Raw genomic sequence first — 71,809 nt, forward strand, 5'->3', positions numbered from 1 at the left:
TTATATAAAATAGAGATATATGCATTTTTTAAATTCAGCCCTTCCAGTCTGAAGGCCTATATTCCTTTTTAAGCTCTGGACTATTTCCTCTTTCTTTATCTCCTTCATGTAATTTACGTGTAATTTTCTCCCTTCCATCTTCCCTGTTCTGTCTTTGAGAAATTCACACTAGTTGGACCTCCTAAGTCATGGCTCATCTTTTCTCTCTTGTTTTGCCCTGAGTCTAGGAGAATTTCGTTAGCTTTAACTTTCAATTCTTTAACTGAATTTTCACTTTGGCCATTATACTGTTAATTTTTGAGAATTCTTGCTTATTATTTGTTTTTCCTTTTCATAGCACACTACTCTTATCTTATGGTTTTTATATTTTCCCAAATCTCTGAACATATTAAGATTCTGCCTTGTTCCTTTGTTTTAAATTATTTTCTTATTTATTTCTGTTTCTTTAGCTGAGCTTAGTTTTTTTCTTTTTTTCAACTTGGCCTTTTTCTTCCATGTTATGGCTCTTATATGTGACTTGGTTGTCATATACAGTTGTCTATCAACATTTAAAAATGAAAGACCAGGCTGATTATTCCAAAGGGTTGTTAAGAACTTCCTCTTCTATTGCTGAATCTATCTGCTTCCTGATCAGCTTTTCTTTGGGGAGGAAAAATCTGGCTGTGAGATCTGTGATTCTGAATTATGTGGTCTCTGTTTTAGGGTGTGTGGAAAAGGAGCTTCCTGACAGGCTATGGGTCCCCAAAATCCCAGAGAGAGGAGGGTTTTACTGAAAAAAAACTCCTTCCCACACTAGCAGCCTTGGTTCACTTACACGTTTTTTTTTTTTTTTTTCGGTACGCGGGCCTCTCACTGCTGTGGCCTCTCCCATTGCGGAGCACAGGTTCCGGACCTGCAGGCCCAGCGGCCATGGCATGGGCCTAGTCGCTCTGCGGCATGTGGGATCTTCCCAGACCGGGGCACGATCCTGTGTCCCCTGCATCGGCAGGCGGACTCTCAACCACTGCACCACCAGGGAAGCCCTACACGGTTTCTTAATATTCCTAAATACAGCCACATGTTTTTTGTCCCTGGGCCAAAGTTCTGTGGGGTGATTGAGATCAGGAGGGGGAGGAGCTGCTCCTACCCCAAATAGACTTTCCACAAATCTCCGTGTCTCCACCCCACTTCTAACTCCCACCCTCCAGCCTGCTGACTCTGAGCCTAAACCTCTGTGTCTCTGGAAGACCTAGACACACCCTCTCCATCCTACCCACCCCACCATGGCCACCCCCCCGCCAGCCTCCCCCTGAGCTTCTCTGGACTGGAGCTTCCGTCTCCCTATTTCCTCCCCTCAACATGCTTCACACCCCATCCAACTTCCTGGGATTCTTGAAATCTCATACATGCTGAAGGACCCCCTTAAAGCTTCTTCACTTTGGAAGCTAATTTCTTTTTTTTTTTTTGGAGTATAGTTGGTTTACAATGTTGTGTTAGTTTCTGCTGTGTATCAAAGTGATTCAGTTATACCTATATATATATATATTCTTTTTCATATTCTTTTTACATTATAGTTTATTACAGGATATTGCATATAGTTCCCTGTGCTACACAGTAGGGCCTTGTTGTTTATCCATTCTATATAGAATAGTTTGCAAGGAAGCTAATTTCTTTTATTATTCCTTTCACATAATTGTAATGGGCTATCAAAAGTGAGAGAGTATAAAATATGCTAAATTTGTTGTCTTGAGCCATCCACCTGAAGAAACTTATAAAGGGGAGAAATAGATAAATAGTTACCCATGTTTGCAGGGCCTTGCCATGACCATTCCCATCTGGAGTTGGACCAATTATATCTAGCAGTGACATGGCACATTTATGTCTATGTGTGTGTTTACTTCACATGATATTTAAATTTTTTTTCTACAGTCCTTTGTCTTTATTATCTTTTTTTTTTTTGCGGTACGCGGGCCTCTCACCACTGCGGCCTCTCCCGTTGCGGAGCACAGGCTCCGGATGCACAGGCTCAGCGGCCATGGCTCACGGGCTCAGACGCTCTGCGGCATGTGGGATATTCCCGGACCGGGGCACGAACCCATGTTCCCTGCATCAGCAGGTGGACTCTCAACCACTGTGCCATCAGGGAAGCCCTGTCTTTATTATCTTAATGAATGTGTGAGATTCCAAAGGGGACCTGCACCAACTCCCTAGAAGCACACCAGATGTAAGCGTCACTAGCCCCATTTTGCACATGAGAAAATTTGGAGGCACAGACACTTAGCAAAGTGGCAAGTGGTGAGCCACAAATGTGAAGTCATGTCACCACCTTTCCAGTCCTGGTCCTTCCTTGCTCGTGAGATTGCTCTGGGGATGAAATGAGGTAAACTACACAGAGCTCACAGCAAACGTTTGCCAAGTAGCGTCACCACTCCAGTTCCCTCTTCCCAGTCACAGAGCTCCATGCCCAGAATTCCTCCCTCCTCTTGGCCCAAGACAATAAAAGCCACAACAAAAAGTCAAAGGAGGAAGCTGTCTCCTCCCTTATTGGGTCCAAGAGCTCAACTGGGAGCAACTGGAGAAGCCATTTTTTAGTTCAGTTTCATACCAACAACTTATATCTGGAGGGAAAGGGCTGTGACCCAAACAGGACTCCCTGGAAGTTTGTAATTCACTAAGTGCTGGAAGATTCTATTTCCCTATGTTCTGATGGGACCCACTGGAAAGTTGTCCAGCAACTCTCTTCCTCTTTCCTTGTGTCTTGGGGCCTCCGATACGAAGAGCCCCATCAAGCTGAGCAGGAAACCAGGGAGTCACCAGGACACAGGGCTGAGCAGGAGGGGTGCTGAGGAGAGTGACCTGGCAGCCCTTCCACCACAGCAGAGCCGTCCCTGAGTAGCTGTGTAAGCATGAACAGTTTCTTCACCTCTCTGGTCTCCGGTTTCCTCTCCTGTAAAATGAAGAAGATGGAAAAGGAAAAACAAACAAAAGCAAAGCGCCACCTGCCCTGTAAGGACGCTGTGACATGAGCGATAATCACATGTGAGAGGTCCTCACGTAGCATCAGGACTGGCACTTTCTAGGTGCTCAGGAAATTGTCCCTATCTGTCCCTGTGCCCGCTGGGATATGTTTCCCTGGAAATTCACACATTCCCTACAGTGTGGGAATCACCCAGGCTGACCTCCAGGCTGTGCCCTTTTCATGGACTCTTCTAAGATTCAAGCCAACCCCTCACTCCCACATTTCTCTGTGCTCTTTCCTTCTGTCGGTTTTTTTGTTTGTTTGTTTGCTTTTGTTCCCAGCCTGAAGCTTCCTAGCATCTCAATCCTAGACCATAACAGGTTGCCTTTAGATATGTCCCTGATGGATGAGATTTTGCCTAGGGTCACTTCAAACTATCCCAGACCACCTGGTATTCCTGCTGGGTTTCTGTGCTGCCCCTCTTCTCTAGGTATGGTTTGGAAACTTCCAGAGACAGGCCATTATGGATGCGTAAAGATCTGCCTTTGGATGAGGCGCCCTGTAAGTTAGGGGCATGGGCTGTAGCTCAGGGTCTTGCAGCCTCACCGACTTTGAACATGGGGCGCACTCCTCTCTGCCTGGCAAACTGAGAGCCAGCCTTTAGCAAAGTCTAGACCAAAGGGAGCTAGCAGCTCAGTGTTAGCGACCAACATTAGGTGTCCTCCCTCTCAGCCTTCACACTGTCTCACTGAAGGATTCTCCTCAGAAAGACCTGTGTGCTGCTGAGAGTTTCCTGGGGGGCTGCAGATCCTGCCACCCTAGGTCTCTCTGTGCTTCTCTGCACCCCGCCTTCTCCACTCCGCTCCCCACACACATTACTCACAGTTTGTGACGGAATCAAACCCCTGTTTCTTCTCTCCACTCTCCTTAAAATATACAGAGCCGCAGTCTAGTTTTCTTAAAAGCTGCCAACTTGCCAATCAGATAAGTCAAACTATTTCTGTGCCAGTGAGAAAGAACCAGAAAAAGACCCAAAGGGAAAAAATACTTACTGTATTTGCAATACAATAAGTCCCCTACATAGGAACCTTCAAGTTGCAAACTTTCAAAAATGCAAACGTGCCCAGAGAAAGGATGAAGAGAGACAAGAGGAAGAAGTAACTGAAGAATCAAAGAGATTCATGACACAGGAAATGGCAGGGGATTTTCTTGACTTGAGGCACTGTTAGTTTTTCAGGCACAGGACCCGAACCTAGAATGGTACACAAAGTTTGCAGCAACTGTTCAAAAGGCAATCCAGTGCTACCGTGTCATCTATGATGAGAAGAAAAGAGCTACTACCCAGACATCAGTGGATCATTTTTTCAAGAGGGTAGATAGAATTGAATCCAGCAAGGAACCAGAACCTGTGGCATACACGTCAGGCGTGAGTGACATGGCAGCTTGCCCTCCGTCTCCTATTGCTGACAATCCTTCAGCTCTACCATCTCCCACCTCCTCTCCCTCCTCCAGTCAGTAACTCTTCCTGCCTTTTCACTCGATGCCAGCCCCTGGATGCCAGTAGTTGTACTGTACGACCGTACTTTTCAAGGTACTATACTGTCTCAATCCTGGCTCCACTGCCTTGGACAAGTTCTTGTCACTGCTCCCAACCTCAGTTTTCTCGCCTTAAAAATGGGTTCTTGGCAATATCCTCTTTGAAGGTATTTATGGGAATTAAGTGAGATAAGAACTGTTTTATTGTTACAAGATGTAGCTGAGTTCTTTACTCCATTAATAAACATCCTACACATGAAGACACACTAGTAGTGTGTTTCTGCGATTCAATGTCAGACTCTTGTCATATAATCTAATGTTTCATATAATTATTTTACGTTTTTAAAATAGCCCTCATTTCTTTAAAATTAGACACTTCCATGGTTAAATCTTCTAAAATATACCAAGTGTGTCCCTGCTAGCTGAACTACTCACTATTAAATACTACTTACCTTCTTTTCAGAATGGCCTGGGGTCCTTAACATAAACCAAGTGTTCCTGTGAAGGGGGCAGGGACCGATATCTTTAACTTCTATGTGCTGAGTGAGACATCGCACTATCCCATTAATGATTAATTGTCTAATGTATCACTCAACAACTTTGCAGATTGCTTCAGTTTCATAGATGAGAAAAGTGAGGCTCAGAGAAGTTAAGTAAAATACTGATGGCTACTCAGCTAGAAGGCAATAAAGACTCAAACCCAGATGGAGTCCCAAAGCCTTAGCTCCTCGGTACCCCACGGTGAAGTCACATCCTCCAGTTAAGGATGGAGCGAAGATGTTTTTAGTTGTATAACAAATGCTACTTTGTTCTTGTATCTGAGCTCTATAGTTTGTCTGGATTTCTACCTTTGCTGTTCAGTCGTTTAGTTAGTTACTTAGTTTTTGGCTTCCTGTCTATAAGGAATTCTTGTTACTTTTTGGTGCTTTTAACGTGTCCTACCCCAAGAAATTAATTAAACAAACCTCTTATGCTTATGTCTAAAGGCCAGTTAACTGTAAGTGAGCCTCTGAGAAGTTCTCCCATAAGTGAGGTGGGATGACCTAGAGACTCATTCTTCAGTTACCTGGCCGGTCTTTGGCTTCCTTTCAGCTCCCCAGCTGCATTTCAGATAATTGAAGTTGTTTTATTTATGAACTCTGAACACAGCGGATACTATTATCCAACATGGACCTATATCTATTACAAAACAAAATGTTACATGGTTACAGTAATCACTGCCAGCTTCTACTAAATGCCTTTTCTGCCCCACTGTTATTTTATAGACATTGTCTCTCTAAAACTCTGGAATGTAGGTGTTCTTGTCTCCATTTTACAGATGAGGAAACTGAGACTCAAAATTTCCACACCTGGCCAAAGACATTCTGTGAATAGTTCACTTCACGTCAACATGGACATGTTGAGCATGGAAGTCTGATTAAAGATATATAAGCAATATCTAACTTAAGAGAATTAGGAACAGTTTCCCACTGTGTCAAACAGGCAGCTCTAATAAAGATGCCTGGAGTGGTCCAGCCTGGGAGGCACTGGGCAGAGCACCTGCATCGCACACCTCCAGGGGGCAGCCTTGAGTTGTGTTCAATCCAGAGGGTACTCCCAACAGCACACACATTGTACAGACAGCTGGAATGGTGCCCTGGGATTGCAGCAGAGATGAGGACTCTCAGGTAAACAGCAATGAAAAGCACCACGGGAAAGATCAGACATGAGACAGGAGAAGGACAGGGTGTTTCCTGGGACTGGGATTTAAAACAAGGTTGACATGTTCTCAAGCTCCCTGCCTTTCTCTCTGCAGGGCGAGGAGAGCTTAATGCTGCATATCACGTACCATTCTTTTTGGCTGAGATGGGTAGACTGCATTTAACTAACCAGTGTCAAAATCCAGGTCGAGTTTTTAATTGCCTAATAAAGTGAATTCTCCACAAATTCCACACTGTCTGGAAGCCTCAAACAAAGGTGATCCAAATAAGTCACAGGCCTTTGTCCAGCAGTCCTTTTTTCCTAAGACTCTTTCTCAGACATTAGCCCATGGATTGGGACAGCGCGCCAGAAGGGGCCAGCAAGCCAGGAACTCTTGCCAGGCCACAAAGGCTCCGCGGATCTGAGAGGCCTCATAAGGACCAGCCAAGACTGAAACGCAGGTCTGGCTGTATTTGGTCACCGTCCCGGATGGTGGCGGGGCAGGCTTTATGTCACATCTGGGAGTTTTTCAGCCCACACGTGGGGTAAATCTCAACCACGACCTCTGTATGTGGTAGCTTCACATGGAAACAGAAACTAGTTAGAAAAATGTGATTCTTGCGCAGGGAAGTCGGAGCACAGAAGAGTTCAGAAGTGGGCGGGTGTCTGTGTTAAAAAAAAAAAAAAAAAAAGGGGGGGTGGAAACCCCACCAGCCAAGTCTGCAGAAAAAACTAAATGAAGTCTGCCTATCTCGGGGCCGGAGCCCCTCCCCTCGGGCCGCGCCGAGGAGTGTGACACAGGTGCCGCTTCCTCCCGGCTGCTGAGGGTCAACCACCGTCCCCCGGGCCGCGCCCCGCACTGGTCGGCGATGAGCAGCCCCCAGGTCACACAGCCGCCCCCGTCCCGCCAAGGTGAGTACTCGCCCGGGGACGGGTCCGCGGGGGTCGAGCCGGGGAGGGGGGGGGGGGCAAGAAGCCCCGGGGTTCCGGCCGCGCCCGGCCTCCTGGGGGACTAGGGGCCCGCCCGGCCGCGTCCCCGGGCATCGCGGGGCCCCGGACATCACAGCGCCCCGGGCATCGCGGAGTCCCGGTCCGGAGCCCCGAGCCTGGTGCGCGGGTTCCGCGCGCCCTGGGCCTGGAGAGGCCACCACCGACCCCGCGGCCATCCGCTGGCTTTCTGTTTCTTTGTGTGCTGTTGGGGATGTGCCTGTGGCCAGAACTTTCCCCCTAAGAGAATAAAGGGAGAGAGGCAGATCGGTAAGCAGCGCAGAGAGAAAGCACAAGTTGTTTGCCGGAGCTGCCCGGGCAGGACGGTGGAGGCGCGTCCGCAGAAACTCTGAGTTAACTCCGCCAACTTCCCAACTCTCTCCCCGGGCCGGGCGGGAACCAGCCACACGCCCACGCCCATGTTGCAGGGATCCGCTCGCCGTGACCATTTGAGCGGTTGCAATTCTTCAGAGGCTGTTTTCTTTCTTTCTAAAACCAGCACATGCTTTCTTGCGGAAAGGAAATCTCCGTGAGATTCTCTGTGAATCTCAAAAGCAACGTTCCGAAACACTGCTGGGCCTCCCCTGCCACAGGGCTTTTGCAATAAAGAAGTAACATTTTATTTAAAAAAAAAAAAAAAGAATGATGATCCCTCCTGTTCCCACCCTGGTTAGGTCTGATCGTATGGAACTGTCAGAGAGGAGACATTCTGAGTCTGTAATGTAATCACGTTACGTAATTAATATGATCATGGTATGGGTTTATACGTCTTTAAAAAAAAAAAAACAAGGTTGTGTGGCCTTAGGCGGCAAACTTGAGCCTGGGTGAGCGCGGCTGGGTCTGTATCTGCATGCTCTGCCCCTCTGTGTGTAGTACACGGCCACGTGTGTACGGGTGGCTGAGGTGCTCGGCGCCATCTGGGTGTGCACGGAGCTCCTTGTGGAGTCAGGGCCTTGCTGCCTACATGGGGACCTCTTGTTACAGGGAGACAAGCCCACCTCTCTTAGCTACAGTTCCATCACCCGCACAGTGGAGCTAACAGGATAGTGTGTCTCTCTGGGTCGTGAGAAGTAAGTGCATGTCAGTGGCTCAGCGCAGAGATGCACACACGTGAAGTGCTTGATAAAGGTCGGGCATCCTTATTTTCGTTTCACATCATACTGTGGATCCATGAGTTCGTGTGAGTTAGTGTTTACGCGTGTGTATGTGTGTGTGAGGGTGAGTCAGACACTAGTGAGTGTGTGTGTGTGTGTGTGTGTGTGTCGGGACCAGGGTTAAGGGGACAAGGCACTGTAATTATTCCAGTTCAGGCACCGAGGAAGTGCAGGCCTACAGCCATTCCTGTCTGGAGAGGACAGGCTTGCTCAGGGAGCCTTGCCCTGCCCCCGACCGCAGCCTCCCCCTGCCCCATCCTCCCCCTACAGCAATTCTCCAGGATTCAAGTTTCAGACCTTGACCAATGACTGCAAATACTTCCCTTGCGGAACTGATGGGGTTGCAGCACTTACTTGCATACCATTCCAGATTACCCTTAGGATTTACTTTCTGGCAGGATCTCTGCCATGGGAGAACCACGGGGCCCTATTTCGTGCTGCTGACTCAGGCAGGATGTGTCTATATCCTGTCTCAGTTTACATCACTGCCCCTCAGAACCAGACGTTAGAACAGAGAGGACCCTCTGCTCCCTCCCGGCCAGGCCTCCCCTAGCCTAGCCTTTGGGCTTATGGGTTCAGCCAACTCCCATAAGCCCAAAGGCCACAGTTATTGCGGAGGAGTCCTGTGCAGAAATCCACTGCCTTGCCCTTGGAGGGAAGGGGTCAGGCTCAGCAAGGAGATGGCCAGGTCTGGCAGCTTTATATAGAATGTGCCACCTCTGGGAAAAGCAGGGAGGGTTTCGTTCAGTGCCAGATGACATTCCATCACAGCCATTGCGCAACCCCTTCAGATATCCGTGGCTTTGGGAGTCACATGGCCTCGGCACAGCCAGCAGCTGGACCGTCCAAGGGTGCCCAGAGTTGCGCAGTTATTTCTGGGGACTTGCAGTGCCCTCTGGGAAACAGGAGTGAGGGGTAAGAGGTGTTCTGTGTTTGGTGGGAGCGCATCCGCCCATTCACTATGGGGAGAGAGAGAGAGGCCCTTCACTAGCACAGAGAGGCTGGCAAGTAAAGTCAGTTTGCCTCTTTGGGTGGCAGATATATAGTCCATCAAATGCCCTTTGGAGACCCCAACCAAAACACCTTTCAAAGAGTGAGCAAACACAACAGGCCCAGTAAGCACAAGGTACAAACCAAAGTTAAACAATGCGTGAAGAGTTCATAATAGAAAAGAATAACTTTCTTCCCACCTCCAAGGCAGTAACTTTATTTATTTATGAGACTCCTTCTAGAAGCATTATATGTAATACAATTAATTTTTCGTTGGCAAAATGAAACACATATTCGACTTCATCTTTTTTGTTCATAAGACCATATCCTACAGATTATACCTTATCACCATATATAGACTCATCCTTCTGGGGCTGCACAGCATGAATATTATAAATGAATTGGTTATTTTATTTAACCAATTCCTCCACAAATGGACATCTGGGCTGTGTACAGTCTTTGATTTCTCTTTTTAACCACAGTGTCATGACAACCCTTGTAAGTAGGGTTTTGCATGCATGTGTCTGTATACCTTTAGGATAAATTCCCCCAGGATTTAATTTCTGGGACCAAGAGTATGTACATTTACAATGTTAGTAGATAATGAAAAATTACCCTCCAAAAGGTCACATGAATTTCTAACACTTACCAGTAGCCAATGAAAATCGTTATTTCCCCACATCCTCATTCACACTGTGTGGTTTTTATCTTGGCCAACCTGATGAGTAAACCATGTTGTCACCTTTGAGTGCGCCTCTGCAATTACACGTGTTTTTGTACCTCTGTAAGATATTGTATTTGTTCTGCTGGGAAATACCTTGTATGGCCTTTGCCCACTTCCTACCAGGTCCCTAACCAGTGAGGAAACACACCCCAGAAGTTAAATGATGTGTCCTTTCTCTCATGATGACTAAGAGAGTGGACCAGAGCCCCACACTGGGCTGTGCTGTGGAGTCAGACCAGATGTGATCTCATCCCCGACACTTACTGGCTTTGGGGAGGTGCATGATACCTCGGAGCCTCAGTTTTCTCATCTGTAAGTGGGAAGGATAACAGCGACTTGGCAGGAGTCACGTGATGAACGAGAGACTAAGGACCTGGCACCGCGCCCAGTGATAGTGTTATTTGCGACTGTTGTTAACAGAGCTAATCAAAGCAAACCTAGCCTGCAGGTGCTAGTCATCTCCAGAGTCTCCCTAGCAGAGGGCAGCTGGGTTTGCTTTGGATAATGTAAGAACAACGTCAGTACCTCTATGCCAAGGCCTGTGGTCCAACCTTGCATGGGTCACTCCTCTACAGCCTGGTCTCACAGGCATATTCTCCCCTGTTTTGCAGATGAAGCCCTGGAGGCTGGAGGATGATGACCTTCCCCAGGGCTCCCAGGTCCCGAGGGCACAGCCAGGCTGTGAACACAGGCTGTGAGACCCCAGAGCCAACAGAGGCCAAACTAAGGGGGGCGTTAGGGTGCATGTGGACCTGCTGGCCCTGTGTGCCAGGCGGGGCCTTCTGCTGCCCACATACTGTGAGAAGTGTGCCCAGGAAAGCCTGGCTATGACTTTGCACAGACACTCAGAGCCCGCTAACGACTCCACAGTTTTTCAGCCAGGCCTGTGGTCTAACCTTGGCCTGTGGCTGCCCGCCATCACTCTCATCTCTGTGGTCGGGCCTGACCCACACTGGGCCACCTGCTGCCCTCCACACTGCCTTCCACAGCTCGCTCAGGTTGACATCCCCTAGGGCCCCTCTCTGTGCCTGGATCACCCTGTCCCTCCAGCTTCACCCTCACGCCTGCCCGCTTCAGGCCCCTGGGCTCTCTGGGTACCGCCCCCTGCACACATACACCTACTGGTCAGTTAAGGCGTCCCTGGGCCCTCCTGACACTAGAAAACCACCCACCCTGGCCCTGGGGACACTTTGCAGCCCTGACAGATTTCTGAGTCTGTCGCCTTCCAGGAATTCTGACTTCCAAGAAGCTCTGTGACCCCACCTGTCCCCCCGCCACTGGGGCCTAGCTCAGAGAGGTGCTTAGCCAGCAACTTGGACATGAACAGGTGGCTGCACAGACAACCCAAAGGCCAACACTTCCAAGCCCATGTCTGCTCCAAAGGCCAAAGGCCCCTTTTATTTACTTTTTTTTTATTTGTATTTATTTTTTTTGCGGTACGCGGGCCTCTGACTGTTGCGGCCTCCCCCGTTGCGGAGCACAGGCTCCGGACGCGCAGGCTCAGCGGCCATGGCTCACGGGCCCAGCCGCTCCGCGGCATGTGGGATCTTCCCGGACCGGGGCACGAACCCGCGTCCCCTGCATCGGCAGGCGGACTCCCAACCACTGAGCAACCAGGGAAGCCCAAAGGCCCCTTTTAAAAATCATCCACTCAATAGCTCCTATTCCAGAACTCGGAGGGCAGTAGAAAATGAATTGAAATGGACAAAGAATCAAACCAAAACAGATTCTCAGAACACGCTGATGGGCCCCAGCCATCACCGCCTAGCTCTCCTTCCCGCTCAGCACTGATTGGGTATTTCATCTTCTCCCTCCTTCCCCCCTCCCCTCCCCCTCCCGCCCCCCCCATCTTTGCTTAGGGCTTCCTTCAGATCATTATGTAATCTGAACCTCTACAGGAGCTCCACTTCCTGCCCTTAGTCATTATAAATTTTAATTTGGGTACATCCTTTCAGAACAAACATTAGTGTGCAGCATCTTAGCCAATGGCAGATACTGTCAAGGGCCAGTTCTCTCTCACCCCAGCAAGAGCCTGAGCCCAAGATGCTAGGTTCCTTCACAGACCCAGCCTCACACAGCTGCCCCCAACCCTCCCTCCAGCCACCGGAGAGCCTGTGTTCTGGTTCCCTGCGCTCACAGACAGCCACCCACCTGCCTCGCCTGGTGATGGGTGTCGGAGCATCATTGGCTGCCCACCTGCCTGACTCTGCAGCCCTGCCCTTCCTCCTGGCCCAACACCTTCTGCACCTCTCATTCATGGCTCTTTAGGACTGACGAATTGCTGGAGACTCAGCGTGGACTCCTCTGAGAGTTAAAAACTGCAGGGGGACCTAGTCATTGGGGGGCCCCCCACAATACTGTGAGATCCACCTCCTGGAGTTTGAGCAGGTGCCCACGGTAAATATCAGAGTAAAGTCTTCTTGAGTTTCCGGCAGGAAGGAGGGGACCAGTGCACCTGTTCTTAACAAAGCCTGGCCTCAGGGAAGCTAGTTAACCAGAGCCGAACCCGATGGGATACTATCAGAGCATAACTGACCTGGGGGAAGGAAAATACCCAACTCCAGCTCACTGTAGCCATCTGGGCCCACCTGCAAGGAGAGAAAAACACGGAGGAACACTTGTAAAGTTCACACTCCAGAGGGATGGGCTACAGATCTCATCCTAGGACCATAGGGTGCTTCCCCTCCCCCACACCTCGCCACCCCGTTACAATAGCTCCTTTTATCCAGTATATGACATCTGGCTGCCAAGAAAAATTACAAGACGTACTAGAAGGCAAAACACACAGTTTGAAGAGACAGAGTCAGAACCAGAACCAGACATGGCAGAGATGTGGGAATTATTAGACTGGGAATTTAAAACAACTGGGATGAATAACTCTTTATGATGCTTTTATTATAGTCCCTGTCTTGTATCTGCCACATTATCCCTTCTCTTATTGCCAAAACACTGCAGTCAGCATACTCTCTGGGGCTCAGTGGATACACCTCTGACCCCTGCCAGGTCTCTTAGGATAGGAGGCTTGCATTTGGGGGCCCTTGGGAGGGACAAGCTCTCAGCAAGTTTACCCCATCATCTCACTGCACCCACCACACCTGATGGAGGCATTTTAGCTCCACTGTGATGGACAGACTGGCATGCCACTTGCAGGGAGCACAGCTGGGACCTCCTACCCTCCTTCTCCTTCATACAACGCCCACTTTTATGAGGGTTCACGTATGTGGCTGCCAGCTGACCCTGGGCCCCAGCACTCCCCCCTTGGACCCTGGAATGGAGAGTCGTCCTATTTTACCCATAGCTATGGGCACACGTATTCTCAGCAGTGTCTTAAGGTGAAGGGAATTGTGGTTTGTCAGATCAAAACCAGGTAAACAATCCTGCCTGCCTGCCTTCTGCGTTGGGTTCCGGTCTGTGACCTCTGTGTTCACTAGGCAGCAAAGCCCACTGGCTATGAAAGGCCTTTTCGCTTGAGATGCTCCCCAAGCACTTTCGCTGGAACCGTACACAATACACACAGCCTTTAGCAAGCAGGGGCTTCAAGCTCAGTTCCCCCTGCTGTACTTTTTGAAGGCATTTAGAACAAATACACTTGGCCTCAATTGGCTAGTGATGAGGAGGTTACAATACCAGCTTTAGAGCTCAGGATTTGGTCTTGAATGTGGACCAGCTCTGACCTGGCCGTGGCCTTGAACATGGCGCCAGCCCCTTGGCGTCTCAGCTCATAGATAAAACTCCTAGTATAGTGCCTGGTCCGAGTTCACCACTGCCCCTGCCTGAGTGCTTGAGGGTGTCCTCAGTGAGTTCGGGCTCACTCCCCACTGCCCAGCTCCCTCCGCATGCCCTGCTCCTGTCCCTGTTTGCTCATTTGCCACTGAAAATAATACCAAGGACAGGAGGCACAGTCTGCCCTGGTCCTTGGGTTCCAGGTGGGCAAGGCCCTCAGACCCAGCAGGGGAGCTGCCTTTGCAATAGCCCTGGGATGCTGTTCCCTTCTGAGCTAAGATGGCTGCCTCCGAGGCATCTGTTCTTTCCTGCATTTATCAGAGTGGGTAAGGTGGTCGGAGAGCAGCAGAGAGCATGTGTCCTCTCCCACCAGCTATGTGACTTTGAGAAAACCTTTTACCCTTTGCAGTTCAGTCTCCTTACCAGCCCCACCTCCTCAGCCGCACCTGAACACCAGCCCCTTAACCGTAGGGGTCTCGGCTGTCTTGGGGAAGAGTAGCCTCCTTAAACACACTCATAGATCAGCTCGGTGCTTTGTGACCACCTTGAGGTGTGGGATAGGGAGGGTGGGAGGGAATTGCAAGAGGGAGGGGATATGGAGATATATGTATATGTATAGCTGATTCACTTTGTTATACGGCAGAAACTAATACAACATTGTAAAGCAATTATACGCCAATAAATATGTTAAAAAAAAACATGAATGAATGTATGGATAGATTGAGGAATGGATGGATGGATGGATGGATGGAGGGACAGAGAGAGGGAGGGAGGGAGCGAAGGATGGATGGATGGATGGAGGGAGGGATGGAGGGATGTGAAGTTCCAACCAGTGTAGACAAGCCTGGTCTACACAGACAGTGCTGTCGGTCCCATATTCACCTGCGTCCTCTCCCAATCCTGTGTAAGCCGTGCTCCCTCGGTGGCCCACAGTGGCCTCTGGCTCAGCCCACTGACCTTTCCCCACCTGGCATGCCTTGTGCACCCCAACCTGTGTGCACATGGGGCCCCTTCCCTCCCATCTGGCCTGCCGACGCTCCATCTTTCAGTGTCTTCTCTCACCAGCGTTTTTCTCTTTCCCTTGATGCTACCATTGGATGGGTGCAGAGCTGGGCCTCCCCTCTCTCCTGGGAGGGGCCCCTTCTCTCCCTTTCCAGCCTCTTCCCGGTGCTCGAACTCCTGCGAGGAAGCTGGGCCTTCTCTCCTTTGATCGTGCCGTGGGACTGACTTATCATTTGAATGGCCCTCCTTCAGCTTCTGCCAAAGTTCTCATTTTAATGAATTCATTTCAGCTTTGGCTGAAAATCCCAAGCTGTCATTTTTTTAAAACTTTACAGTCTCTTTTTTTTTTTCTTTTCTACAAATTCTGTAAAGTATCCCGACCGACTGTCTCCCTGACTCAAAGCGTAGAAAGTCGGCTGCGCTCTGCTTAAGTTATCTCATTTCACCCTCTAGCAGCCCTACGGCAAGTATTTTTATCTCCATTTTGCATGTGATGATACAGAAACTCAAGAGGCAACGTGCGTCGCCGACAGCCGAGACCCCTCACTCGTGCACAGCAGGTGTTTCTAGGAGGGGCTTAGCCAGGGCCACCTCACACATCATGCACAACACTTAGAGCTTTCAGAGAACCACAACAAAGTTTTGGTTCTTTTAAAATCAAACGGGAAAAATGAACTTTTAAGACTAAACCTTGCATTTGTCTTTATATCAATGCACCTCTAAAATAAAATTGTTAATATTTGGGGGGAGAAGAGACCAGGAAGGCAGACCACCTAGGCCCACGAAGGCCATCCTGTGGCCCTGGCTCAGCCCATCCAGGCCCTGGGGCTGGGTGCCCACTGGTCCCTGCACAGCCTGGCCGCTCTCCCTGCCCAGCCCTGACCCTCCTCTGTGTGGCTTCCATCTCGAATCCGCACACTCCCCCACCCCCGGCACTGCTGCCCAGCCCAACCACGGCAGGGCCCCTGGGCTGGGCAGCTGCAGTGTCTGCCCCGTGCCTGCTCTTTGCCTTTACCCTCAGGAGATTGGGAGAATCCAAAGGAAATGCGTGAGGATACCCAGGACTGACTCTCTCTCTCTCTCTCTCTCTCTCTCTCTCTCTCTCTCTCTCTTTTTCTTGGCCACGCAGCATGCAGGATCTTAGTTCCCCAGCCAGGGATCAAACCTGTGCCCCCTGCAGTGGAAGCGCAGAGTCTTAACCACTGGACCACCAGGGAATTCCTATCTCTATCTCTCTCTGTCTCTATCTCTATGTCTATCTCTGTATTTCTCTTATCCTCTTGCTTTTTTAAGTGAGGAAATTAGGCTATTCTTCACTTCAAAGTTTAAAAGTAAGTTTCCTTTGCCCTGTTTCATTATGAAAGAAGCAGTTCCTGTTCACTGTACAATTATATATACAAGACCAAGAAGAGGGATATAGGAAGATTCTCTCTAGAGCAGAGGTGACTTTCAGGTACCCGTGGGATAGCCAGGTGACAGCTGGAAAGCAGTTCAGAAAGAGACCCAGGCAGAGATAAAGACGGAGGACCTCTGTACAGAGGCCACACAGCGAGGGCCCGGGGGGAGCCACGAAGAGCCTGCTGAGGTCGCACTGATCTCTCTGGATGGTGGATCTCAGCACAGGTGCAGAGGCGGTGTGGGGAGTCCTCTTGGCTACACCTGGGAAGGATACACATGGTACCTTGTTCAACCAGAAGATGTTACCTGGATGTAGCTATTATTACTCCAGAAATGGATATTATGAGCTCCATGGAAATATGAAAACTGGGGTTCAAAGAGGTTATTCCCCCAGGGCCTCACTGGACACCACTTGCACTGTCCAGCCTCGAGCCAGGTGTACCCTTCTGCCTCTGGGATGTGGCTGCCCACCGTGCTGGGAGGGGTTTGCCCACGACCCCCTGCCCCTCTGTGCAGCTCCAGGCGGCCCTCAGGTCGCTCTCCTGCCTCAGTAGAAAAGGCCGTTCTTTATCCACCCCACCCCGGGCCGCTAGTGCCGGCTCCCTTCTGCTCGGCTGGCCCCCACCTGGCGGCCCAGCAGCTGCCGATGAAAGGCTCACGAGGGCTGGGCTGTGACCGGGCACGTGCAACCAGCTGAGGCCGACCCACATACGGTTCCCACTCTTCCCCGGGGAGGCAGCGGGCAGCTGCCTCTCAGGGTCACTGCCAGGGCACCAGGAGAGAATAACGCCTCCACCAATTCCCGGCCAATTTCTGGAACGCCTCCACCACAGACCCACCCCTGGGCTGGCGGCATGGTCTTTTGTTGAAGTATCACCAGTCATGGGACCATTCCTGCCCTGTATGTCCTCCTCCGCTAGGCACTTTCAGATCTAGTTCCTTTCTTCTTTCAAGCCTCACTACTGGCTGTTTATGCATTCTCTATGTACAAGCTTACATCGCTCACCCCAACCTCCCAGCCCATCCCTCCCCCAATCCCCTCCCCCTTGGCAACCACCAGTCTGTTCTCCCACTGTGTACCACAGAGAACTATATTCAGTATCCTATGGTAAACCATAATGGAAAAGAATATTAGAAAAGGAATACATATATATGTATAACTAATTCACTTTGCTATACAGCAGTAATTAACACAACCTTGTAAATCAACTATACTTCAATAAAAAATAAAATGAAAAAGAAAGAGGCACCACTCGCCTTCTCTGATAGGTGAATAAAGCAAAGCTCAGAGAAGTTAGGAGAGTTTACACAGCCAGCTGTAGTGCATGGAGTGCGGGTCTCTGCTTCCCTTGGGGGTGCACTGTTTCTGCCATGGAAACTCACTCAGCAGGTTCTGAAGTGGGGACAGGATGGGGTGGTGCAGAGGAGCTAATGCTGGGACTGCAGAGTCACCAAAAGGAATGAAAGCCACACATCCCTCAATCTCCCAAATCAGTGGCTTCCCACCTGGGGTCCCCACGCCGAAAAGCACACACGTTAAAAAACGATGTCACAGCTACAAATCTCCACTGCAGTTCTTTTCAGGAGAAATGACATTTCTACAAAATAAATTCTTAGATGAAGTCTGGAAATATGAAAGCAATAAAAACCCATCTGTTATAGTGGAGTGGGGGAGAAGAGGCCTGGTGACCCCACTCCAGGGCCGCCTTGTGATGGTCACCCTCAAGTCATCGCTGGACATTGAGGGCTTCACGTAACCCAGTTTGCAGCCTCCTAGCTGGTGCCTCCCAGGACAGCCGACTGATGTCCGGGCACTATTCATCGTCAGTGATGATGCTTTGGGGCTTGCATCTCAGAGGATCCTTCCGAATTAGACATTTCCATCACATGAAGCCATAAAATGCCTTCACTGTGGTTCAATTATTTGCCTACAGCCAGACTGCAGTGTACGCCCAGCTGTCAATCACTTTACCAGTTAATTCCCTGAGAGAGGTTCTTATCGTTTACTTCAAGAGTCCATGAAGAAAATCTGAAAAGTTAGAAACTAGATGGATAATTCCATTAGGGAAACAATTTATCCACAAATGTTTACTAACCACTGTGTACATCCGTGGTTTATCAACAGAAATTAATAGGCTTACAATGTGTCCATCTTGTCACCTGCCCTAGAGATGCAGGAGGAGACAAAGAAAGTCTAAGACAAGATCCTTGCCCTCAAAGCGTCGTTGGCTTCTTGGGGCAGCAAGACGCACATCATGACAGGAATAAAAAGCATCCCATTCTCCTAGTGAGAAATTTCTTATCACAGGAATTCAGGTTTCAGATCGAATTGCCTGTGTCTTTTTGATATTTAAAGAAGATATCTAGATATTTAAAGAATAACTTAAAGTAAGATAACTTCTCATATATAAATTGCTATCTAAAACTAGCTAATATTGACAGCTGATATTAAATTATGGTGAATTTCTCCTTAACCAGATATAGGTTTATCTTGTTGAATTAAGACTTTGTACTTGAAGAAGTTGTCAGTGACCTGTCAACTGAAAAGAATGCACAACCGGGACTTCCCTGGCAGCACAATGGTTAAGAATCCGCCTGCTAATGCAGGGGACATGGGTTCGAGCCCTGGTCCGGGAAGATCCCGCATGCCATGGAGCAACTAAGCCCGTGCACCACAACTACTGAGCCTGTGCTCTACAGCCTGTGAGCCACAACCACTGAGCCCGCATGCCACAACTACTGAAGCCTGCACGCCTAGAGCCCGTGCTCCGCAACAAGAGAGGCCACCATGATGAGAAGCCCATGCACCACAACAAAGAGTAACCCCTGCTCGCCATAACTAGAGAAAGCCCATGCATAGCAACGAAGACCCAATGCAGCCAAAAAAATAGATTAAATAAAATCAATAAATTTATTAAAAAAATAAAACTTAAAAAAATGCACAGCCTGAAAGTTGAGAGTTATGTTTTATTCAGTGGACAAATCTGAGGACTTAAGCCCAGGACACAGCGTTCAGATAATTCTGAGAAACTTTTCCAAAGAGGCAAGGTGGGGAGCCAGGATATATAGGAGTTTTCACAACAAAAGACCAGGTAGTCAGAACATCAAAAGATTACTGTTAATCAAAGAAAACCAGACATTTCATGTTAATGAATTTAGCGCTTTTCTATGTATCGGAAGATGCAAGAGTCTGGGCTCATTGAAATCATTCCTCTGATACGCACCTCTGCTCCCTGGGGCCAGTGTCCTGTGCTTTCTCATCCTGAGTCTCCTCCGGGTGCATCCTTGCGGGTGGCTGCAGTGGCTGACTGCTGGATGGCGGGCATCCTGTTCCATCCTGAGTTCTCTCAGGGCTCACCGTCTGTAATGTGATGGCTTGATGGCTGCAGCGTCCTCTGTTTACTGATAAGACAGGCAATAGTTCACAGACCAATGCTGATTGTTGAGAACATTCTAACTCTGGGAAATGACTTAAGTCAAGACAAGTTGCAAGGATGTAAAAATACAAAAAGTACTGCAAGTATACGGGGTACCTGCTGTGAGCATGGATGGTATGGTGTGTCATACACGCTGAGCAAATGTTGGTTCGAAGTGTTCGTTCCTCGTCACCCTCATCCGTCACTGTGAGTTGGGTCTGTGGATGGAGCCTCCATCTTCCAGATGCAGGACAGGCTGGGAGTGGCAGAGCTGTTATTTGAACCCAGATGCTCCAACCCTGAGGCTGTCTTTTAAGCCCTGCTCACCGCCACCATTTGTATGTGTAGGAAATGGGGAGTTTCAAAGGGGAACAAAATTCTCTTTCACAGGAGTGAAAGAAAGTTGGTTCTAATGCACTTTTAAACTACACTTATTTATATCAGGCTTTGGTCACCACCCCTAGGTCATTTCCTATTTAAGAATCTTGGAGCTTCTGGAAAGATCTTTTGGAACATGCTATTTTTAAAGAACTCAATTGAGTGAAATGATGTTTGTCACTCACTGAAAAAGCAAACAATGCTAGAGAAAGTCAGAATACATCTTTGAGGACAATGCAGTCAAAGGCAGATGAAATCCATGGTTTCCCTTCCAAGTTCAGACACCCTGGAAGGCTGTGTTTCCCACACAAGGGCACTTCGGGGCTGTTTATTTCCTGAGGCTCTGGCCTATGGCCAAATCTTCACCATCCTCTGTGCTTTTGGTAAAAGCCATGGGGTCACACTGCCCTGAAGGCACAATTATCTGAGTTCCTGCCCTCCTTGCCCTGGGGCTCTGGGAACAGAGGCCTGACTGTCTACACAGATAAAAGGCTGACGTCTCACTGCCCTGCCTCCTGCCCAGGGGCCCCATGGTTCTCCTTTCAGCTCCCTTGAGTGGGGCCCTCCCTGAGGAGAGATGAGCAGAGGGTGGGAGTTCTCCTCTGACTCGGCTTCTGACGTCTCCTGAGCCAACTAGCTCCACTCAGGGACCCTTGTACCACAGCAGGACGCTGCCCAGACCTCCTCTGGACTCCCTGGAGCAAGCCCTTGGTGTAGCCAGGCTGTGACCACTTGGATAGGCCATTTATCTTGTTCTGGGACCTGACATCTCAGGGCTCAGGATTCCCTGGTGAGACTCTCTATGACGGGGCCTTGCCAGTCAGTGGAGTCAGCCAGGGGAGGTACCCAGAGCCCAGTCGGAGAGGCCTGGGCCATATCCCTCACCAGCAGAGATGGCCTCAACCCCGTGCAAGGTTTAAAGCCCATGCCACCTCTCCAACTACTGTCTTAACCCCACCACTAACCAGTGCAGGTGAACTTGGGATGGTGACGTCACCCTCTTTGGCTTCCACTACCCTGGTGCCTGCATCCTCTCAAACGCATGGAGTGTTCAAGATGCAGCGAGCCCTGGGTGTGGCCAGACTCTGGAATCTATATAAAGTGGCCACAGTAGTGGACAGTGGCCTGCGTTCTAACAGCTAATGATCACACAAGTTGAAACTATGGGCTGCGAGCGTGACAGACCTGGGTTCAAGTTGCAGGTCGGCCACTCAATGGCTCCATCCCCGTGGGCACCTTAAATGAGAAGATGTAGGTAATGGCCCAGGCCTAGCAGGGGGCAAGCACAATGCAAATGTTAGCCTGAGAGGGAAGAGAGAGACTCAGTGACACAGGGACTTAAGCCAGGGGTCTGCAAACAAAGGCCCACAGGCCAAATCCACTTGCCACCTGTTTTTATAAGTAAAGTTGTATTGCAACACAGCTGCACCCATTTGTTTGCACGTGTCCATGACTGCTTTCATGGGACAATGGCAGAGTTGTAGCAGAGACCCCATGGCCCACAAAGCCTAAACTATTTACTATGTGGCCCTTTATTTAAAAAGTTTTCTGACCTCTGTCTTGAACCAACAGGAACATCTCCAATGGCTCGACTTCTAGGCCTAGAGCCTACCTGGCCCCATTGCACCTCTCTCTGGGGAAACCATAGCCTCATGGGTGGATGAGAAGCCACGGAAGAAAGACCTGTAGCTGAGGCCAGGGACCAGGCAGCAGCCAGGGAAGCCCATCAGGCCAGGCCCAGCTCTCACCTGGGTGCCGACGGAGTGTCTCATTCCCCTGACCTGATCCACCCAGGCTGCCAAAGGGAGGATCCCTTTCCTGGCCTTCACCTTCTCTGGACCTCTTGTCAGCCCCTTTGTAGACACAGGCAGCCAGAGCTCTCCTGCTGCCCTGCAGAAAATCCTCACTCCAACTAGGCGGGTGTAGGAAAAAGGGCCACACACCAGACAGGCTCTCCCGGGACCAGCCATCTCTCCCCCTTCATTCAGAAAACAGGGCTTCTCACTAGGACCCAGACTGGTGTTGGGCCAGGAGCATTGTCCTGAAATTTCTTTTTTTTTTAACTTTTTATTTTATATTGGAGTATAGTTGATTAACAATGTTGTGTTAGTTTTAGGTGTACAGCAAAGTGCTTCAGTTATACATGTATCTCTTCTTTTTCAAATTCTTTTCCCATTTAAGTTGTTACATAATATTGAGCAAAGTTCCCTGTGCTATACAGTAGGTCCCTGTTTATCCATTTTAAATACAGCAGTGTGTACATGTCAACCCCAAACTCCCAATCTATCCCTCCCCCTTACCCTTCCCTCCTGGTAACCGTAAGTTCATTCTCTAAGTCTGTGAGTCTGTTTCTGCTTTGTAAATAATTTCATTTGTATCATTCGTTTCTTTAGATTCCTCGTATAAGCGATATCATATGATATTTGTCTTTCTCTGACTTACTTCGCTCAGTATAATAATCTCCATGTCCATCCACGTTGCTGCAAATGGCATTATTTCATTCTTTCTATGGCTGAGTAGTATTCAATTGTGTGTGTGTCTGTGTGTCTGTGTGTGTGTGTGTGTGTGTGTGTGTATCACATCTTCTTTATTCATTCCTCTGTCGATGGACATTTAGGTTGTTTCTATGTCTTGGCTATCGTGCAAAGTGCTGCTATGAACATTGGGGTGCGTGTATCTTTTCAAATTATAGATTTTGTCTTTTCTGGGTATATGCCCAGGAGTGGGATTGCTGTAAATGGCGTTATTTCATTCTTTTTTTATGGCTAATATTCCATTGTATATATGTACCACATCTTCTTTATCAAACTTATTGACATCTTTCCACATCTCAGGAGGTTATTATCCCTCTTTTCAGATTGTATATGGAGTCTCAGGGGGGAAAAGTGTGTCCACACCTCACCAGTTATAAAACAGTGGCTCCTGAGTTCAACCATAGTCTCCCTGAGTCTACACCCATGCTCTTTGCCTCTGCCACCGGCACCAGCAAGCTTTTAGCTCAGACGTCACAGTCCATGAGCCTGTTTTGAGCACCAACTGTGTGTCAGGCCCTGGGGATGTGACAGTGGACAAACCAACAGTCATCCCAAAAGGGAGCTTATGTTCTAGTGCGGATAGACAGATGGACACAAGACAAGTGGGTAGAATGCTCAGTAGGTGCGATGGTGCTAAGTGCAGGGAGGATGATCAAGCCAGGAAAGGACAGAGGGTGGAGGGACGAGAGGGGCTGCCATTTTAAAGAGAATCTCCACTGGGTAAGGTGATGTTTAGGAAAGACCTAAAGGAAGCCAGGGAGCCAAACGCAGGAATATCTGAGAGGAGGCAAGAGGCAGAGAGCACAACACGTGCAAAGGCCCTGCAGTAGGAGCAGGCTTGGCCTGATCAAGGAACTGACAGAGGCCAGTGCCCTGAGGAGAGGAGAGTGGAAAGTGGTAACTAGGAGATGAAGTCAGACAGATAAGGCGGCAGAGGGACAGTGGGACTGTGTCCCAGTACCTGCTGTAGCACCTTCCTGAGTCTCCCCTGCCAGAAGGCTTCTAACCCCGAGAGAGGAGCCCTTCAGCATCTCCCCTCTAGCAAGTCCCTGAGTGAGCCGTGACACAGGGTAGGAGCTGAGAGGGAGGGAAGAAGATGGCGGAGAACTCCCAAGGGGTGCCTGAGATGCAGGGGGAGATGGGGGGGACTTCACCAAGTGCCCCGTTTGCTCTCAGCTGCCCTGAAAGACGCCTCAGATGCAGGCACACATGTGCACACACGCACATACACACACAACAGAGGCCGGCTTTCAGAGCCTCTCTGAAACTGCTAGTTGCATCTTTCATGTAGAGCTTTTCCACAGGACCGTGCCGGGCTCTACAGAGAATGAGTGTGGATGTGGGGTCCCCAGTACCTGCTGTCACAGGCACTCTGGACCCTTGGGGACCAGCTGGGAGCGTGAAGAGATGGGACAGACCCCCACCCAGGGCTGGAGGGGGCGTGCGTTGGTCCCTCCCCTGCAGCTTTGAGTCCACGGAAGCCCCGGGGACGCAGCCCAGCAGAGGGCACGGAGCAGCCCCCAGGGGTGGAGGGTCTGGCCAGCAGGGGTGGAGAAGAGAACCAGGAAAGGGTGTGGACAAGGGTGGTCTAGAGCCCCAGGCTCCTGGGGCCCATGCTGCCACCTGCCTGGGGAAGGAGGTCCCCACAGACACCTCAGCCTCACCCAGAAGACACAACCGGCAATCCCAGAAAGGCTTCTGAGAGCTGGCCTCTGTCCGTGTGTGCACACGTGTGCCTGCATCCCCAACGGGATGAAAGAACAGCCTAGAAACACAGGCTCTTTCTCCCTGGGATCGGAGAGGTGGCCAGCACAGGCTCCTACAGCTCAGGTTGGAAGCCGGGACTCTACCGCCTCAGTCTCTCTGCAACCCCTATGTCAGAGGCACAAATTAATACAATTCTCTGCAGATGCAGGTCCCTCCAGCAGCCAGGTTCATAAGGCAGGAACGGACGTTGAGAGATCTTTCTCATCTGCTTCATATTTACACACTGTTGTGTTTAGTCTTCTGAGCAGCCCCAGGAGCCGTCCAGTTAAGTGACCAGGGCCTCGTAAACACAACCCAGGAGCTCATCCTGGGTGCCTCCTGTCCTCGGATAACGTGATCCCAGCACGAGAATCCAGGTGCCACTCAAGTGACTGGCTTCTCACCTCCATGAACAGCCCTGCTGGAAGTCGGGCCACCGGGCACCCGTTTGTACTCGGAACTGCTCACACATACCAAGGCAGGAGCACATTTCTTATCTCGCCAGGTCCTCACCGCAGCCTGATACAGGCCGGAGGGCGTGGAGAGGGCGTGGAGAGGGCGTCAGCATCTCCTGAGTCTCTCTAAGCCAAGGTGCCAGGGCAGGCTGTCCGTGTGCCCACTGGGGAGGGGAGTGCTCTTATACACCGCTTAAAAGAGGGGTCGGGGTATCACACAACCCCTGAGTGTTCCTGGAAAGGGGATAAAGTGACTGTCCCGAGGCCGCACCAACAGCAAATGGCAGAGGCAGGCCCACATCCAGGCGTCATTCGATTCCAAACTGCACTTGACAGGCTCACCTACAGGCAGGCAGTAGCCTCCCCCCATGATGCCATGCACTTTATGTGCTACAAACCTAAGGGGCTTTTGTACCCAGCCCTAAAAGGGAATGAAATACTGCCATTTGCAGCAACACGGACGGACCTAGAGATTATCACACTAAGTGAAGTCAGACAGAGAAAGACAAATACCATATGATATGCTTATATGTGGAATCTAAAAAAAAAAAAAAAAAAAAAGATGCAAGTGAACTTATTTACAAAACAGAAATAGACCCACAGACAGAAAACAAACTTATGGTCACCAAATGGGAAAGGGAGGAGGGATAAATTAGGAGTCTGGGATTAACATGTACACACTCCTATGTATAAAATAGATAATCAATAAGGACCTACTGTATAGCACGGGGAACTCTACTCAACATTTTGTAATAACCTATAAGGGAAAATCTGGAAAAGAATTTATATATATACACACACACACACACATATATACATATAATAACTGAATCGCTGTTCTATACACCTGAAACCAACACAACATTGTAAATCAACTCTGCTTCAATAAAAATATAAAATCTAAGGGGATAAATGCTTCATGCTTAAGCGTGTCCTGCCCCCCTCAACACACACAGGTGGGGAGACCTGGCCGGCAGCACCCTCAGGGAGCCCACCTCTTTGCTTTCAGCTCAGGTCCCGCCTCGCTCCTGAGCGGGGTCGCCCGTGGTGCTGCCCTGTAGCAGCAGTGCACATAGCTTGGCTGTGTCTGCGTGCAAAGGCGTTGTATTTCTTCCGGCTTTTTTTTTTCCTTCCCTTTATTCACGCTGATGGAAATGGCTCCTTCACCCAAGGTCTGCCTCTGATAAGGCTCCAGCGGTTTCAAGAAAGCAGAGCTGAGCTTCTTATCAGGCAGCAGCAGGGGATCTGGTGCCAGCACTGGGCTGGCCTGGTGCTGATAAAATGGTCCTGGGCCCAGCGCTCACCAGATGCTTTCTCAACCTGCCCCCCGGGCCCAACCCGTCAGAAGTGTGGGCAGTGAGACCCAGGAAGCTTCTTTGCTTTCTTAGACATGAGAGCCGACTTCCAGTGACCACAGGCCACAGGACCTGATGGGGACAAAGTTTTGGCATGGAGGCTGATGGGGGGAAAGGGCCTCAGGAGGCCTTAGGGCTCCGGACATGGCAGTGGGAGCCAGCTCCTCCCAGGGGCGTATTGGGATCAAGTGTGTGGTTTGAGCCCTTCCCTGTGAGGCACTACTGCTCCCAATAAGACACTGAGACTAGGAAAGGGGTGGGGGGTGTGGGGAGGTTAAGGCATTTGGTCTAATGTGGTGTGATCGGGTTTGAAGCAGGTTTGCAGCCCCCAAAGCCCAGGTTGCCCACCCTGCTCCTGGAAACTCTGATTTGAAGGAGATCAAGGAGCTCATCCCTCCTCCGACCCTCCACACACACCACTGGAAGACAGAAATTCTACCTTCAAACGTTAACTTCTTTTCCTTTAAGCTTGGGTCACTGTTAAACTTCCTTGTCCTTAGAGTAGGACAGACTGGGCTAGCTGACTGTTTTGTGAAAAGTGACTTGGCCTTTCTGACCTTAGTTGTCCCATCTATAAAATGGGCTGGTCATCCCTGTGTCCAGTGCCCTGCTGGGAGCACCCAGGATTTCACAGGTGGAGGGCATCTCGCCACAACTGGCCACCAGGGTCCGCCCTACATTGGAAGGTAGGGCCAGGGCCTGGCAGCAGGGTCAGCAGTAGAACCTTAGTCTGGGTTTGAATCCTGGCTCTGTCCTTGGCTACTGTCTCTGAGCTTCAGTCTTTTCATATTTAAAGCAAGGATGGAAATGCCCGGCTAGCAAGATTGTTCGGGGGAGTTCAGCTCATGAGAGGTACTTGTGATTTGTGGTTGTCCCGTGAGAGCGGGTTTTGAGTGAGAAGTATCTTGAGCATGAGATGATGTGAGTGAAGCCCCAGCACAGAGCAGACCCATAAAAAGCAGCGGCAGGAGCCCAGCTGATCTCCTGGCTGCCCTCTGCTCCAGGCCGTTATGCACATGGATGCATACAGGGCTAAAGGTCCCTCCAAGACCCGGTGGAGACAGTAGCCTTCCATGCAGGGTGGTCAGGCAGGGCCGCCTGGCACCATGGGCCAGTGACTGGAGGTGCAGCCACCGAGGGGGCCCGCAGGATGGGTGCAGAGGGGTGCAGCTGCCTTCAGATGATTTGCAGGAGTGCTGTCAAAGCAAACGTCATGGAAAGGATTGGCGGCATAGCTGGGCGGAGCAGCTCCTGCCTTTTTAGTCCCTAAAGCAGGACCATGCGGGTGGTCGGCCCTGAGATGGACAGGGCCTGAGAGGCCTGAGATTAGAGCTGAAATATCGAAAAACTAGCCTTCCCAGACAGCAAGGCTGACAAACGCTGAAGGCCAGAGAAAGGGCCGGCTGAGGAGCAGGCCAGGAGGACCAGCCAGGTTGGCTGCTCACGTGAGCTGGTGTCTGGGGAAGAAGCAGTGGGGCCCCTCAAATCTCTCTCCTGAAATCAGTCAAAGCATCCATGGGTAACCATGAGAACCAGAGGACCAGCATGTGTAAATGTTCTCTGCAGTGTGGGGAGATAAAAGCAAGCACCTGACACCTAGTAGGCGCTCACTTCAGTTTGGTTGGTTTAGCAGTCACTGCACACTCCTGCTTTTGTAACTACTCGTCTGGATGATTTTTCCTTCTGCATTTCACTGGACTGCTGGGAGGAGCTTTTACTTAGTAAGCTTTTGATGACCACCTTCTATGTGCCGGTCACCCTGCAAAATGCCAGACACCAACAGGAAGATGCCACAGCCCTCCCGGTACCCCAGAGTTATTTTGATGTGTTTGATGAGCTTGTCCATAGAAACAGGAGGACACTTCCTCCTGGAAGGTCAGAACAGACACCCTCCATGGGTGGTGTTGGACCAGAGTGGATTGACGTGTGGACATTCACCAGATAAGCCAGGTGGAGTGGACATTCCAGGCAGAAGGCACAGCATGAGCCAGTACCTGGAGGTGTAAAATAGAATTGGAGTCCGTGTGACCTCCAAGGGGCTGACAAGGGATAGGCAGGCTGTGAATGTGTGAGATGACAATGTGGGAATTCCGACTGCTTGAGGCTATGGCTCTGGGCTCAGGCCCGGGAGTTCCCAGTGCTCTCCTCTGGGTGAATCCCTATTAGGAAACTCACAGTGCATCTGCTAAGTTGACAAAAGAACTGAATAGTCTGTGGAGGTGGCATGCAATATTTGGGACATACTTACACTAAAAATTGCGTTGTTATTTATCCAAAACTCAAATTTAACTGGCATCCTGTGTTTTTTCTGGCAACCCCAGGAGGACAGGACCTGGACATGGGTGTTTTTTAAAGGGTCCCATGAGATGCTAATGTCCAGCCAGAGCTGAGGACCGTGAGTCAGAGGCTCCTACTGCTGTGAGCAAGCCCACCATCTCGAGCCCCTGGCCAGGTCCCTAACTACAAAGATTTCTAGTAGATGGGGCATTTCCAGTCCTAAAAACATCTTTGGGGAACCTTTTGAGATTTCCCCATTATTCGTCCTTTCCATCTATCTCATGGATGCCACCCACAGTAGTGAAAAACTTATTTTTTGTGTAAATGTGAAAATCTGAAACCCATCTTAATTTTTTAATGCTTTAAATGATGTAATTGTAGAAACGATTCAATAATTGGATATATTTAAATACAAAACAATAAATCCTTATTCATAATGCTCCAACACACTGATGTCTCCTTCATTAACTGCTAACCACACTCCTTCCAGAACCTCAAACTCTCTAACCCTCAAGACTCCCAGCCTTGTCAGGTGTGCCTTCCTGGAGCCCCCACCTCACACCCATACCACCTTCTCCATGTCCACTACTCTCAGCCCTGTTGATAGCTCATTGCGTCATGCTGATCCTCTCTTGATAGCTCCCAATGACTCTTCTAAACTTAGAAGAGAGAAAGTTCTCCTCCTCTCCATCCCTGTGCTACAAAATTTCTAGAGATTCCCTTTTTCTATAATCTCTCACCTGTTCATTGCCTACAAGAGAAGACTCAGCTTCTCTAACCTGACCTTTAAGACTGTTCATTGCTCATTACTCACCAAGCAGATGAATGATAAAGTTTATTAATGATATTGAATGGGATAGTGATGTTAGAAGAAGTAATAAGACAAGGAAAAGGAGGAGAGGAACATAAACTCAAGACATGTACTGCATTTACTCATTCATATTTTTCCTTCCTTCTTCTATTCCAAATAGTTACTTGAAAGGTGTAAAATTAAAAATCACATTTGTTTCAATGTAAAATCATCCATAGTAATAAGGATAAAGTTATTTGAAATCTATATTGTCTTAGACCATCTGGCTTACCTTGGAGTCCTGATCACTCAAATAGATCCAACCCTGTAACTGGCTAATGTCTTTTCGGGTAACTGTTTTTGCTCTCTTATTTGGTTTGTTTAAGAAATTAGTACACCAGTCCAATAGAATAATAAATTGTGTTTGTATTTACGCTTCTTCCCATAATACGTGTTAGATTTCAAACCCAATTTTGAGGTGCCAAGATCCCTGATGGGGCAAGATGGGTAATGAATCCTGTTTATATTGGCTGCATTAAAACAGTAGGAGGGTGAAACTCACCATTCCCATCAGTCATTAGATGTTAACCAGTTGTTGGACTTTAAACAAACCACCTACAAAATTCTGAAATGAAACAAACTCTAAGTTTGTTGGCTTTCTTTGATTAGTCTCCAGGGCATTTATCACTTTCTGTGAAAGAAACATTTAATTTAGATGGCATTGCGTTTGTGTCATGGGATTTCAACTGACAGGAGGAAGAGTTATGTGTGTGTTTATGGCTTCTTTGCTTTTAAAAGATTAATGTAGGCGAAACATAAATCACAAGACCTTTAGGGGAGAGAGATGCTGGGAAAATGGAGCAGGAGTGTTCCAGGGTGATGGATTGAGACATATTATAGAGTATCTTCATCAGCCAGGAAAACAGTGGGAGGATGGGATAGAGGGGTGGTGGGGCAGGAGCAGTGAAGAGAAATGGCTTTTCCTCCCTGAGCACTGAGCCAGCACAGGGGCTTGAGCCAGGGGTGAGCAACTTCCTAGCTCCATTGACTGACGCAAAATGAGGAGGTGAACTGTTGACTTCCTGAAGCCCATTTCCTGCCCTGATAGCCAGAGGACAGAAGAGGGCTAACAGCACAGAGGAAGTACTCAGGAAGCCCAACTCTTCCAGGAGATAAACAAGCACTCCCTGACCCCCAAGCCACAGGAACTGGTCCCCTGTGCTTCCCCCCCTAGGGACCCTGCATCCAGAGGCCAAGTGTGTGTGTATGTGTATTTGTGTGAGTGTGTGTGAGAAGGAGCTATTCTCAAATAAATGTGGATAATAAGAAGAGCTGTCATGTGTTGGGTACCACCCCCCTGGGAGCCAGGCAGGTGCGTCCTACTCTACAGATCAGTGAGCTGAGGGTTGGAGAGGGTCACATGCAACAGGGTTGCACATCATAGTGGAGGAGCCTGGACTCACAGCCATATCTCTCTGGAACTGCAACCCATGCTCCCTTCACCCACAACAAGATGCCCCCTTGAAGCACTTTCAGACAATTTTTGTAAAGAGCAGTTTGCTGATGTACATTCGCCCTTCTCTTTACCACCACCCCAAGCAACACACTCCCAGTATTTAGATCAGAATGCACCCTCTCTTTCCTAGCACCCTTTTCAAACACTATCTCAGCAGAAAAAACAAATCACAGTGGTATCCCTCAGTATCAGCTCATGTGTATGGCGCACAGACTCATCCCACACCATCATACACATCATCTCATGTCATCCTCACAACCGCCCCCAGCGGCAGGCTCACTCATGGCCCCATTGCACCCATAGGAATGCTGAGCCTCAGGATCCTTCCACCCAGAGTGGGGAGAATGCAGCAACTCTTAGTGCAGCCCCTACCCTGGCTTGAGGGGAGGAGAAGCATTCCAGGGAGTGGAGGAGGAACACGCTTTCCTTCCACTGAGGATCCTTTGCTCCATCTTCACCTTTTGGGCCCATGAACTGAAGGTCCTGTGTCTCTAGGTCACTGTGGCCTCCCGTTAGCACATGCTGGAGGGGAGGGGAGTGCTAGTGTCTGTCTGTAGACTGCGAATACTCCGTGCCTTAATCTGACAGGCTCTCCCGAGGCTTTAACCGAGATCCCAGGGAAGCACAAGTTCCCAGCCACCTCCCACCACTCTCACTGTCCTGCTCATTTTCCTGCCTGTCAAACCCCATGAAGGGAAGAGAAAAACATTTTCTACCTCCTATTTACCAACTGATGAGCCTCCTGGAAACCTAATAACAAAACGTGGCTAACTACATCCTCATTCTTTACACATGCAGCCTGACTGAGGACATTTAGTCATGTAATTAGGTACCTAATTTTGCTGAAAATGCAATTATATGATTTTTTAAGTGAATTAAGTCCTTGGAGAAGTGGTAAGGATTAGCGTACTTGATCCAGCTGAAGAGCTGGGACCGTGGAGGGCACGTCAGTGTGACCGTGGGATGCACAGAGGCCCAGAGGTCTGTACTTGAATCACACGGGTGAGCACGTGCGCGTATGCACACATGCACAGGCACGCACGCTCGTGCACGTGCACACACACACACACACACACACACAATGTTGGCTTCACCTCTACAACAGCCTGCTGCCAGCAAAGAACTTAATAAATGACAGCCATTTATATCACTGGGAGCTTTGTGTACATCTGTGGAGTGACTGTTTAATAGCTGACTTGGAGACTCTTAAGGAGGTTATTTATTTAACATGTGAGAGGCAGGTATGTAGAAAAAATAATGATAAAAGAGTCAGTTGGGAAATGTCAGAGGATATTTTACGCAACATCACTTATTCATTCACCTAGCCTTGTGTCAGATGGTGAGGGGTCAGATACAATCCTCGCCCTCTAGTAGCTCAAAAATTAGTGCAAAGACAGATGACAGCAAAGCACTTTAATGGTGATTTGAACGAGTTGTTCGGCAAACTACAGCCTGTGGGCTAAACCCAGCCTGTGGCCTATTTCAGTACAGTCAGCCAGCTAAGAAGGGTTTGTACATTTTTAAAGGGTTGTAAAAAAAACCAGACAAACTAACGAACTGATAAAACAAAGAAGGGTGTGGAACAGAGACCATATGTGGGCTGCAAAGCCTAAAATATATATTAAAAAGATTGCTGCCCCTGCAGGAATAGAGGAAGGAGCACACAAGCCCCATGCAGAAATCCGGGAAGGCTTCTCAGAGGAGGTGACGTGACCTGAACGCCATGACAAAGCAGGAGCATCTATAGCATGGTGCAGCACCTCCACCTCTCAGGAGCTTCCTTCTGGCCATCTGGCTCACTACACACAAGAAACAACAATAAAAGACAAATTTAGAGGATTTTTACCTAAAATGAGGGCTGGGAGAGTCCAGAGATTCTGAAATGTTGGGCAGTGGGACGTGGACTCGATGTGGCTGGCTGGTCCCCAACACCGAGGCAATGGGAAGGGGCAGACAACCCAGATTCTCAGGCCCCGTGGACTTGACGCCAGTGCTATTAGCCCTTGAATCCCCAGAGGGTCCGTCCTGGGGACTGAATGATGCGGAAGAGAAAAGCTACAGGGAAGGGAGAAGGGCACACAGATGCCAAGGACGCCTGGACCCCCAGGCCTTTCGGTCACCCCCATCCCCAGACCTGCCATCTCCCTGCCATCTCAGCCCACGGGGACCACAGGCTGCACCACCCAGCCTCCCACCCCAGCCCCACTGAGCACACCTTCCCTCTCCTGCAGCAGACGCCTGGCTTCTCAGGACACTGCTGGCCCTCTTAGGTGGTGACCATTTCCCTCCCGCTCTTTGCCACCAGGCGCAGCGTGGAGATGGGCCACTTGGAGACAACTGTTATTCCTTTCTCCCTGATGCACATATCATGCTCTCCACCGCCAGGCAATCATCTTCCATCTCTCTCAGATACCACCTCCAGCATCCCGTCACCCCTACACACACCACTTATCTCAATTCCCCGCTTTGGGCATCAGCTCTTGCTCCTGCGGTCGTAAGCAGAACGAGACATGCCCGGAGACTTCCAACGTCTTCACTTCAACCACCCTGCTCCCCGAAAGCTCCTGGCACTTCTAGCTCGGGCCCCTGCTGACTTCACATCTGCACTCTGGCAATTCCTCAGCCGCGTGGGCACTGCGAATCCAGTACCTGACCGCTTCCTGCCGTCCACCACCCTCCATCACCTCACTTCTTCCCCTGAGCATCTTAGACTCCACAGCCCCTCATCAGAGTCCCTAGAAAAGACATTCCAAACCCACCACCTCTCGTCTCTCCCACTGAAGTCCGAGCCACCATCCTCTCTCCTCTGGATGGTACCGTGGCCCCCAGCTGGTCCCCTTCCCCTGCACAGCGGCCAGAGCACCTGACAGCATGACGGTCAGTTCATGTCACTCTTCTGCTCAGAATCCTTCCATGGCCCCCGTCTATTTTAGAATAAGAGCTAAAGCTCGCCCAGTGCTCTCAAGGCCCATGATCCAGCCGCATTTAAGTCTCTGACTGCATCTTCTACAGCTCACCCCGGGCTCACTTCATTCCAGCCACACTGGCCTGCTGGCTTGTCCTTAAATACACTGGGGCTGCTCCCACCCCAGGGCCTTTGCACCTGCTGTTCCCGCCGTGGGGGACACTCTTCTCCAGATATTCCCTCCCTCACCCCCTTCAGGGCTAAGTCAAATGCCACCTTCCCTGGCCACAGTATTTAAATTTGCAACTCCCGCTCACAGCCCCCTCCTCTCTTCTGCTTTGTTTTCTGTCTTTGCACTATCTAGTATACTGCATAGCTTGTTTATTTCTCCTTTTTCTTGTCTGTATCCTTCTCCTTGAATGTAAACTCCAGAGAGACAAGAACTTTCAGCTATTTTGTTTACTGCTGTATCCCCAGATGGTTTCTGTTGAATGTCCAATGAACTCTCTTAACCTTTTCTCCTTTTCTCCTTTTCTCCTACTGGCCCAGGCTTGGATCAATAAATACAGCTGTTCCCCTTCTTGTGTACCTGAATTCAAACAGCTGACCACGGCTGGGAGCACACCCCACTCTCTCTCTCACACACACACACACACATCCTCACACTGACTGGTCCCACCTGTTGGTGTGATCCCAAACCTGAATTCTCTGTCCAATTGCTTCCCCCACTCACCCCTCCAAGCACCAACATTATCAAGGCAGCTTATTTCACTGAAAAAATAAGTACCTGAAACATGGAAAGAAGGTATAGAAATCCTTTTGAGGAGCTTTGCTGTACAGGGGGGCAGAGAAAGGGGCCAGGAGTGGGAGAGAGACAGGGTGCGAAGAAGGGAGGTTTGTCTTTTCTTCGGTTTGGAGAACAGCGTGCTCAGGGGGTATCTGCTGGGGGCGCCGATTTGATGACGCAGGAGAGAGGGGCGAGGTCTCAGCATTGATGTATATAGTGTGTGACGAGGTGGAGTCTAGTACATACACAGGCCCCGGGGAGAACCGGGCAGCTGTAGACAGAGCAGGAGGAAAGCTGTGATGGGGCCGCCCAGCCGCTGCAGGGGTGGGTGGCCCTGTTTCCCAGGCACCGCTCCCCCTGGGCTCCTCCTGGCTCGCTGCCTGCTTCATCCTGGGCTCCACATGTCCAAGCTCCAGGGCTCAGCTCTGGGTCCTCTCCTTCATTCACACTCGCGGGGGTCTGTGAATACCATCAAGATGCTGGAGACTGCCTCTGCCTCCGCCCAACCCCTCCCTCAGCCCTCCCCTCTCCCCGAACTCTCCCCAAGCAAGGGAGGAAACGTCCCTTGATCTACAAAGCCTCAGTCATTCATACACATTAGGGGAATCCACAGTGTTCAAGGAACTTAACTATAATGTATCTATACCAACCCAAGTAAACCAAGCACAAAAAATATTCATATATAAAGTTGTTCCCACGTAGGTCCTAGATTACCAGCTTCTGTGCAAAGAAAAAGAAAATAGATTTATTAACTAGTCTTCGAAACTAACCTTTGTGCATTTCTCATCTAACGGGCTCCCTGAGCATAACACACCCTCGGCCAGCACTGATGTCGCCCCCCACCAGACCTTGCCCCCGGGCCCCCCTCCTAGTGAACCACAACTCCATCCTTCCTGCTCAGGCCCAAACTTTGACTCTTTTAATTTTTTTTTTTTTATTTATTTGCACACTCCACATCTAATCCGTCAGCAAGCCCAAGTTGCCCCACAGTCCCGATATATCCAAAATCTCCCTGTCCCTCATCACCTGTACCACCATGGTTCTGGTCCAAGCACTTGCCTGGACCATGGTCGTAACCTCTCCCATCCTCACCCAGGGTCTGTCCTCTGGCGGCACAGCAGCCAGAGTGACAGGCCTCAAGCACACACAGTTCATACAGTTCCCGCTGGACCCCCGCCCCGGCCTCCTATCCCTCGCAGAGGCCCGTAGGGTCCAGCCTGTCGTGCCATCACTCCCCCTTCTACACTCTGCCCCTCACTCACTCTGCAGCAACCACACGGTCCCTGGGTCACCCAGGAACACATCGCCTGGCTGGTGTCTGCTTGGGACACTCCTCATTCCGATGTCTGCAGGGCTCCCTTATTTCAGCCCTTAGTAGTCCTTTCTGGATGATATAATGAATACCACAGACTGGGGGCTAAAACAACAGATGTGTATTTCTCACAGTTCTGGAGGCTGGGAAGTCCAAGATCAAAGCACCAGCAGACGTGGCGTCTGGTGGGGGGCCCACCTGCTGGTTCATAGCCGGCCATCTTCTCTCTGGGTCAGACCCCAACCCAGTCTCTCCTGTCACCATTGTGTGACCTTGGGCCAGTTCCAGTTTCCTCCACTGTAAAGCGATAGGCATTACAGCATCCACCTCGGAGGTTCTTGTAAGAAATCACACCAATACATGTACTTATAAAGCAAGCCCCCAAATGGTGGCAATTACATCATTACCCATATCCAGAAAGGAGGGTTTCCAGTGGGAAGAGAGCCCCAGGCAATATGGTCCCTGGAGAAGCGGAGGCCAGGGGAGCTGCAGAGCCTTGGGGTGTGAATGGGAGAACAAACAAAGGCACAAACACAGATCTAGCAGGGGGCTGGTCCTGCTTTCACAGGGCTGTGGAGGAGGTGACATTCTCTTCAGATAAAGTGTCATAGCAGCCAGATGTCCAGGGTGCTCCCAGGGAGAGGCTTTATAACCCTGGCCTCTGCTGTTCCCTAAGCTGGAGAGGTCAAGTTCTTGGTCCCCACGCTGGTCCCCCAGCCTGAAATGAGGACTGAAAAGAGCATTGCTGCCCCATTTCCTGGGCTTCCGAATCTCACTGGGAGGCACAGCTTCTCCTTACAGAACTGTCTTCTCCATCATACCTGGATCCTACCCACCAGCCACATACTTGGCCCTGGCTGGGACATAACTGTCACCAACCAGAGATGCTCACAGGCCCGCCAGTGAAGGCTGGGGACCGTGCCTTAGAGGGGCCCCTGCGTCAGCCCAGGGGCGTCACTGGCAGGGCTGCGGGTCACGGGAGGCCATGTGTGTGCATGAATGTATATGTGGGTGTGGATGTGTGTGAAAACTGTATATCAGAAGAAAACAATACTCCCATAACCTAGCCCCCACCCATAACCACCCAAAAGCCACCATCCTTTCATTCCTTTTACTAAGCCTTTTTTTTGTATATTTAACATAGTTTATATTTAGAGTCCTGTTCCTTTCCATTAAATCATACTGTAAGCATTTCCTCCTGTCGCTCAGAATTCCCACCCATGCCTTCAGTAACTGCAGAACATTCTGTCCTGTGTGTGTATCGTAATTGACAGAACGAGTTTCTCAACGTGGAGCATTTAGACTGTCCTCTTTTATTTTCCAGTTTAAACCCAATGGCAATACACTTAGCCAAGAATGAATTTTTGTTCCTGTTTCAGTTGATTTCTCTGGATCAATGACTAGAAATGGAGTGTTTGATGCTCAGGGTGATACATTGGCCATAGAGCGTATGAGAGAATGAAAGTTGCCCATTTGTGAGAATCCCACTTTGACCGAAGCTGTGTCAACACTGTGGACAAGGATAATAAGTGACAGTCAAATGGCCAGTCTACGCCAGGCGCTGTCCTAGGTGCTCACCACATACTAGTTCACAAGGACCCTACAGAGGAGCACCATCACATTGGACACATGAGGAGACTGGGATTGGCACTTCCCAAGGTGGTCTAGGTGTGGGGCGGGGATTCAGTCGCCCTGCAGGATGACCCCTTCGTGCTGCCCCCGTCCACCCCGCCGTGCTCAGCTCACCAGTAGGCAGGGGAGCTTTCTGTGTACTCTCAGTCTTCCCACGTCTAGATGGAGCTGGGGCTGGAAAAAGCATGTCCAGAGCCCTCTGAGCTTCAGCCAGTTCTGGTGGAGCTGGGATCTGGGAAGCCAGGCGATGCTGACTGAGATACACAGTGCCTTTTCTGGTGCCTCAACATATCGGGTTGGCCAAAAAGTTTGTTGGGGTTTTTCCCGTACCATCTTATGGGAAACCCGGAACAAACTTTTTGGCCAGCCCCATATCTCCAAGAATCCACTTCCTTCCTTTGCCATTTTGGTGCCCCAGACACCTTCCTTTGGAGAAGCGCTTTCCTGCCGCATCTTGGGAGCCCAGATATACTTCACTGAATCAGCAGTGGCTCTTTTTCCTTCCCTGGGTCTCAGCGCAGTCAGTGCACACATGGGCATCCAGGGCAGCTGAGGGCCCTTTCAGAATTTCCAGAGAGCAAGGCTGCAGTCTCCTGACAGGTCATGGGTCAGAGGGTGCGGGCAGCTACCAGACCCTGCCACAGTGTCCCTGTCCCCTCGCCCAGCCAGGCAGGGGAGCCAGCAGAGGTGACAAATTCTCAGAGTGTGTTACTGTGCCAGGTCTCCAGCTACATCATCTGGACCTGAAAGAAAGGGTGCTGAGCTCAGGCCATGACCAGATCAGCTGTGACGGTGGCTGCTCGTTTGCATTGCTGAGGGGGTACCAGGCCCCCCCAGTTCTAGTTGCTGAAGCCTAATATCACACCCTTGCAAAGGGAGGTGTGTAACAGTGTTTGAATGGAGCCTCATGCTCTGTAAGCAGCACTTACGGTCATGAGCTCAGCAGTTCTCAAAGGGAGGCTCCTGCACCAGCAGCATTGCCTGGGAACATGTGAGAAATGCAGAATCTCGGGTGCAACCCAGACCTGCTGACTCAGAATCTGGGCGGCAGGGGCAGTGACCCAGGGAGCTGGGATGTAACAGATCCCATGCCCCAGGCACTTCCGATGCACAATCAAGTTTGAGGACCAGGGCCTCAGCTGTCAGTCCTGTTAGGCTGGGGGTTTACTATCTCTGTGTAACAGAGACAGGAAAGGAGGCTCCAAGATGTGGGGTAACTTGCCTGTGAAAGTCTGCCCTACGCCATAGGTGTCATCCTACCTCGAGATGGGAAGCATGGGTAACGTGCCATTTGAGAAGACTAGTAAGACTCCTAAGGGTGTTTAATTCCTTCCCTCCTTAGGGCCTTGCGTCTTGTACTCAGTGGATGGTGAGTAATTGATCTGTTCCCTCTTTATCCATAATTCAGCAAATTCCTCCCAAATGCTGCCAGGCTCCCAGTCTCCCTTTAGCCCTGAAAAAGAAACAGAGACGTGAAGGATGTTGTTTCCCTGGAGGACCCACTACACTGAACCCTCGTTCCGTGCCAGGCTTGCCATGTGTGTCCGCCCTGGGGATCAGGCATTCTTTTTCTCTAGGGATCAGAGGTCAGAGAGTCACCCCTGTGTGAGCTGCTGAAGTACATGTAAGAGTCCAGAGGGGAGTCGAGGAGTGAGTTCTGAGTAGGCAGAGCCCCTCTCGGGAGGATGGAGAAACATGGGGCCTTGGGAATGGACTGTGTCTGGGGACCTCTGAGCCCAGCCAATCCTGAGGAGCCTGAGGCTTAGAATATGGGCTGGATCTGGGTAGGGATCAGGGACAGAGCTGCAGAACTGCCCATGAGGACAAATCCCACCTCTGAGGTGCCGCTCGACCTAGCTGGACAGAGTAAGACGAAGGAGAGGGCCATCAGCTAGGAATGGCCACAGCATAAAAGGCCTTGACACCAGCTCCACACACTGACCCGGACATCACACAAACCCCAGAGGCTGAGCGCAGTCCTGTGCACACACGGATAGGAGGGCTCCAGTCTGTCCCTCTCCCAGCGGGGTGTGAGGGCCTCCGGAGACTGGACCCTGACCTTGGTCAGAGCAGGGACGCTATCTCACTCTCGGGTGACACCCGCCTCCTCTCCTCCTCAACTTCCGTTTCCTCTTAAACTTGTTCTCCTTTCAACGTGAAGATCAGTGGGCATGATAAAGGGACAGGTGCAAATCAGAAGTTAAATAGTTGGGCCTCCTCTCCCAGTGAGCTGAAGCCACACCAGCTGTTTCCAGGGCAGGCTTTCTCCTCCTCCAGGGAAGAGCAAACCTGCTGAGCTCCTTTCCGTGGTCTTGGCATTGTCTCAAGTCTGAGCTTCTGTTGACACCTGCTGAACCAGACACCTCTCCAGCACCTCCGCTACCCCAGCCTGAGAAGCGGACGGATACCAAGCACCAGCATCCTCCCCAGGACCAGACACAGCAGCCGGACTGGATCTTCTCCTTCCCTTCTTCCTGTCTCTTTTGAATTCCATTCTCTTGGAAACCCTCAGGTCCTCAGGAGGCGGTGGGCACAGGGTGTGGGGAGGGAGCGGTGGTTCCCTTTCCTCACTCTGTGCCGTGGGGGTATTTGCTGCCTCCTGAACAAGCCCCAAACCCCACACAGCCCAAGCTGACAAGGTTCCCTCTCTCAGAGGAGCGTCCGCATGTGGACAGTGGCGACTTCATCTTGCTCAGCAGACCCTTGACTCCCCAGATGCGCCCTCCCCCCGCCCCTTTAGGGCTTCTTGCTGACTCCCACTGCTGTCACCATCCTGGGCTGGGGAGACAGGGGCTCCATTTTTTATACTCTGGCCCCAGGAACAGAGACAAAGCAGCGTTTCCTTTTACTTAGACCCTGTAGCTCAACTGAGGCAGACTGGTCGTTGTATTGGAATAAGGCTCTATTTAAAAAAAACGAAAAGCTCAGGGGTAATAGCAGGAAAATATAGGTGGAGGAAAGCCTGGACACTCTGGGTTGTGAGTTACAGCATCCTCAGCTTTCAGTTCCCCTCCCCCGAGCACATCCCCCAGACGACAATGCCTGAGTATGAAAACTCCCTGAGCAAAGGATCCAGAGGCAGGAAGGCCCCCTCTCCTGCCTCTGCCCCCAGGCTGCATCTTCCCCAGTTTACTGATGCCGGGAATGGCTCTGATCTCCAGAGCAGGGAGTCTACCTCTCCTTGCCCCCTCGCAGGCCCCAGTACTTCACCCACCAGTGTTTTGATGTGGCTGGCATGTTGCAGCCTGCAAGGCTCCGGTATCTGCCAGACATCTGTGCCTGTTTTAATATAGCAGCATCAGGCACCAGGGCAACAGGGAAGGCAGCATCACAGCCAGGAGGAGGAAAGCGTGGCTGGATCATTGGATGGGGTTTCAGAGCAGTGTAATAACATTGCACAGCACTTTGGCAGCCCTGGGGCCGGGGAGACTGTTTATAAGGTGACACACAGGGACCATGAGGGCAATAGTTTTGACCTTGAGAATGGCAGGCACATTCTGATAAAAGGCAGGTCAAATTCACATTGGCCTTGCCTGGCCGGGTACTTTTTCTGGAGAATTTGGTCTGCAAGCCCGGGGAAGGTGACACAGGCTCTCTGCACAGATAGGAAGGGTGACCTGCTGGAAGCTGCAGGCAGGTAACGCCCCTCCCCAGCATACAACCTGCAGCTGCCGGGAGCCCAGACCCCGACACCCAATGACCCACCGTGAGCTTTCCCTCCACGTCCTTCTCTTACCACTGCTGCTGGCATCACCCACTCAGCATCTCAGCAGGCCAGCCTTGGGGACCACCCCCTCCAGGAAGCCTTCGGGAGAACCCAGGAACCTACCCTTTCCAAAGTTACCCACAGACGTCCTTGTCTCTGCTGTACGGTCTGCTCCTTGAAGGCAGGGGCCTTGCCTTTACTATCCACCACGTTGCTGGGATGTACTAGGTGCTAAAGAAAGTTTATTTTTAGTTAATTTTTATTGGAGTATAGTTGAGTTACAGTGTTGTGTTAGTTTCATGTGTATGGCAAAGTGAATTTGTTATGCATTTACATGTATCCACTCTCTTTTAGATTCTTTTCCCATATACACCATTACAGAGTATTGAGTAGAGTTCCCTGTGCTACACAGTAGGTCCTTATTAGTTATCTATTTTACATATAGTGGCGTGTATATGTCAATCCCAATCTCCCATTTATCCCTCCCCCTGTTCCCCCTTGGTAACCATAAATTTGGTTTCTCCATCTGTGACTCTGTTTCCCGGGCACGTCTTTATTGCTCATTTTGACACTTAAACACACAGAGTCTAACTTTTCATGTAAATGTGTCATGTCTCCTCAACCAAGTCCTAAACCTTCTGGGGACAGACCTCATCCTCTCTGCATCCGGTGAAGCCTGGGGCTGTGCAAATGCTAACTGCTCAGCCAACCTTGGCTGTCTTGCAAGAGAGATGGACAGTGGATACTGAGCTATCCGTTTCTTTCCTTGGGGCTCTTATATTCTGAGACCCATTCTTCCCCTGTTGTAGCTTGAATGCTACACCCTTTCAGTGTGAGATAACAACAGACCATCAAAGAAAAGTAAATGTCTTTGACCTTTTTCTTACCACAAAGGAAAGTCAGTTAGTAAACGTCAATCGTCAGCTGATTTCTATTTCACTTGCATCAGGCCTTTGAGGCCAGAATCTAGAAAAGGAAGGAGAAAGTCCAGTGTGAGCCAAGGAGAACTATCTAGGGCCACAAACGTTCCTGTCCTTCCTCTGAACCCAAGTCAGCCTCACGCAAAGCCATCACCCACTAAGCCCCCTGAAAAAGAAGGCTCTCAGTGTAAGTAGCACAGAGCAAACCATCAAGCAAGAGATGTGGTTGCCACGTCTGCTAATTGCTGGCATTGACACCGTTGTCATGGCATGAATTCTTCAAGGACTTGATGACAAACCTTTTGGTCAACAAGCGTTTCCCTTTGTGCTACTAAGGCTTAAATAATCTTACTCTTCCCAGAGTCTTCTGCCCCGTGCCTGAATTCTTCCTCTTAGCTGGACCAGGTGGGAGATGGGAAACAGGAATGGGGTGCTTCCTCCAGGACCCCTGAGGCAATAGGAAAAACCATTAGAGGTGGGTCAGGAGGTGCTGAAGACAAACGCTTGCAGGAAAAAGAAGTTCCCTGCACAGCTTCATCAGAAAACACAAGAGAAGCAAGGCTCTTGGTGGCAACAGGAGGGTCGACTTGTGTCCCTGGAGCCAGTGCCTGAGCACTGCTCTCTGTTGACATCTGAGAAGCACCGCTGGAGCCCCGAGGATCCAGCTGCTGCTAAAGTGCTGCATCCTGTTAGCGGTGCCCAAGCTGCCAGCTGGAGCGGAGATTGTCGCCTGCATGGAGGGGCAGCACCTCTGCACCCTGCTACCTCCCAGGGGTGCTGCCTTTGACCAGGAAACACGCAGCGGACCACCCTGCAAACCTAGAGAGTCAGCAGGGCTCTGGCTGCTGCCGCGTTGCAGATGGCACAGGAGAGAAGCCATTCCCAACCATGGCAGCTTGCACTCTGGAGAGAGCACACATTTTAGAGCCGGGGATCCCAGGTTACAACACAGACTCTGCCTCTTTGGGCTGTGAGATGTCGACCACTTGCTCAAGCTCTTTGGAGATAACCACTTCCCTCTGGCTCGCTTGCTGTGAGGAATGTAAGTGGCAACTTACTTCATCCAGAGCCTGCTGCCTAGTAAGTCCTCCCCCTGCTTCCCCCCCTGAGGCTGAGCCCCCAGGACTTGTGTCAGAACTTCCCTAGTCCTGGAACATTCTTCCCACCCCTGAAATTTCCCAAGGCCTCTAGGAAAGCATCAGCCCACCCCCCCGATCCCTGCCCTCACTCCCCACCATGCCTCCATGGGAGGTGGTGACTTCCCTGCATGTGAGTTGGGGGCAGGAACAGCCCTTCCCTTCCTCTCCCTCTCTGGATCCACAGCTACGGGAAACATCTGTTGTCCCTGCCCTTGGCCCTGGCCTTGTGGCAAGGCCTGCAGCTGGGTGGCCACACGGGGGTGTTCAGAAGCCCAGAGGTATCAGGCTGTTTGGCCATTCGGCCGCCATCACCTACATCAGCTTTCACTGGTATGAGGCCGTGCTTTGTTCTCCATCTGCCTGCTCCTTGCTTGATCTCGTAGACGGGCTACCCTTGAACCCGACACTGTAGGACACAAAGGGTTTTGTGTATTCCCTCTTGTCGTGTCGTTGTCTAAATCACAGTCTCCAAAAATCGTGGTAAATGCCGCCCTCAGTAGGAAACCCCCTTTACACTGTGACTCAGATCCGCATGCTTGTGGTGTGTGTGCACAAAAGAAATCAGAGCTCCCTAAACAGTATCCCGACCGCCGATGATGGACCTGGTGGTTTCTAAGCTATTTTCTCTGTCTCCTCTCTCTTCTCCTGTTTTGGTTTCTTTCTTTATTTCTCCTTCCCTTTTTCTCTCTTTGCCTCTTTCTCTCTCTAGCTGGTTGTCACCCACCAGTGACTTGGGGCTTCCTGTGTGACAGACACTGCCCTAAATAATTCATCCATCACAATCACACCACCCAGGGAAACTGTAAGCACCCTGAGGTCAGAGACTCACTTTTTGTTTCTTGGAAGCTCTCCTGGTCCCTGCAGTGATACGGGAAAGAGAGACACTGAGCATCCGGTGCTGTCTGACTGTCAGCCGGACGATGCTGGGAATTCACGACCAGCATCCAGCGTCTGCCTGGACCCACGGCATCTGGGAACTGGTCCCTTAGGTGAACGGCATTGAATTCCATGCAAACCAGAGTAATAATAAGACTCACAATCAAAACGGTGGCCACAACTGAAAAACACCTATTCTGAGCTACGTACCACATAGTAACTGTCTATATAACATATATACAGTATTTATCACATGTGTGTGTATCATTTCTAACACTTACCACAAAGTGGGTTTGTTATCCCTGTTTACACACACAGAAACTAAAGCCAGTCTGTATCAAGCATTTTACCGAATATGGTGCCATTAAGTCAGTCAAGCCAGGATTTGAACCCAAGGGTCATCAGAGTGATGTGGACAGTGCAGGGCGCAGTTTCATCCTCTGTTCCCCAGATAGGACTAGGCTTTCAAATAACTCTCAACAACTGTTACTCCGTGCCAGCCACGCAGGACTGTGAGTAAGACAGATGCGGTCCTGGGACTCGAAGAGCTTTCTCTCTGGCGGGGGCGTTGCGATCTTGAGGAGAGCTAGGACGGAAACGTGCAGGGCACTTTGGGTCTCTACAAAAAGGGTGGAGGCCATTCATGCTTGTCCAATCTCAGGAGTAGACCGCTGTCTGTTCTCATCTCAGATGCACACTTGGCCATAAATAACACCTTTCTTTGCCATAAAATCCACCCGCCTCAAGCTGCTCATCGGCCCCCATCCCAGTTCCTGAGCTCAGAGTGATTCTAATCCCAAGCTCCTACTTACCCTTGAAACTCAGCAAGGGGTGGACTCTCATTCCAGGCTCGTAATCCAATCGCACAGTAACCCATCAACTTCCTGGGAGGGATTCGAGCTCACTCCAACTAGCCTTCTGCAAATATCCCATATCATTGATGCTGGCTGAAACAGCATGAGGTGGTGTAGCCAGTGAGGACTCTCACTGCAGCATCTCCAGAAGCAAGAGATGAAAGCCCAAGTTTCAGGACCCTAGGTGCCATGGATGGCAAGCAGTCATTTGGGGAGAAAACTGAGAACTAGAGAGAGGTGAGGGACTGTTGTAGGGGCTAAGCTCTCTGCCTGAAATACTTATACTCTTTTTTTTTTTTTTTTTTGTGGTACGCGGGCCTCTCACTGTTGTGGCCTCTCCCACTGCGGAGCACAGGCTCTGGATGCGCAGGCTCAGAGGCCATGGCTCACGGGCCCAGCCACTCCGCGGCATGTGGGATCTTCCCGGACCGGGGCACAAACCTGTGTCCCCTGCATCGGCAGGCGGACTCTCAACCACTGCGCCACCAGGGAAGCCCAATGCTTATACTCTTGTTTTTGCCACAAACTCCTATTCATCCTTCAAGGGCCCATCCTGATAAACCCTCTCTTACCCATCCTGATAAAGCCTTCTCTTACACCAGCAGTTCTCAACCCTGAGCGTGCATCAGAATCACCTGCAGGCCTGTTACCACAGATTACTGGGCCCCAGCCCCAGCACTTCTGGTACAGTAGGTCTGGGGTGGAGCCCAGGAATGTGCATTTCTAACAGGCTCCCAGGAAATGCTGCTGTTCCAGAGACCACACTTTGACAACCACTGTCTTATACCATCCCCACCTTCCCAGACATGCCCAAGCTTCCTCCTCTGTGCCAGTTCTGACCTAGGTGGCAGGTCTGGCCAGGCTGAAGTGTCACTACCCTGGAGTCCGGTCACATGGTGCAACTTGAACAAATTCAGCTCTGGTCCCTACGCCCAAGCCAAGAAATTCACCCCAAGTGATCCAAGCCAAATACCTCTGGTCCTCACCCAGCTCACCCGGGCTCACCACTGAGCAGGGCCCTGCAGGGTTAGGCATGTCATCTTGAGGCTGCTCAGGCTCAAACAGGAGAGATTCTGACCCAGGGAAATCAGTTACACTTTTCTGGAACTCAGCTTCCAAATCTGTAAAAAGGGGACAATAATAACTGCTACTGAATGGCATTGTCATAGGGACTATTTGAGTTAAAACACATTAAGTGCTAAGAACAGTACCTGGCACATGGTAAGCAATTGCTAATTGTTTTTAAAAGAAGAAACAGCAGGGCTTCCCTGGTGGCGCAGTGGTTGAGAGTCCGCCTGCCGATGCAGGGGATATGGGTTCGTGCCCTGGTCCGGGAAGATCCCACATGCCGCGGAGCGGCTAAGCCCGTCAGCCATGGCCGCTGAGCCTGCACGTCGCTCCACAACGGGAGAGGCCACAACAGTGAGAGGCCCGCATACCGCAAAAAAAAAAAAAAAAAAAAAAAAAAAAAGAAGAAATAGCAGTCCTTTCTAATCCTGGCTGCCTTGGACAAACTGACTTAAGAAAGGCTTACTTTCACCTGGAAAATTCCTAACAGCAATCCTGGGTATTTGAGCTTCTACAACCATCCATGCCAACTTAAGGAAGGGGCTATTCTTTCTTGCTGAAATGGGAGGTGCATAGTGATGGAGTAAGCTCTAGAACTCTGGCCTCCGCATGCATTCATTTATTGTGTGCATTTATCCCCTCGATCCTGCATTCAGTAAATGTTTAGAGTACCTACTGTGTGCTAGATACTAAGTCCCAGGCTGCACTTGACCACCCTGGATTGCAAAGTCCAGCATCCATTTGACCTTCTCCTGTCTGTACTTCCCTCCCCCTGCCCTGATACCTGCTCTGTCTCTTTGCTGACTTGAGGCCTTGTTTTCTCCTCTCCGCCACCTCTAGGCTCTGTGTTGGCCTCAGAGCCCCCAGCCTGGCTCTCCTCCTCCGGGTCTCAAGCCTGGAGCCCCCACTTCCCTCCACCACCAGCCAGATTTTTATCAGAAAGGGGCATCTGGCAGCTGCACTGGGGAGAATGACCTCATCACACTACAATTAAAGTGATTATCTGAGCGGAAATGACTATTATGAAGCAGCCTTCTCTGTTTTAATATGTGGAGCCCTTGTAATGGGAACATGGGATTTCCATGTGAACACTGATATTTCCGTGCTCTAATAAATGCTTCCTTTCACACATATCCCAGAGGAGAGGTTCCTGCTCTCCTGGACATCGTAGCCTTCTGGCTAGACCACTGAGCTTCTGAAAAATGCACTTAGTAACTTGGATAGCACCACCGAGTGTCCCTACCCTCAAAAGAAGGATGCAGAGGCCTGTGGAGGGTCTTAGGGAGAGATCTCTGGATAGGAGCCCTCCTGGGAGGGGCGTCTTCAAGTGAGGAGAGAGAAAGTGCCCCCCAGAGAGCACAGCCTTAAGTCCCGGCCTCAAGCTCGCCCACCAGACCAGCTGTGTGACGGTGGGCACATCAGTCTCTGAGCCTCAGTGTCCCACCTGTGAAATGGGTTAATAATACCATGTACCTGGTATACTAGATAGATGGCAACTAAACCAACACCTGACATGTGTAGACACCCCACAGGTGGTCTGTTTTTACCATCATCATGAGAAAAGCTGAGGCCTGAAGAGGCAGGTGACACTGCACTAAACACAGTCGTGCCTGCCCTCACACCCCTGCAGGTGTCTGGTGAGCACCTGCAGGTGCAGGCAGGGCTCTGGGTCAGGGATGCAGCAGGGATGCAGCAGAGGTCCCTCACATATGGCTGGCTCAGTCCTGGAGATGCCATAATGGTGTCTGATAGCCCTGGGAGCGACACGATGCTCTCCAGTAACCGTCAGCAGACATGGAGAGCCTGGGCCCGGCCCTGTGCGCCCCTGGCCAGAGGCCTGTCTGCGTGCCACGCAGCTTCCCATGCACCCTGGGCCAGTGCACCTGTGAGCAGAGGGTGCAAGCTCGGCTGAGACACTGCAGGGCATGGGCAGCCGTCCTTTCTTACCTCAGGCTCTTCCATTCTGTCCACAGACCCCGACCACGGAATGGCCTCGAGGGAGATGGACATCGCCGTCATTGCAGGTACGCTGTCCGGGGGCCCCTCAAACAGCCAGGAGGGTCAGAGGAAACACTAAGGGCAGGACCTGCCATGGCCCTGCTTTCCTTCCCTCAAAGGTGGTTTGAAGGTGGACCGGGGGACTCTGGCTCTGTAAGAAAATGTCCAACACAGCATCCTGGTGGGTGAGGTGCCAAGGCACCTGCATCAGGGCCTGTCAGGGCCCTAGATACACAGGGAAGCGGGGCTGGAGGGAGAGCCGCTCTGGTGAGGGAGGGGTGGGGTTGGGGGCTGACCAGGGTTCCCTGACTTCTCTCCCGGCTCCCTCAAGCCACACTGCTTCTTGTCGTAGGTCTAACGCCCCTGTCTCACCATCCTAACCCTGCCCTAGCCTTGCTCTGAAACCCATACTGGCCCCCACTGGTCACAGCTGTGACCCAAACTGTGTTTCAGGACAGACTAAGTCTGTGAGCTATAGCTTGTGGTGCCCTGAGCTTCACACTTCTCCCTAGCTCATTCCTAGCTCAGGGAACTTCACGTTTCGACATAAATAAATAAAAGCAGGCAATCACCCTGATGTTCTTCTACTCACTGAATGGCTGGACCTTCTTTTTCTTAGACAATGCCGTTAACATCATGCAGAGAGAAGTGTCCCCTAAAGGCCACGGGGAGCTGAGGAAATTGTCCCACAAAGCTGGGACTTGGGAACGGTAGTAGCCTCTACATATTCTCCAAAGGGCCCTCCCCCAGTAAACCCACCTTCTAAGTCAAGGCAGAGGGTTTGTTCTGGGGTTTCAAAGCAAACACCTGCACTTGAACCTCCCCACGTGAGAGCGCCACCCGTTAGTCCTACCCAAACTCTTTGGTCCTACCCTCTCACCCCATCACTCCAAAGGCCTGAGTGACCTCTTCCTTCTGACCAGCCCTCTAGCCACACCTCCCAGCCCCTCCTGCAGACCCCACCTCCCAGGAGCACAGGGGAGCTGTGAGCTAAGGGGCACACACACACCACACTTCTCCAGGGGCAGCCCTCGCCCCCGCCCTCGCCCACTCCTGGCACTTTCCTGGTTTTCGCACTTCAATCCCATGCCCAGGAACCCCCTCAGCTGGGATTGTCCTGCTTCTAAAACTCAGAGTTATCAGATTTACAAAGTACAGCAGAAATGCTAAGGGATGGAGTGATTTGCTCTGCAGGGCCAGGAGAGTAAAGCAAAGGCGTCTTCTTAGAGGAGGTGGGAGAGGCTGGATTCTGACGGCAGCATCCAAGTTTACCAGGAAGACAAAGGGAGGGGAAAATATTTTCAGCAGAGAGAACATGTGCAAAGACATGGAAAATTGGTCAAATAAAAAGTGTTTGGAGAATCGTAAATCGGCCAGAGGGACTCCAGTAAGAAGAGTTTGAAAATGATTACAAGTTCTAAATACTAAAGTGTTACAAAGGTTTAGAGAGGGCCATTCATTTGAAGATTGAAGGAGAACTCCGATTAAACATGAATGCTTCTTTGGAGGGAAAGATATCAAATTGTTAACTGCGGTGATTTCTGAGCCGAAGGATTAAGGACATGTTAACGTCCATTTGTGTTTCTCTGTATTTGCCAGGTTTTAAAAAATGATTGTGTCTTTATAAAATAATTTTTCCACCTTTTTAATAGCTATATATAAAATACCTAATTCTTGAATTAAACTTACCTCTAAAAAAAAGAAAAAATCCTTGAAAGTTCCAAGTCCCGTGAACCTATCAGTTTTAGGCAAACCCGCGAGCTGCGTTCTGTGGATGGTGCACTTAGGTCTGCCTCCCTCAGCAGACGGGGAGCGCCTGGAGCAGGGTCAGTTCTGGGATAAGATTCCAGCCTCAGTCTGAGGATGCTGCACGGAGGGAGAGGGGAGGTCAGGGGTAGCTTAGCTGGGCACAGGGGAGGGGCAAGTGCCCTGGGCAGGGCAAGAGAGAGGCAGGAAGGAGCCAGCCTGTCTGGGCTTGGTGTCTGGCCGGCAGCATGTCTGTCCCAGCACAATCCTGTGGGTCCCGCCTGCGTCCTCCCCCATCCCAGCCCGGCCTCTCCCCTCCCCCGACACAGAGCCCTGTGCTTCCGCTCCTGCAGGCGTGATCGCGGCCGTGGCCTTCGTGCTGGTCTGCCTCCTCTTTCTCATGCTGCACTACATGTACCGGCACAAGGGCACGTACCACACCAACGAGGCCAAGGGCACGGAGTTTGCCGAGAGCGCTGACGCGGCCCTGCAGGACGACCCGTCCCTCCAGGACAACGGTGACAGCAGCAGAAAGGAGTACTTCATCTGAAGGACTTTACCAGTACTCACCTCCCGCCAACGCCTCCCCGTCCAGGAGAGAAAGCCCACCCCCCTACCTGCAGCACCAGGCAGCCCGCGAGCGCCCCCCCGCACCCCAAGACACGCACCTCGCCTGGGACACTGGGTGCCGCCCAGTGGGGGAGGGAGCGAAGGAGGAACCCAGCTGAAGAGGCCTCTCCCAGGGACCCAGGCAGGCTCTGCCAGAGGCAAGAGAGGGAGGAGGTCGGCTCCCCCTGGGCCGCGCACGTTGCCACCTGCGTGTGGGGCATGGAAGTCCTTGCTGGGTGTGAAAGGGGCTGTGGGCCTAGGAGTGGGAAACAAGGAGTGAGTCATCATCACGCCGACTGCGGATAAAGACATCAAACGTCAGCCCTTGACATCTGGGGGGAACAGCAGGTGCCGGAGCTCAAAGGCACCTTTGTCTCCCATGGATGCAGCTCTCAATGATTGGAAATAAATCTGAAACGTAATGGAGCATTCAGAGTCAAATAACATGACTGTGATTGTTTAGGGAAAGATAAAGGCTGCCCAGGGCTTACCTGTTATCCATGCAGTTTTGTGTTCTCTCAGCGACTCTGCCCGCTGACACTGGGACGGCCACTTCAGGCTCCACGGGGCGGCTGTCAGAGAACACAGTCTGTACAGATGGCCCCTGGCCCCCACCAGGGAGGGAGAGAGGGAGGGCCCAGGGACCAGCATGCGTCTTCCCCACCTGGGCACAGCTTCAGGAAACAGATGCTCGAGTGCAGTGTCCCTCTAGAAATAGGTTGCCCCAGCCCCCAGGGCACTAGCTGAAGCATTGGTTCCCGAATGCCTGGTATTAGAAGGAATGGACCTGCTAAAAATACAAGTGAATCCCATCGGAAAAGGGTTCCCAAGCCCAATTCTAACGTGCAGAGGAGGCTTCCCTACAGCAACAAGCAGTTCAACTCAACGCTGACATTGTCTCCCTGGAGACAGAATCAGATTCCACAGGTAGAGGGCTCAGTCCTACAGGATCACCCTCACCACAGATGTCAGTGACAGACCCACCAGCTACAAACTGGAGGTTCTAATGACCCCCTCCAGAGGTTCGATTGATTTGCTAGAAGGGCTTGCAGAACTCAGAAAAACCAGTTTACTCACAGATTACCGATTTATTATCAAAAGTTATTGAACCCCAAACTGCAAACTATTACGTATACAATGCGTAAACAACGAGGTCCTACTGTATAGCACAGGGAACTATATTCAGTATCCTGCAATAAACCATAACATAAAAGCATACAAAAAAGCATGTGTGTGTAACTGAGGAAAAGAATATATGTGTGTAACTGAGTCACTTTGCTGTACAACAGAAATTAACACAACATTTTAAATCAACTATAATGTATATATATATATATATATATATATATATATATATATATGTAAGGTTATTAAAGGTTATGAATCTACAACCAGGTAAAGCAATAGCGTAGGGTGAGGTCCTGAACAGGGCCCCAGCACAGTGGCACAGAAGCATTCTGGCTCCCCCAACAAGAAGCTCTCTGAAAAAGGGCCAAAATGCTGTCCTTTTGGGTTTTTATGGAGGCTTCATTACATACTCATAATTAACTAAATCACTGGTCAATGATGATTGACCATCAACCTCCAGCCCTACTCCCGCCTGGAAGTCAAGGGGGCGAGACTGAAAGTTACAAACCTCCAGTCAGGTGGTTGGTTCCCCTGACAACCAGCCCCCCACCCTTAGGGGCTTCCAAAAATCACCTCATTCAAATAACAAAAGACACATTTATCACTCTCAGCCCTTAGGAAATTCCAAGGGTTTTGGAAGCTATGAGCCAGGAACAGTGTACAAAGACCAAATAAATATATATGAGAAACATATTTTGGTCATCTGAATGAGCAAATATATATTTCTTATGAATCACAGCATCACCCCATCCTTCCCATGCTAACATTAGTGATAATGGCTCCCAGAGGCTGGAGTGTAGACTGCAGGGCCCTGCTCCCTGGGCTTGGGCCCTGGCTCCCCCTGTCCTGGTCCTGGAATCTTGGGCAACTCGCTTGACCTCCCTGGCCAACTCCCAGTGTTGATGGCAGGAAAAAATGTGTCATGTGCTCCGCACTAATTGTCTTCGGATGTCAATAACTGGTGTTGGATGTATAGTGGGTATGTTATCAGTCAATGAAATTTCCTCAGTGCGTCATATTTAAACACTTCCTCAGGAGTAACCGTGAGTTAAAGTGAACTTACTAACCATCCTCTTGCATGAGAGTCTTTCTAAGACTCCCAGCAGCTCAGCGATCCCTCACCTGGAGACCAGCAGTTCCAAGATTAAAGACTGCAGCCCAGGTGGCCAGGAACTTCTCAGGGCTCAGGTTTCTTGAGGCGGAGCCATCTATACAAGGAGTCAGCAAAAAGGTCTCCCATGACTCTCCTTAGAGAACTAATGGGATCCAAGCTCAGGCAGGGATGGCTGCCAACTAAGGGAGCTGGAAGTCACAGGGAGAGAAGCAGAGGGAAGGAAAGAAGCAGAGATGGAAGAGACATGTTCAGAAGCTGAGGCCTTTCCCTGGGGTGGGGGTGAGAGGACCAAGCTCACTGGCCCTCCGCTTTCTCATCTATAAAATAAAAGGTTTGGCTGTATCCATGTCCCAAAATGCTATAGAACACCAGCTTGGCAAAGTGGCGATAAACAGCCCAAACCAAAATGGTGTTCCATGTGCAAATAAGTTTGGAAAGTGGCCTATTAAGGGAAGTTAAACTAATGCCAAGTCTCCTCAGCATCTCCGGTATCCCAGTGTGTGTATGGCAAGGCAGGGAGAGTCAGACAGCGCTACCGAAACGTATTTGGCCAAGACTCCATTTCTTCCCAGAATACCTGTTGCAAGCTGTGAGCCAAGAGTTCCCCACATTTAGGAAACACTAAATGACTTCTAACATTCCTTTCTGTTGTGAGAAAGGTTTGTGTGAGGTTTTTGAGAATACGTGGGCACATGGCCTCATCTTCAAGGAGTTTGAACACAGATTACTGTCCAGTGGGCACAGAGGGAGCACCCAGAGCCCACACACAGAAGTGATGCTGGAAACTCAGCCTCTGTACACCGGTGCCATATCAAATCTCGGAGACAGAGTTCTGGGTGAAGCAGAAAAGAATAGCTGTATTGCTTTGCCAGGCAGAGGGGGACACAGAGGGCTCATGCCCTCAAAAATTGTGTGCCCCAACCTGGGGGGTGGGGGGTGGGCAGGATTTGGTGAGGAGTTTTACAGCAATGGTTCAAGGCCAGGGTTGCTGATCAGGATCAGGGTGTGTGCAGGGCCTGCGCTCCTTTAATCTGGCCTCAGGTGGTCTCCTGATGAGCTTCTGTGGTTCTCGAGGATATCAAACTGTGACCTTCTCTCTGGAATGAAGAATGCTTCATCAAGTTGTTAGCATCTTCCATTTGTTGGGGGTTTTAGTTCTGCAGAACAGCTCAAAGATATTGTTGTGTGTATCCCATGAGAGAACCAGGACCCTGCCCCAAGGCTGCACTGTTGTTTCTTGCCTGCTCCTCCCTTGTCTCTGCATCCCCTCCCTTCCCTGATTAGCAACTGTTTGAAAATGCCCTTTGGAATTCAGGGAAGGTCATGGAAGCTGGAGTCTACTCCCTACCAACAAGAAATGGGGGACACAGAAAGGCTTTCATGCCCAGGAGCCCCACAGGGTCCTGCTCAGTTTCAGAAGTGCCTTCCTTTAAAAAGATTCCAGGGAGAGGATGAGCCCCTGGGCCTCCCTGAGGGCTGGTACCTGTGTGGGAAGAGGAATACTGGTCACCTCTCCCTCCCTCCCTCCCTCCACAGCCCCAGGTCCGACTGTACTGACTGTACTGACTGTATTGAGAACTGGCCCACAGAAGCTGGGCTCCCTGGCACCTCACTTCTTCCCTCCCCTCCCCTCAGCCTCATCCCCCTGGCCTACCCAGTGTCCTGGAAAACTTTATGGAAGCACAGCCTGCTCCCCAGCCCACCGGGTCCCAGGCCCAGCCAGAATAAGATGCAGCAGTGATGAAACTGCACAGCTCAGATTGGGACTTACACCCACTGTCTTTTAATTGAAATCACACACCCGGTCTCAGGACTTCATGAAGCTCAGGTTCTTTATGTCTCATCACAGAAAGAATTCAGTGAGAGACAAAATGATAAGTAAGACGTAGATTTATTTAGAGAGAAATACATTCCGCATACAGAATGTGATTCATCTCAAAGGGCGAGAACAGCCTTGGAAGAAACACACTCCACAGACAGAGTGCAGTCTGTCTCAGAAGGCGAGAGGCCCCCAAATATGGGGGGGTTAGTTTTTATGGGCTGGGTAATTTCATAGGCTAATGAGTGGGAGGATTATTCCAACTATTTTGGAGAAGGGGCGGAGATTTTCAGGAAATGGGCCACCACCCACTTTTTGGCCCTTTATGGTTGGCATCAGAACTGTCATGGCTCCTGTGGGTGTGTCATTTAGCTAATGTATTACAATGAGCATAAAATGAGTCTCAAGGTCCACTGGAAGTCAAATCTTCGGCCATCTTGGACCTAATTGGTTCTAACCAGTTTATGTCGTGTCCTCAAGGGCTATGTCATTCTTTTAGAGGTTGTGCCCTGCCCCCTTCCCTCCTGTTTCAGTGACATGGAAGCTGCAAGGCTGGGTTGGCCGAGGAGGCTCAGTGCAGACGCCACCCAGGAGGGAGAGGTCACAGGCTGACTGCATAGGTGAGGCTGCCATACCAAGGAGCAGAGCAACTTAGTGAGAGCATGGACACGGACACGTGCACGCAGCAACCAGTACACACGGATGTGCAAATAAATAATGTTCCCACTGGGCAGGGAGAATGCTTACTTTATCTCTGATCCATCCCCCAACAATGCACTGGAGCTTCCATGCAGCGGGCCTGCAACAGATGGTAATCAGGACAAATAAGAGCAAGAATGCACACCCCGAGTCTCCAAGGGCTGTTCAGGAAGAAGGAGGGAAGTGGAGGGGGAAGGAAGAGAGGGGGGATAGAAGGGAGGAGGGCTGGAAGAAGAGGGGACACTCTTATGTGAACCCCAGCTTCTTTGCACATGGTCCTCTGCCATCCTCACCATAACCTCACAGGAGGACCACCTCATCCTCCTTTTAGACCTGTAGAAGCTGAGGCTCAGAAAGATGGAAGGACTTGCTGGAGGTCACACAGCTTCTAAAGGCCAAGGGAGCATCTGAACGCAGGCCTGTCTGGCGAGTAGACTGGGGAAGGGAGCCTCCTGCCCTCCACAGGCTGAGGTGAATCAGCGGGAGTTCTTCCTGGGAGCAGAGCAGCCGGCAGCAGGACTCAGGGATGCCACGGGGCCAGGGCACCCAGGCCAGCTGTCTGCCATCCAGCAGGCCCGGCCAGCCACGGCCTGGGATCCCGTGCCAGCATCCCCATTCCCACTGAGGACTGGCCAAGGACAGAAGCAGCTCAGAGCCATGGGAGCTGGCCCTGGGCAGGACGATTAGCAAGACAGAGACAGTAAGTGTTTTCAGGTCCATCATACCTCACCCACACCTCAGGCACCCCCGAAGTTTGCCACCCAAGTCACTCTTATCAAGAGGAAAATGACCAGCTAGATGACATCATGTCATTCATACATGCCCTTATTGGGTGATCTGTGCTTTTAAAAAGTATTCAATTCAAAAATAAGCATATTTCATGATGACATTTCAGACCCAGAAACAGATGGATCATATATATCTGTATGTGTCAGAGTGTATAGCTGCAACCCACAAACAGGTACCTATCTAAGTGTGAGGGTGACATAGCTGAATATAACAGGCCCTGACTCTAAGGGTGCGTGGCTTTGTGGAGGAGATAAGCACATAAGTGTACATGGAGGAATTCTGAGCCTGCTTCTGAAGGAGTCAGCCAAATGCAGAGATGAAAGATACAGATGCTGTAAGAGAAATGATATAGATAATGTGGACACCAAGTGGGGAGGGGCCAGTTCCACTTGGGGGATGGCATGGACTTAGGAAAGGCTTCAGAGGGAAAGCAAGGCTTGAGTCAGTTGCACTGTAGACCAGAGATGGACCGTGGCCTTTGTCCCATGGGCAACAAGGAGCCACTGAAGGAACAGGTCAGTCTCCATCATAAGGATGTGGCAATGCACCGTGGAAATGTACAAGGGTTCTAAGGGCATATCAAGGTCTGGACGTGGCCCAGGGTCCAAGACATCCGTCACCCTGAGCACACCCTTCACTCCAGCTACGCTGTTGTTTAGTCTGAATTTCACATGACTCAACCCATCCCGCTGGGTGGGAAATGGACCTCATCCTCTCACCAGAAGAAAGGGCAGTAGGTCAGGGCTTTGAGCCAATTGTTATGTAAATATTAGAGGAGAACTTTTTCTGCAATGGAAGGAACTCATGATGATTTTATCTTGTTTATGTTCCCTTGGAGGAGAGGCTGCTCAACTGTTTGCCGTTCCTCCCTGAGTATTTTTTATCATCATGGCAACAGGGATGCTTTAAGGGACCAAGAGGATTTTAACTGGCCCACGGCCACAATGAACCTACAGGCACTTTAGTGTTTTCAGTGTAACAGCTCCGCATGTTATGGAGAGAGAGTGGTTCTGGAATCAGAGAGAGTTGAACAGAAATCTCCCCTGTGACACAAACTAGCTCTGCGACCCAGGAAGAGTTACTTAACTTCTCGGTTTCAGTTCGAAAGAACAAAGTGAAGATAAAAATATTTTAATTTTACAGTGTTTTGAATATAAAATTCAATATGGCAATAAGGTTGTCGGGAACGGTGAAGGCACTGAGATTTTACCTGCTTTCGAGCTAACAGGTCATTCTGTAACACTTCCAGGGGTGTGGACAGAAGGCACAGGAGTCCTTGTTCAGAGACCGAGGGCTTCATCACTCATGGCACAACCGGGACATGAATACCAGCATCTTTTCATCAGTTCTCTTTGTCCCCAAATCCCACATGGCAATGTGAATGGTCCCAGGTGGCTGCGTGTCCACATGAGTGGGTTAAGTTCTGGAAGCAAGTGCTGGGCTAGGAGAAGTTGAGTCCATTATAATGGGAAGTAAGCATGCCCACCCTCCGCCCTGGAGGGAAGCACTGTCTCAATCCTCCAAGACCACTTGTTCCACAAACATCCTTGCAAAGATGGTCCAGAACAAAGGACAGCCTGTGCCTCACTGACACGATGTGAGGAATGAGAGAGACCCATGGAGAACTGTCTCTCAACATGGTAAGCACTGCCTAACCCCGTGCCTGGGACTGAGGGTGCTCAGTAAACATCTGTTGAATAAGTGTGCACATCCATGACCCCCTAGCAACAAGCTAAATAACCGCTGGACTGCTGCCTTCTCAGCAAGAAATCAGAAAGCAACTTCCGCTTCTTTTTCTTTCCCCCCCAGCCGTGCTGCGTGGCTGGTGGGATCTTAGTTCCCCAACCAGGGATCAAACCCGGGTCACAGCAGTGAAAGCATGATGGAGTCCCAACCACCAGACCACCAGGGGATTCCCAGAAAGCATCTTCTGCTTCTTGAGACACATGAGGGAGTTTAAAGTAGAAGACTTTTCTGCCCCTCTTTGTTAGTGTATGAGGGAGATGGCTGAGGGCGTGATTGTTTTTGCTGCTTTGCTATCACAAATAGAGGCAGACACGGTGGGAAGTCTTAGTTCATGGTTGAATTCATAAATGCAGAGCCCTGGCAATGAGCTTGGATGAAATTTGCCAGCTTCTATTTCTGAGGTCGTCCTATGATGGAGAGGTCTCTCTTGCCAACATGATAGATCTCCAAGGATGCTTAAGATATACAGACCTTCCCGTCTCTAACTTCGAGCCAAACACTTCAGCCAACTCTTATTTTTCAACTAGCTGGAATTCTTCTTTTTCCCTCAAAAGGACTTAGGGAAGAGTTCTGCGTTCACCCTGTCAAGATAATGTACTCTGTGGGCCCCTTCGATGCCTCAGAGGCAAATACACTGCGATCTAGGGAAGGACCATTTAGTCCATGGCTGTTGTTCGTCAGATATTGTTTTCTAAGGGTGACAAGTGGAGATGTTAGGACAAAATGATGGTGAGCACCCAGACCCCACCATCCAGGGAGTGAAACACCTTCATTCATTCCACAAATGTTCTCTGAGTTTATACTACGCTGCAGGTACAATGCCAGAAATTTTGAGGCTATCAGGACTCCACTGCTCTGGAGGACACCCACCACCACAGGAAACGTGTTGAATCGGCTCAAGTTGTGAAGGGCCCACAGTGGAAGGCTACCAAAAGAAATAGACCCACAGACCTAGAAAACAAATTTATGGTTACCAAAGGGGAAAGGGGGGATGGGATAAGTTAGGAGATTGGGATTAACATATACACACTACTATATATAAAATAGATAAATAAAAAGGACCTACTGTATAGCACAGGGAACCATATTCAGTATCTTGCAATAACCTATAAGGGAAAAATATCTGAAAAAGAATATATATATATATATATATATATATATATATATATAGAGGAGAGAGAGAGAGAGAGAGAGAGAGAGGGAGACAGAGACAGAGACAGAACTAAATCACTTCGCTATACACCTGAAACTAACAAGACATTGTAAATCAACTATACTTCAATTAGAAAATAAAAAGCCTGTGGGAGGTCAGAGAAGGATTCTTTTTTATTTTTGGCTCACCACGCAGCTTGCGTGATCTTACTTCCCCGAAAGGGATCGAACCCATGCCCCCTGCAGTGGAAGCTCAGAGTCTTAACCACTGGACCACCAGGGAAGTCCCTGAGAGAAGGATTCTTGAAGGAGGACTTCTGAGCCTGCTTCTGAAGGAGTCAGCCAAATGCAGAGATGAAAGATACAGAGAAATAGAGGTGAGTTCCAGAAACTTCAAGTGAGCTGTTATTTTTGGAGCCTGAGGCATGTGTGGAAGTGACCAGGGATGAAGCTGGACCCAGAGACTGCAAAGAACCAGGTAATGAGGGGCCTGGCTGCCATACTATGGAGTCTGGTTATTGCCCCAAAGGTGGTGGAAAGCCCTCGGAGGTACTTATGGGAGGGAACAGGGTGTGGATATGGTCTGGTTTGCAAAACACTTTGGTGGCCAATGTTGAGGTGAATTAGAGGTGTACTGTGAGGAGAAAGATGGCCTAGAAATTGTCGAGGCTTGAATAAGGAGAAGAACATTATAACAGATCCCTCAGGATGGAAGCAAAATCCTCTTTGGACACAACTATGAATCTACCTGCCTCTGCATTGCTTTGTAGGTTGCCACGTGTACAGAACACTATGGACCCCAGAACAAAAATTCAAAAGATATACATTGGGTTTATGGATGAAGACTCTTCACCCACCTTTGTCACTAAAATCTGCACAGAAAGAAACAAGGTCTTCAGCTTCCTAAAGGCATGTTTGCAATTCCGCTGGGACAAAAGATACCTGGCTAGAACCCCAGAGGGGAAATAAAAACAAAGGATTCAGAAGGGCTACCTCTTAAAGCCTGTCTATACAGCATTGGAGATGCCCACAGAAGGCTTTCTACCCAAACTTTCAACCCCAAGGAAGTCAGAAATGCCATAATTCAAGTTTTATTCTTTAGGAAGAAACATTGCAAATCTCTCTGCCACACATATCCTTGCTGGCATGGGGGAAACAGGGGAAAGCGAGGCTGTACACATCCCCTCTTCCCTGTGTGGGGGACTCAGGGCACCAGAGCCTGGAGGCAGGAGAGCAGCACAAGGTGATGAGGTATGTTTGTGGAGGGCACGGTGGAGACAAGAGGGCACAGAAGGGAGATGTCTCTCATTTCATTAATTTGCAAAGGCTCAGCTCTTACACCCTTCTCAGTTCAGAACACCATCCTGGCCACATAGGACTAGGATACAGAAGAGAGGCTGTGCCTGAAGTCAGGCAAAATGACCGGACATGGTCCAGATAAGGTCACAGAAACCAATAGGGGTACTTAGGTCCAACCTTCTAATTTCTCTGCTAGAAGAAAAAATGGGATCCTAGAGACACCAGAGGGGCAGGCTCCACCTATGTTGTAAATACCAGCACCTGGGCGGCCCTGGGCACCTGGGCAGCTACTGGGCACCTGGGTGGTCCTGGGCATCTAGGCGGCACTGGGTACTTGTGAAAGTCCTCCCACACCTGTGTCCCTGGCAGACGTTGCCAGTTGAGGATGACACTCTCCCACTGAAGCCAGACTGGGCTTCCCCACCCTGCCCCGCACTCTACATCCAGCCATGGTCTGACAATGGAAGGGACCCGTTGGGTCTTTCAGTTGATTGTTACTAACTGAAGAAGAGGAGCTGGTTCCTGGGAGATGACATGGGGCAGATTCAGGAGGCTCCCCTTTTGGAGCCTTGATTTCCTCATTAGTTAAAAGGGGATGAAGAGTCCTACCATCCCTTCTTCATGAAACTGTTAGAATGAGCCAGTGCCCTGAGACATGGAGATGCTCAGGATGAAGAGAAGGTCTTTTCACCCCTGTCAACAGCCTGTTGAAATGTGCCATCACAAAGTTATTTTTGATTGCTTATACAGAGGGATTTTCCCCCTACAGACAAGTTTGACTGAAAAAAAAAAAAAAAAAACAAGCTGGAGAGTTTAAACAGCCAGGCTGAGTTGAAATTCTTGGCAGCTAACAGCAGCTACCCCCCAGGGAAGGAGAAGTAAGCTCTCTAACTTGTTTATTCTACCCACTATTAATCACCTGCCATTAAAAAATGATTGTAAAGGGGAAAAAATGTGCAGCTGCATTACTAATCAAAGATATATATATATATATATAATATACACACATTTACATATATACGCATATATATCACATTTTATCTTATTAATTAAGACAGAGATTATCTAAAAGAAGCTTACCCAAAGCCACTAAGCATCCAATGGGCACACGCTGGTGAGTGCAGACCTGCCCGTCACTTCTCTGGCAATGCCTTTGGCAGTGCACCAAGAATCTTGTAAACGTTCACATTCTTTGTCCCAGAAACTCTACCTCTAAAAGTCTGTTCTGAGAAAATACCCTGAAATACAGGCCAAGATTTCAGCTTAAAAAGGTCCATAATAGCTCTATTTACAGTAAGGAAAAAATAGAACAGTTTAAGTGTTTATCATTAGGGGAATGTTAAGATAATTATGATGCAGACTTGCAATTAGATATTCTGCAGTGATGATATGGTGTTGCAGAGAATGTTTAATAAGTTGGGGAAATGTTCGTGCTGTAACATTACGTGAAAAACATTAAAATACACAACATACCCAGTGCAAACACAAGCACACTAAAAAGGCACAGAAAAGATGGGAAAACTCACCTGCACATTAACAGTAACTGCTCAGGGTTAAGACCAATGAGAGAAGTTTCCAAAGGACTCAAGGAAGCTCTTCTGAGACACCTCTCCCTTTGGAATGTGGATCTTCACGGTGACCTCTTGTCTCTTTGCCCTCAGGATGGACCCCTCCACTTGCTGTCTACCTGCTGTCAAAGGGGTCACATGCAGTACTTCAAGGCCCATATGGTCCCTGGGAGTCTGCACGCCAGGCATCTCCCTCCGTCCCGGAGCTCTGCAAGGACCTCGGCTTCTGAAGCAGAGCTTCTTCACAAACAGTAATAAGTAGGAATCACTGTTTTTGGATATTTCCCTCCTATGACATAAACTTTCTAAGTCTTCTACCAAAAATATATAATCAGAAAAAAAAGCAGCATAAGTTAAATGAACTTCATCCAAGAAGTGGCATTTTCATAGATGCGGAGTATTTTACAGCCCACCCCTCCCACTGAGTCCTCCCTGTGAATCCCTGTGTGAATCCCCCCAGTGAAGATTGTCTACCCAGGAGGGGTCTTTAGAACCAAGCAGAGAAACAGTACATGAGTATCACCCAAACTATAATCAAGACCAGGCGAAAGTGATCTAGTCCTCGGTGGGGAGACCGAGAGAGATGGGATAAAGGCTTGTCTGATACAACACAATGCACTGAAGGTGAGTGATGACATACCTACATACTAGGTATTACCTATTCACTCACTGAATGCTCACAAGGATCCTTTGAGGTAAGTGTTATTATTTTCTCTCCACTTTATAGATGAGGAAACTGAGACAGAGACACATGAAGAACCTCATCCAGATTGCATAGCATAATGTGGCAGAGCCAGGATTGGAACCCAGGCTTCAGCCCATGCACTGCATGGTTTTTTAGAAACTGATGACCTGATACGGAAGAGCTCCAGTGAGTTTCTGGGAAGCTGGGGTTTGTGGGCTTGCAGGAGAATTGCTCTAAGAGTACCCAGAGACCTTCCCTGTCTAACATGAGGTGAGTGAGTTCATCTGCACCCCAAGGCAGCCACGTCATCCTTCCTATCTGCTGAGCTGGTATTTATTCTGACTGATGTAAGTGCCTTCCCAAGTAAACTCTCAGAGGCCAGGCAAGTACATTCTCAGATACCATAAGACATCTTTTCCTTTACAGTTTCCCTGCTTTCCCAGGGGTGTTTGTATGGGAGGAGGCAAAGGAGGAGGGGAAGGCACTGCCTTCCAGAAACATCCTACCTAGATGCAGACACTCAGTTCTCAGGGTAGTGGGAAACCCTGAGGGATGGTGTTGCCCAGGAGGCAAGTCAGAGATCTTTGTTCATTGGCCTTGGCAAAGCAGGACCTGTGGGGCTCTGAGAGGGCAGAGTGCCACCTGCCACCATGGTAGAAGTAAGAGAGCATGTGCAGAGAACCTCCTATGTGCCTGGCCCTGTGTGTGCACTGGGTCTACAGAGACAAAGGTCTGCTCTCAAGCAGATCACACAGACAGAGACATTGATAGAAAGGAACCCAAAAGCAACACATATTGCTAAATAGAGAGAGGGGACCACAGGATGCTTCCTTACATGTTCAGTGGGATGAGGAGGAGAAAATAGAAGGAAAGGGAAAGAAAGCGTGGGGTGGGCAGAAAGGAAGAGAGGGGTTGGTCAAGTAAAGCTTCTTGGAGGAAGAATTCTGCTTGTCAGTCTGAAAAGGTAAGTAGGAATTACTGAGTTACTGGTTAATTGAATTAAGAAAAAGAAATTTCAGATGGAGATGGGTGAGTAGACATAAATGGGTCTGGCATGCCCAGGGTCCTGGAGAATGCAAGGAGAAACCTCACTAATAGCCTTGAGTATCAAGCTATGAAGGGTGCTTTTCACTCTGCCACCAATGGGACTTGCTTGAGAATTCTGAGCAGGGACAGGCCTAATCTGATTTGGGGAGATGGACTAGATAGAATCATCCCCCTCCTCAGGCCAAAGTGATGGAAATCCCCACCACTTTATAAAGTCTCTAATTGAGAAGAATACACTATCTCTGGAAAAGGAGTTAACAGCATGCAAATACCTTCCCTGGGTATATCACCTTATCTCCCTGGGTAATTCCTTAACACTCACCTCCTAATACTTTAGCTCCCACCAACACAAAAACACCTACAGCACATGAGCCTGCATCCCTTTCTCAGATTAGGTGACAAGGAAAATCCTGGCCCCAAGCTCACAAAGCATAGAAAAGGTCATTTATTTTATTTTATTTTATTTTTTATTTATTTATTTTTTTTAGATGTTGGGGGTAGGAGTTTATTTATTTATTTATTTATTTTTGGCTGTGTTGGGTCTTCGTTTCTGTGCAAGGGCTTTCTCCAGTTGCAGCAAGCGGGGGCCACTCTTCATCGCAGTGCACGGGCCTCTCACTATCGCGGCCTCTTGTTGCCGAGCACGGGTTCCAGATGCGCAGGCTCAGTAGTTGTGGCTCACGGGCCTAGTTGCTCCGCAGCATGTGGGATCCTCCCAGACTAGGGCTCGAACCTGTGTCCCCTGCATTAGCAGGCAGATTCTCAACCACTATGCCACCAGGGAAGCCCCTTATTTTATTTTTAATATCATTTTTATATGCTTTTAGATAGATAATTTTAGAAGTAATGCTCCAGTTGAGATGGTACAATTTCCCTCTTTAGATGCATAAACTATTCTAAACATATGGTAATAAGAGATAAAGCACAAAAGGGAGAAAGCAAGGAAAACATTTCTGTGGCGTCAGAAAAAAATCAGAGATTCAGAGAGGGACTGGCTTGCTTGCTAGGAAATAGCTCTGGCTGGGTAAGAGAAAGTAAAGGTATTCACCTGGGAAGGGAGACCCATAGTTCAGAAAGCAAGACCTTTGGAGAACACCGGCCCTCTGAGCACCATGAAGCACGAGCAAAATTAAGTTCACATTTTGACATATCCTAGCAAAGCCACAGAAAAATCAGAGAAAAGAGAGATTACCTCCAAAGGGATAACAACTGGGCTAGTGGTTGACTTCTTAACAGCAGCAAAGGAAGTCAGAAGGCAATGAATTATCTACAATGTGCTGAGCAAAAATTATCCAGGAAGTGACAAATAGAAACAAAAAGATAGAAAGAGAAGTCAAGAGACAGAAGATAAATGGAAGATTGAGTAAGGAGAGCTAATGTACATTTCATCAGATTTCTAAAAGGGGAGAAGAGAAATGGAAAGAGGCAATAGGTAGGTGGGAATTTTCCAGGATCAGTAAAAGACACCGATCTTCAGAGTACAGGAATACCAAGGATTCCCAAGGAGGATAAATACAAAGAACCCACACCTAGGCACACTGTAGTCAAATTGCTAACAGTGAAGACAATCAGAAGCAATGACAGAGAAAACATAGATTAAATTTAAAAGTATGAAGAATTATTTTGACAAAAAAACCCCTCCTCAACAGAAAAAAGAAGGAAACCATTTGAAAAAAGAAATAATATTTTAAATGAGAAAGAAAAAACTGTCAACCTGGAGTTACATACTTATCAAAACTATCTGTCAAGAATATAAAGAAAGAAAGACATTTTCAGACAAACAGGAAACTCTCATTAAAGGAAATTTTAAAATACGTCAGGTAGAGGAAAGAATCCAAATGGGAAGTGTAAGATGCAAGATGAAATGATAAGCAAAAAATGTGGTAAATATATAAGTAAATCTAAACAAAAGCTAAATTTACAAAACAATAATAATAATCTCTTATGTGATTAGAAGTAGAGTAAAACTGAAATAATGGACATCAACACCATATTTAGAAAGGAGAGTTAAAATTAAAATATACTTGGGTTTTGTATTGTTTAGGAAAATGACAATAATATTAATTAACTTTTGATTTTGGTAAGTTAAACACAAATAGTAGTAAAATAACAGAAAAAAATGTATAAATTCTACATTAGAGGCAAAAATGAAGTGAGAAAAATATTCAATCAATTCAAAAGAAAGCAAGAAAAATAAACATAGAGAAGATCAGACAGAAAGTACAAAGTAGGTTATTGGAAACCAATTCAATTGTATCAGAAATGTAGGGACTTCCCTGGTGGTCCAGTGGTTAGGACTGCTGAGGGCACAGATTCGATCCTTGGTCAGGGTACTAAGATCCCACAAGCCACATGTTAAAAAAAAAAAAAAACACAACCCTATATCAGAACTACAATAAATGTAATTTATTACATTCTCTATTTAAAAGAACATATTGTCAAAATAGAAAAGTAAATAGATGTCGTTTACAAGAAATAAGTCTAAAACATATTGACACAGAGAGGATAAAACAGTAAAAAATAAATCATGCAAATATTGATTCCCCCCAAAACTACTACAGCACTTATAAACTTGAATGCATATGAAAATACAGTTTCAAAATATATAAAGCAATAATAGAACTGCGAGGAGAAATAGACAAATCCAGAATTATTGGGTTGGCCAAAATGTTCATTCTTACAGAAAAACCCAAACGAACTTTTTGGCTAACCCAATATTTTAGGAGATATTGACACACTGTTTGGGGAATAGCAAGATTAAATAAGCAACAAAATTTTTAATAAAACAGAGATATAAAAGATTTGAAAAACACACCAATCTTGATATAACAGAGATTAGATAGAAGATGATAAATATAGATGATAGATAGATAGATAGATTAGAGATAGATAGACAGATAGATGGATAGTTATAGGTAACTAGGTAGGTAGGTGGAGGGAGATGATAGATAGTTGACAGGTAGATAATCAATTAATATTCATAGCATTCAACAGTTGAGAAATGCACATTTTCTTCAAGTGCACATGGTATATTTACAAAAACTGTCCACATATTAAGAGACAAAAAAAAGAGAGAGAGAAAAGTCTCAACTGCTTTTATTTTATTTTATTTTATTTTTCAACTGCTTTTAAATGATTGGTATCCTGGTATCTTACAAACTACATTCTCTGGCCACAATGTAATTAAGTTAGAAATCAATAACAAACATGTAAATTCAACAACGTACTTTTGAATAACACCTGTCAAATAAGAAATCATATGAATATTAGAAAACATTTAAAACTGAAAGATAATAGAAGGCTATATATCAAAATGTAATGAAATGTTAATTTGACATAGAGATAAAATAGTAAATATTAATATTAGGAACAAGAAAGTATAATTTAATGAACCGAGCATCAGACTTGAAAGAACAATAAAATATACCCAAAGAGGGTGGAAAGAAGAGTATACAAAGGCAAAAGCAAAAATTAATGAAAAATAAGCACATACAATAGAGAGAAAAGTAATGTCTAAAACTGGTTCTTTTGAAAAGGTCAATTTTAAAACTTCAGGCACAAGTAATCAAGAAACACATGAGAAAAGACATGAATAAGTAATTTAGGAGTAAAATAGAAAACATAACTTTAAATGCTGCAGATATTAAAAAGGCAATACAAGGACAGTATGAGCAACATTATACCAATAAAGTTAAAAATTTATATGAAATGTGCAAAATCTTAAAAATGTAACTTACCAATACCAAGGAAAAAGGGAAAACAGAAAATCTGAGTGGTCTTATAACCATTATAGAAACCGAACCAACAGTTAAAACCTTCCCACAGAGAGACCACCAGAGCTACACCAAGTATCCAAGAGAAACACAATCCTAAGTTTATTGACTCTTCCAGAGAAAAGGCAGTAGACTCATTTTATGAGGCTGGTGTAAACCAGATACCAGAATCCAACCACAGAAGTATATGAAAATTAAATTACAGACAATCATTTTTTTCATGAATGTAGATGTAAGAAATTCCTAAAGGGCTTCCCTCATGGCTCAGTGGTTGAGAATCTGCCTGCTAATGCAGGGGACACGGGTTCAAGCCCTGGTCTGGGAGGATCCCACATGCCGTGGAGCAGCTAGGCCCATGAGCCGCAACTACTGAGCCTGCGCGTCTGGATCCTGTGCTCCGCAACAAGAGAGGCCGCGAAAGTGAGAGGCCCGCGCACCGCGATGAAGAGTGGCCCCCGCTTACCACAACTAGAGAAAGCCCTCACACAGAAACGAAGACCCAATACAGCCAAAAATAAAAATAAAATAAAAATAGATAAATAAGAAGACCCCAAGATCACTATTACAGAAAAAAAAAAGAAATTCCTAAAAACATATTAGCAAACTAAATTCAGCAAAACATATGAAAGCTTATCTATCTTGACCACATTGAGTTTATTCTAGGAGTGTGAGGTTCATTTAACACTTTAAAAAATCAACAGATGAAAGCCATCCATTAACAGATCAAAGGAAAAAAAGTCATAGGCTTATCTCTAAGGTGCAGAAAAAGCATTTCATAAAATTTAGCATGTATCCATTATAAAAACTCTTAGCAAGGTAGAAATAGAAGGAAATTTACTCAACCTGATAATGTGAACTTATAACAGTGTTTCCTTAAGATTAGGGATAGTGAAAGGCTCGCTCTCATCACCTACACTGAACATCGTACTGGAGGCACCAGAGGGCAGAGAAAGGCAAGGGGGGAAATGTCAGCATTGGACAAGAAGAACCAAAACAGTCATTACTTGCAGACAACATGACTGACAATACAGAAAACCCAAAGAATTTACAGATGAATCATTGCATTAATAAGAGAGTTTAGCAAGTTTACTGAATTAAAGGTCAGTTTCTAAAATTGCATTTCTTTATACTAACAACAAATGTTTAAAAAGTTTACTTTTACAAGTATCATTGAAAATTGTCCTGAGAATGTGAAGTCCATAGGAATAAATCTAAGAGAGGAAGTAGATGACCTCTATGGACAAAATTAGAAACTTAATTAAAAGACATTAAAAAACCTCAGTGATGTATGTCTTTGACGCACTCCAATCAAAACACAGAAGTGGTTGAGATGTGTGTTTTGTTGTTGTTGTTGTTGTGTTCTGTTGGATTTGTGGTTGTGTAACTTGACCTGTTTCTAATATATGTTTCTATCAATAATATTTGCATAGAAGCGGAAAGAGTAAGAATAACCAAGATAGTCCTGAAGAAGCAAAATTAGGCAAGAAGACTTAACTGATCATAAGATACTAAGAATTATTCTTTATCTCCAGTAATTAGGCCATGAGGTATTGGTACAGGGGGAGGGGAAAAGACAAATGGAAAGGAGAGGGAACCAAGTAACAGATCCACACATACAAGAAACCTAATTTATGACAGAACTAACATTGCGCTTGTTTGAGAAAAGCTGGACTTTTGAGGAAATAAAAAATGCATTTTCCATACATCTTGATCTTTATCGGGACTTCCTAATCTTGGCCATTGGTGCTGGGGTCTCTGAGCCCACCGGAGGGCTCCTGCCATCTGGGACCTAAGGAGGTGCCACTCTCCATGGTGCTGTAGAATCTGAAGGCAAGACTAGGGTGGTTCTGAAGGGGGTGGAAACTGCAAACTGGCTGTGGCTGCTGCCACAGGAGGGAACTGTCGCCACTCTGGCAAAGAAGCATTGCCAAGTGATGCTCCCAGGAACAGAGAGACCACAGGAGATAAGGGGGCAGCCCCTTCTCCCCTTCCAGCCACGCAGTTGCACTGCAGTGCCCAAGATGGACAGATCCTAAAAAGGAGTAACTGGCTAAGCAGAAATGCGGTTTGCAGAGTCCCAACCTCAGCCTCACAAGGTTACCCCTCCCCAGGTGACCTGAACCTGCATGGAATTCTTCCCCCAGAAACTGGGGAGCTCGGCTCCCAGCACTCACCACCTCCCTCAGCCTTTGCCTTTTCCAGGCACGTGGAAGGCCCTGGGACACCAACCTGCTGGGAGTACATTACCAGAACCCACAGGTCTGGGTGAGGAGCTGCAGTCTTGATGTGTGACCAAGAAACAGCGTCTCTTCCCATTCAATGTTGAGATTGACCCCAGGAAACTGGGATTGAATGAAAGCTTGGGCTTTGCTCCAGCAAAGGTAGACAAGACCTCACCAGAGGCTGGTCAATCAAAGCACTCATCACGGTCAGATACGGTTCCTCCAAGTCCTGTATTCTTGGAAGCTGCTGATGTCATCTCCACAAAGGGATCATTAGCACAACAGCCAATAATACCACGTTTGCTCCAAAGCAGCACTGAGTTAGCAAAGCAAGCAGAAGATGTCAGTTTCGATGGTCAGTGCTGCCAGTTATAGAACCCAAACCCCAGATCTCTGGCATTACTCCCCCAGTGGGGGGAGAGCAAGAGAGCTAGAGAGGGTGAGGGTGCCCTATAAGGGTGCTCATCCTATTATGAGGGCCTCACTCATGTCCCTGAAGGAGTGTTCAGAACGTGCCACCCCAAAAGATGCCCCTTTGGCATATTGAATATTTTGAGCTGAAGACATTTGAAAAATAGCAAATGCAGAGAGAGGCTTTCTCTGAATTCCCTTAATCTGTCTAAAGACCAAGCCTCCTCCAAAAGGAACGCAATTGTCACAGATCTCCTCCTTGGGTGTTTATCAACCAGGGAGAATTGACTCCTTATAGGGGAATTGACCGGAAGTTACACCACATCGAGACAGACGGTCACAAATCATCACACCTCCCATCAATGCTTCTAGGGCCCCATTCTTCTTTCCTGAAAATCACGTACTCTCCTCCAAGTGGCTTCCACCCCTCCTCCCCTTCCCCTATTAAAATGCTATATAAGCTCTCAAATCTCACCATTCTTTTGAGTATTCACTTTTTTCCATGTGATGTTCTAGGCACATGATATTAAAAATTAATAAATGTGCATACCTTTTCTGACTGTTGTAAGTTTATTTTGTAGACCCAGCTATCAAACCCAGGAGAATAGAGGCAAAATCCTTCTTCCCCTATAGCTTCATCTAACCCTAATTACCTCCCAGTAGCCCTCTTTCCAAATACTACCACACAGGGTGTTACGGCTTCAACATATGAATTTTGGAAGGACGCAGCACTCAGATCATGACAGGCAGAGTCCCTCTGTTTCTTGCCATCAAGGATTTTCCAGGCCCTCCCAGCCCAGCACCCAACCCCTTCTTCAAGGATAGGCCCCGCCCACCTCCTTTATGATTCACATGGGACCCTCCACCAAGTTCATGGAATCTGTTTTATAAGTGAAATTCTGTGGAGGACCGGGGTAAGCTGACCCACAAATATAGGTGGCACAGGCTCTGTCCTTGTGGATAGCACATGGAAAATTGATGAGAGGCACTTGGCAATCCTTCCCCTCTCATCCTCCAGAACAGAGTTCCACATTCCACTGTGGACCTCTCGATTCAGCACTGCACAGGGTTTCCTAAAACTTCGAATTACTTGCCCATATTTAAAACTCAGGAGACATACCAGAAAATATCTGGATTTTTGGATTCCCTTGGAAAATTAGAACAGTCAGAAACTCTGGCCGTTTGTCTCTCCTGACTTGCCAGAAGCAAGCGACGGCTGCCCACTTTAGGTGGTTTATTCTCCTGTCTGACCCCAGCTTTCCCTCTCCCCATCACTTCCCTCCTTGACACCCTTGTCACCTGCCATTTATCACTGCCTCTCCACTGCTTCTTGTGGAAGATAAAGAGCTAGACCAGGAGGTCCGTGCATTTCAAGAAGTTTGGGAGAGAGCATGCCACTTTGTGGAAGGAAAGATTGATCCTACATGATTAACAAGCAAAAAAACCTGTGCCAAAAGAATATAGGTGAAGATGTCATTGTGAAGTGAATAGTTGTCAGCTCTTATAGTCTACCCAGGTCACTAAATGTGATGCTGGCTTGGCCCTGCTGAGTGTTTGGTCCTGCAAGAGCTGTTCTAGGATGTCCATTATCCTGGCCACCAATAATTCAAACTCAAGGTCAGCAGTTAGTACCCAAAGCAGGGAATTCTGTATTTTTTACAGAAGGTGGACTCTGGGATCTATATTTTACATACAGAGAATTAAAACACAAGGATTTTTTTTATGACAGGTAAGTATCCTGCTTTGTGTGCCTTGGAGGTGTGTGGCCAGGAATGTCTAATTCCCTCTTCTGAGAACACAGGAAAAAAGTCTCTAAGAGGTAGAGCCATAATATCTCAGGAAACAGTTAGTAAATATCCCAGAGGTATGTTTTCACTAGGAGGATCTGGTAGGACATGAATACAGATTCGTACGTCTTATTTATCGAGCAGTGTTGGCCTGCCCACCTCAATATGACTTCTTACCATTTCTAAACGAATGGAATGTACTAATTTGCTTTTCACCTACTATCCTGTGCCTTCCCAGTCCCACTCAACTTCTTCATAAGAGTCACTACCACCCCCCAAACCATCATGAACTGCCAGAAGAAGGCAGAGGAGGAAGAGAGGTAAAGGTCTCTAAAAGGCAAAGAAGTGTAATAACAGCGGGTCTCGGTGTTTCCATGTACAAAGTGTGTGCTCAGTAAGGTAGCATGTGCTGAGGACAT

At 48.8% G+C, this 71,809-nt stretch overlaps 1 protein-coding gene across 1 annotated transcript; it reads left to right on the top strand.

Annotated features, from left to right (window-relative positions):
* The first annotated feature begins 6,610 nt into the window (after window positions 1-6,610).
* GYPC (glycophorin C (Gerbich blood group)) lies at window positions 6,611-51,434 on the top strand. The gene is made up of 3 exons (XM_029224898.1): window positions 6,611-7,066; window positions 47,772-47,822; window positions 49,896-51,434. Exons 1-3 carry the CDS (start codon window positions 7,024-7,026, stop codon window positions 50,090-50,092), a joined length of 291 nt encoding a protein of 96 aa, XP_029080731.1. The 5' UTR covers window positions 6,611-7,023; the 3' UTR covers window positions 50,093-51,434.
* The last annotated feature ends 20,375 nt before the right edge of the window (window positions 51,435-71,809 follow it).

Source organism: Monodon monoceros, unplaced genomic scaffold (assembly GCF_005190385.1).
Source record: "Monodon monoceros isolate NGI ecotype Baffin Bay Population unplaced genomic scaffold, NGI_Narwhal_1 Super_Scaffold_16, whole genome shotgun sequence".
Taxonomy (NCBI): domain Eukaryota; kingdom Metazoa; phylum Chordata; class Mammalia; order Artiodactyla; family Monodontidae; genus Monodon; species Monodon monoceros.

Coding starts and splice junctions, on each gene's coding strand:
- GYPC (XM_029224898.1), top strand. CDS start 7,024: ATGAGCAGCCCCCAGGTCACACAGCCGCCCCCGTCCCGCCAAG. Junction 7,067..47,771: donor GCCGCCCCCGTCCCGCCAAG/GTGAGTACTCGC, acceptor TTCTGTCCACAG/ACCCCGACCACGGAATGGCC. Junction 47,823..49,895: donor GGACATCGCCGTCATTGCAG/GTACGCTGTCCG, acceptor CCGCTCCTGCAG/GCGTGATCGCGGCCGTGGCC.